We start from the raw sequence: 69,417 nt of genomic DNA, 5'->3' as shown, positions 1-69,417 counted from the left end.
TTGTTGTATTCATCTCTGTATTACTTTCCTCAATATGTGTGTGTAAGTATTCTGAAAGCCTCACTCCATCAGCCAGGTGTGTCCTGCAACATAACAATTCAGCGATTGCAGCTATATGCTATTTCAATGGCAGTGACAGCTAACCTTTAAAAAAATGGATTTTGGCACCAGTAAGAAGAACCAGCTGATTATCATGGCAAAGGCTGGACTTTATGTACCAGAATTACTGAGTGAGAATGATCTGGGGACCTGCCAGCTTTCAAATGCATGTTAAAACCATAAGCTTAGGTTGTGATACTAATGTATAATTACTAATGATCCTATAGATCTAGGACATTCAGGGCAAGCTAATCCATTTGCTAAAAGAGCATGTAGTTGCCTGGATGACACACATTTGCCTGGATACAGCCGAGGATTCTTTTGAAAATATCCTCATAGCAGACAGAAGCTTTTTTTTCATTTGAACAGTCTGAATTGGCCTAGTTGGCAGTTCATGGTGTATACTGCAATGGCTCCATCTGCTGAAACAACTCACAAATCACTTGAAACTTCACAAAGTTGCAGCAAACGGGATTCTTTCTCCTATCGTCTGTGCTATTAATGCCCTCTGTGTTTCTATGTCTAGGGTGGGCTACTTAAGAAAGACTAAGAAGATATTGGAGTTTCTTTGTGTGTATGTGTGCCCACACAACAGAGGGGTGAGCTGACATTCAGTCAAGTGGAATAATTTATATATATTTTTATATGGGCTATTGTGTAGGGCTTGCTGTGTGCAAGCAAAGATTTAATGGCATCATCTAAACCGTACAGTGATACCTGGGAAGAGAGAAAGGTATTAGAGTGAGAGGGTTTTTTATGCTGTTTTCTATGGTTTTAACTGTCTGTACTGGCTGCTATTAAAAAATACAAACAAACCCTAGCACAGTTACTTCCTATTCTAAATACAGTGGCAGATGATAGCTGTTCTGGCACCTATGGGCTCACATATTGCCAAATGATTGCTTTTCAGTTGTGTTACTGATGTCCTAGCTGACAGCATGTCCCAGTTGTCCTTTCTGGTGCAGAGTGTGTTTCTCACTGAAGTCCCTGTATCTCACTGCTGAACGAATTCAGACTGGGATGAGGCTGACTGCTCCCATCCTTTCAGTTCTGGGAGGACTCTTCATGGCAGACACTCTATCTATGTTGACATGCAGCTGGGCTGAGTTTAGTTCCAAGTATGTATAAAATAAAATTATACCTGCACAGCTGAGTGTCACTGCATCTCATTTTAGACAAGAGAATAATTTATAACTGTCTGGTTTGGATGCATCTGGCAGGCCGTATAAACAGAGATATCTGCTGTCTGATTAGCAAACACAGACGAGTTTCTTGAACTGTCTGCACTTGGGACACTACAATAACTTGGTGTGTTAGCTCCTGCTTCACTTTAATAATTAATTTAATAATCCCTTAGCTGGACAGCTGCTGACCTTGTTTGTGTATCTCATCATTACCCTGAAACTGTTCTCCTATTACCAAGTGAATCGATGGCGTAGGGAGGGGAGCACCAAGCCTGTCAAAGGAACTGCCAGGACATGAAGTCAGCAGGTCCCAGAACCCTTCTGTCAGTGTGATTGACAGCAGACATTAAAAATTATGATCTGTTTATGTGTGGGCTGAGCTCAGAACTGGGATTTCTGCACCCTACAGTTTTCTGAACCTCTCCCAGTTCTGCCAAGGATGTACTTTGTGACTCAGACTAAGTCAGTTCTCTTCAGCAGAGAGAGTCTTTGGGCCATGTAGACAGCTCTTGCCTCACCAAGACTGTAAGGATTAATTACCTTGTACATTGCAAGGCATAAATTGCTATGCAGGGTCAGACCCTGCATCCGTGTATCAAAGGAAGGTTTTACAATTGACTTTGAGGGGAGAAGGACTGTGGTCCGAGCACCTACAGATAGACAAACCCCACAATGATGGGGCAAGCCAATGCATAAATTCCTTCCCCTCTCTCCCCCAAACCTCTCTGTTTGCTTTTCTTATTAACTTAACAATATTTCTGCTCAGTCTTCAAGCTCAATTTTTCTCCTGAACGTTGTTTGTTCCCACCATTCTTTCTGGCAGAGCTATTCTGCTTGAAAAAGGCACTTTGATTCCTTCTGTGCTCTTGACTTGGAACTAATAGGACTCATCCAGTCTGGTGAGTCACAGTAAGTTGCTCTGCATCTCTGCCTTGTGGACTGAGTGAAGCAGAGCCACCTCAGAAGACAGACATGGGATCATGTAAGTAAAGATTGGGTGAAATGTATGCACAATGTGCCTGATTCAAGCTGGATAACCAATTCAGTGTAAAAACATGCCTATTTTGCCATGAATGTGTGTCCTTAATGGGGAATAATGGCTAAAATTATTTCAGTTCCTCTCTGCCTTTGACAGATTTGAAAGCAGTGTTAAGCTGATGCTGAGCTTTTTTTGAATACCACACTGCATGCTTCTTTTTAGTCAAAGTATTATTTATTTATTCTGCTTTTTAACCTCTCTCACCTTATTAGAACATGTAAACCTTTTTAAATCTAGTACTCGATCTTGCAAGAAAATCCTGCTTTCTGGTTATACTACTAGTATTTTGTGAGATACATAATCCCAAAGGGGAGATTTTTCATGACAGGATCTCCTTTTAAATTAGCCCAAGAATGACAGTGTCGGATCCAGGCTTCCCATGTTGTCTGTGTGTGGCACTGAAGTCATTTATGCCAGAAGCCAAAGAGGTACCTAAGTGCCTAACTCACAGCTGAAACCTTAGAGACAAGAGGAAATGATGCTGAGGAGAAGCTCATAGTCAAATGCCAAAACACAATTAAACACAATTAAGAATCTGTGCAACAGTCTGCCTGTTCCTCTGTGCCCCATTTGTAAGAAGGGAACGGCAGGGTGTCCTAACTCCCAGGTGGGTTCAGAAGGTACACCAGTTAGAGACTGGGGGTGCTCAGAGTCTGGGGTGGTGGAGGGGCCCATTGAATCCCAGAAGACAGAGGGAAGGGTCACCTGACCCAGTTTGCTGGAGACTGCCCAGGGATCAAAGCAAAAGCAGGATATAAAATATTCCTGCTGATACCATCACCTTGACTGGTGCAGTATCAGCCATTCCTGGTTACGTGACATCGTTTGTGGCCTCTGGTTCACCTGATCCCTATGATCCCTTTTATGCTTTTTGTTCACAGCAGAACATTCCAGCCATCGCTCCAGGAAGAACGAAAGAGGACAGTCAGAGCAGATCACGTACCCAGTGAATCTGAAAGTTAAAGGTAACTAACTATTCATACTTTTACACAGGGTACCTATTCTCTGTCAGCAGAGTAGGATTTTTATAACAAATCCTACATCAAATTGCTGAGATAGGCTAGCAAGTGGATAGTTTCTGCTTCCGCCAAAGGAACAGCTATTGCTTTCATAATCTCTTAGATGTGACATTATTCCTTCAAAATCAAACCTTTGTTGGAAGTTACTGGCTTTAGAAGTGATCTTCAAGCTTGATACTGTATATTTGACAGCACTCCAGCTGTAAGAAGTACTGCCATTTCCTCCTGTCTGGTGTTTTTTGTGTGTATGTGTCTTTCTCTAGGCAATGGAGGCATAGAAAAAAAATTTTCAAATGGAAAGTATTTTTATAAAATCCCAAGTGTTGGTGGCTAGTGAGTATTCCAGGGCACATGAAGTTCCTGGAAACATTTTCAGACACATTTTTGTATCATCCCTTTTTCATGGCTGATAAAATTAATTTGTATCTTTGAAAAATCCCTTCACTTGGACTCCTTGGGTGTTGTGGAGCTTTTTGTGTTCTGAAAGTCAGGGTATTAGTTTAGGTTCCTAAACAATAGTCTAACATTAGATATGCATTTATTAAAAAACCCCAAACTCTTCATTATGAGTTTCATGCCTGTCTCACAGTCCTGCAAGTCAACAAGCAAGCCAGTATGTTTTGTAGAAGGCTAGTAATAGTGCTTCCACACTGCACAGCTGTGCAGGAGTGCTCTTTGATCTACCAGTGCAGAGATAAGGCCCTGCTAAGAGGATGTATTTACCTTAGAAGCTCTCTTTGATGGGTTCTCTCATTTACGAGAGTTGAGATCTGTGTCTGCTAAATCCCACTGAACAAACACCGTATCAGCTTTTCAGCATGAGACTTTGGGGTGCTATACCCTAACACATTGCAAAATGTTTTGTGCTAAATGTGACAAGGCAGCAGTCAGGCCGTCCAATCTGCAAATGCAGTGGCCTTTATCTGCCATGCAGTGCAGTTTGGGCTTATGAGGCTCTTTCAGCTTTGTCCTTAGATCAAGGTTATAAATTTGATAAGCATAGGCACCTAGAATATGCAAAAACAGAGAACAAATTCTTCACTGCCCCACCCTTTAATATCAAGAACATTCTCTTTGCCTTCAGCAAGCCACCAATCACCCTATGTCAATACAGCATAGATAATATTTTCTGTATCCAGGTCATTCAGTGACACCCCATCAATGTTGTCATCCCACACTTGGCATCATCTGCATCTCATTCTGTTTGGTACCACATTATTAGTTCTGAAGGGAAGCTTAAAGTCCTTGTTCTTCTTTTTACAGGAGGTTAACTCACGGTAGGGATTCAGTCATGGTTCTGTGCAGTCACAAGAGGATGTGCATGCCCCATGGGCTGGGAGGGGTCTTCATAAAGCCCAAGCTGTGCTTAAAATTGGTATATCTATGTGGATTTCAACAACATGGTGACTCCCATCTACTTCCCAGCTACAGCTAGTGAAACCGTGACAAGGTATGCACTGCTACAGCTCCCAGAACTCCACAGAACAAGCTGGGGTCTGAATGTTAGAGCAAATTGGTTTTTCAGTACACTTCACACAAGAAAATGATGTGGTATTTCCTTTCTTTCCTCCCAGACTTTTACTACTTTCTGCTAGCCCCCACACTTTGCTACCACCTGAATTTCCCAAGAAATTCACGCTGCAGACACAGTTATGTCATTAAGAGTCTTCTGGAAGTGGTAAGAAAATGACACTGCACTTAAACCTGTCAACTTCTGAGACTCTCCTTGGATAGTAACACTTCTTGCATTGAGCCATGAGATTCATACCAAGGTTGACATTGCTGATGTTACAATTGTGAGTCAGACATCGCCTTACCACACAGGCATATTTCTCCTGATGTTTGACAAAAAGCAGGAAGCCATTTCTGATATTACAAAACTATTTTCTTAACTCTGTGCAGCCCTGGAGGAGTAAACAAATGTCCTACAGACTGTATGTGCACTTTGCTAAAAGGCAGCAATCACCAGAGCCATCTGCAATTGCTTTCCTTGTGTCTAAGTCCAACAGTGATGCTATTACATGCTATTACATGTGAAATAATGAAAATTTCAGACATCACACAGGTGGTATTTTGCTAATCGTGGGGATTTCACACATTCCTTTCTGATCCCTCTCCCCTATTTTAGGATATTTGAATGGAAGTTACTATTTGATCATCAAGGATTAGCTTTTAAAGGGGCTCTTGATGGTTTTGGCAATTTCATAGTGGTGATATGAAGTGTGTGGGACTCTTTCACCTCTTGCCAATGAACCAGACCAAATTATGCCCCCTGGTCCAGCAACTCATCACAGATCATAGAATCATTTAGGTTGGAAAAGGCCACCCCCCTCCATTGGCCCAGCCAGGCAAGGCCGAGCATGGTCTGTTGTCAGTGCAGGCAACGTGCGTGGTGAATGCTTTGAAACACTGGCAGTGAGAAGAGTCCTTGCACTAAGATGTTGACACCTTGTGTTAGGGTGGGGAATGTGCTGGGATGCATGCTAGTGTCCAAGACCTTCATGGGACGGCTGCAGCATAAGCAATTTCAGTGTCAGTTAAGTACACTTGAAGACACTGTGGCCATTGTGGTGTCTAAACACAAAATAGATGGAGATATGGAGTGATGCCTAGGACATGGTGACTTTAGCATGAGGGAATCGGTGAAGGGCTTTGAAGTCTCTTCTTGTTTTCTTTGCAGATATATCTCTTTCATCCCATGCTGGTGCTATTTCAACAGGTATTGGTTTTTTGTTTAATGGTAAAACCCAGGGATTCAGTTGTCACATATAACAGGAACTGCTGGGATGCAGTTCTTAGCATCTAACATGATAGGAAAGTTATGGCTGACCTGCACTGCTTTATTCTCCTAACCACCTCTGCAACTACCTTAATGCTAATGTACCACAGAAATGGCTCACTTTATTATGTCTGTTCTTATCCTCATCTCCTTAAACACAGCAGCTACCCAACAGATGACAATTCCAGCACCTACTCAGTGTAAAGAAAGGAAAGGGAAGACACTGGGATCAGGGGTGCTGCCTGTCTCATTTTGTGGACTGCTAGATGACCCTTTGCATCTCTGGGTCTAAGTTTTATTTTCTCTGTGAAAGGCTGTAACTTTTTAAGGTACTTTGGGATCTGCAGAAGAAAAGCTTTGTAGCTGTGTTAATACAAATAATTCTTTCCCGTGCTTCCTGTGGCAGTCCCCCAGCAGCTGTCACCTGGCTTGTCCAGGATGCCTTGCAGGATTTCTCCAGAACCCTTTCTGCCAGCAGTGTTGGCAGCTGAGAATAGTAAAGGAATATTTGTTCAAAGATTTTGGGGAGCATAAAGTATATTTTTCATGCCAGTATAAGTATGATATGGTTCTTGTAAAACCCTCGCTGCAATAAAACACAAAATATCTATCCCTGCAAGCTCTTCACCTCAGCTGGCAGCCTTTTTCAGACAAGATGATGTGCTGTGGATGCTTTTCTCTGTTAATACATCCCAACAGGACTTTTCTGTGCCTTTCTGTCCTGGGTAGAGAAGGATGGAGAACTTTGTCCTGCTGCCATTGACCTGTCCCGCTTACACAAGGGGGTTTCAATGGTGAAGGCTTTCCAGCCCTCCTCGGTGCTGAGGGAAGGAGCCACCCATGGGTCACCTGCTGGCTGCCAGCATCTCATCAGCCCCTGTGGGCTCATACGCAGCAGAGGCTGCAGCTGTGTTTTCTCACCGTAGCAGACACAAAATAATGAGTCACTTTACAGGGCCTTCCAATCAAAACTGTGTGTACCTTAATTGCTCTCTACTTTTTATTTCAGTGGATTTTACCAAATATATATGAATCAGTGAAACTTATAAATGTGAGCAGATAATGCCAGTTTATTTTCTTTAACAATATTCTACTTCACATCCTTGCTAGAGGTAATGTTCTAACCTATTTTATTTATTTCTGCAGGAAATAAAGTCTGCCCTGCTTACAGAATATATCTTGAAATTAGCAGTAAGGTCAATCTACATGCTATTTGTTGGACAGCTAGTCTGATGTACGTTTGTTACGGAGTCCACCTTGCAACCTAAAACAAAGGAGGTCAGGGAACGCAAGCATGTTAGTTCTGTTCCCTTCTAAATACTGTCAAATACCATTCACTGTCCTTCATGTTAGCATTACTGAAATGCCTTCATACAAAATACCAATATCAAAAGCAGTGGATTTCATGGAGTCTCTGCTTAGTGTCTCTTGTAAGAATCATTACTTTGGGTAGAGTGTTTCATCAGTTTTGACAGGGAGGGGTGAATAAAAAGAGCTTGAAGAGCTAGAAGGGCTTTTTTTGAGAAGAGTATTTTGCAGTATTTCTTAAAATCTGCCCTGGAACTTAATTGCCTAGCTGGAGAGTATTTCTTTTCCAGCTCTGCCCTGGCTTCTTTTTGGGCTGTTGTCTTCTGGAAGTGTAACTCTTTGGTGGTTTGGGCATCAAAATGCAATATCTGATAGAGCAGTACTGTATGCATCGTGATGATCCTAAGGAACGAGATCAAACTGCTGTGTGTCAGGGGGGCAGTGGCAGGCTGTACTGGCTGGAGCACATATCCCACATTTACAGCCAGCTTCATGCAGTGACTTGTGGTGACACAAGCCAGGAAGAGCACATAGAGTCTGGGCTGAGAAGAAGAAACAGCATTTCTTAGAGCTGTAGAGAAAATTCCAGCACTATTCAGCAGCCATGTCCCTTCTCCAAACTTGATGGAAGAACCATCCCATCCTTGAGGGAACTGTGTGTTATCTTCTATTCCCCAGTTTTTAGTCTACCCAGTTCAATCACGTCATTTTCCCCATGCAAAGCCTCTCAGCAGTACTCCAGCTGCTGGCACCATTCTCTGTGGATCTGCAACCATTACACGGTAATTTATGAACAAAGCTGCTGCTCAGGAGGAGTGAGGGATGCTTACTCCTGCTGCTGCACCTCTAAGCCCTAGTGACCTTTATGGTGGTTGATTGCCCTCCCAGTCATTTGTATTATCTTAAGTGGACTTGGGCCCAGACTCAACAATTTAATCTCCAAACTTGCTACTGAAATTAATGAGCTGCAACACTCATATTAACTTTAGTGGGATTTATCTCTTGTGATTGATTCATTCATTGCTCTTTTCTGGATCTGAACCTTTTCCTTTCTATCCAGTGTGTATAGGGAATGAACACAGCTCTGCCATCTCTGCTTGTTGCACAGTGCTCTTTGCATACCCTTCAGATTGTTAAATTCCATTTTATTTGTGAAAGAGTGTTAATAGCTAGGATTCTGCTCAGGGCCTAGCTTTGAAGGCGTATAGGTCAGTATTCAGACTGCAAGCTCTGTGAGGCTGCCACACACTGACTTCTTATGTGGCAGCTTCCCTGGATAAGCCTCCATCACCTGGTATCCCCATCACAACATGAAACACTAGTCACTGGGAGGACTCATTCATAGGTGGCCTGGATAGAGCCCTTACATGTTTGTCCTGACTCTTACGGTATTTCCAGCTTTTACACCCAGATGTGAAGATAGAAATAACTGGCACTGAAGGTTTGCAGTTTGCCTTGGAGGGCCGTGGACCTTCAATAAGTCTTGTTAATCGTGGGGAAGCAGCTGCCACCATTGGCTTGTACGTTTTTGCCCCACTACTTTGTACACCGCTGTCAAGACACAAGAGTTGATTTGCGTTTGTGTGCCCTAATGTGGAGGTGGGATTCAGAGGAGCTGAGATTCTCATTATACGTATGTTTTCACAGCTAGGTTTCATCGGATTTCCTTTGCTGCTGCCTGCCTTTGAAGCTGTGCATGTACAGGGAATCATAATGCCAACAAAATCCAGACCTTTCATTGTGTGAAGGTTGAGCCAGGTGCTGCTGGCTGCTGTACTCATTGACAGGTTTCCTGAGAGCATAGTCAATGACAATGTCAGGCAGAAGAAGTGAGAGGACCTGGTTTGACATCAGAGTTTCTCCTACAGCATCCACCCAAGCGCAATGTCAGAGTGCACCTTGACATGGCCCCCTGTCGTGTTTAGTTATTTTCCTTGCCCCAACACAATGTTTCAGTGTGCTCCAGAATAGATTGTGACAGGAAAGATATCTAATGCTCCCTTTTCTGAGGTCTGTGAGGAGCAGCTTTTACCATTAGTTGCTTTGTTGAACTATTAGTCTTATAGTGATGGTATGGCAGATATCTTCTGTCTGCAATTTACCTCGCTTTTTCCTTAGCTCTAGCTCAGTTTCTTCCTTTACTCTGCCTGAGACATGCAGCAGAGGACCCTGCCCAGCCCCGCAAAGGGCAACACCCTTCCCAGTGTCACAGTTTGATTTTATTGGCATTTTCCCCCTGTCTGAAGGATTTTCCTGCTCCCATGTTTCTGCTGAAAGACTAGGTGGTGTTTATCAGTCTTCTAATCATGGCAAGTTTTCAGTATCTCTCCTCGTCTGCTTCCTTGCAGTTTCACAGCATTTAACCTTTTAATTACATCTTTAACTTTTTTTGTTTGTGCCAGGATATCACAGGATCTAATGATGGCTCTTGAAGTTGTTTTCCAAATTGGTAGTTTGTCATGGCATCAGTCTCTCGTGCCTTAGAACATGGGCCTTGTATTAAAAGCACCCTTTCTGTCCCTCCACTTCTTTTTTTTTTTTTTTTTTTTGCCAATGCCAAGATCTTTTCTTGTTTAGCCTAGGAGCAGAAAATTGCAAAACCCTTCCATGTATTCTGAGGAGATAGCAGGCATATCAACACAGTGAGGTGCAGACAACAATATGCCTGCCCCAGCCATGCCCGAAGCCTGCCAGACACACACCAGTTCCAGTTAATCCTGCATTACACAGCTTTGAGCTCAAGCCACTATCACCTCTTGGTTCAGACTGGCTTTAACTTCAAAGTTTGCCCTACTTTGGGTAGGACACCAAGCCTGGTGACCTCCAGATTATTACATGGCTGCATGACTCCCAAAGAGAAGGTGGCTTGTGTCTGGGAGTGTCTCAAAAGAAGGTTCGAAAAAAATCACTCAGGCAATTCCTGTCCGATCCAGAGGTGTGTCAGGGGGATGTCTATGAATTCCCTAGAAGTTTAAAGCCCAAAGCCCCAATACCTCCATTTGCTTTTCCTGTGAAACCATTTACAAAATGGGGTTTATACTATTTCTTATGTACCCTGCTTGTATCACCAATACTGGTATACAAGTAGTATCTTTAGTTTTGTGTAACGATGTTCATGCTAGGAGAGTAATATTGGTCTAGTTAATGATAATTAAAGTGTTACAAGTTTTGTGTGCAGGCAAGGTGCGGGTCGATAATACTCACGGAAGGTAGTGCTGTGTTTAATGCACTAGCATTTATGTACTAGAGGTCCTGGGTAGATGTGTTTGCTGTTATTCAGTTCACTTAATGAGGGCTTTTCTACTTAAAATAACAAATTGCATATTTGCCGTAACCACAGGGCATCCCCCCTTGTTCATGCCTGGAGAAGGGGCTGAGGAACGTGAGCAGAGACCAAAGCTATCTTAGTTAGCCTTGCTCCCTTAAGGGCTCGCTGTTTCTCATGCTCTCAATTCCAAAATTACCTCATTACACAGCATAGACCCATATAGCTTTGCAATTTACTCTTAGTACCTTGCCCTCTACTGGTCTGTGAACTTACGTATATCTGAACCATTTTTATTTGTCGTATTTTATATTAATGTCATATTTAAAAGCATCTCGTGGTGCTTGGCCTGAAAATGGATACTTTAAATCAAGCCAAGGTAAATTTCTATAAGAACAGTTGCTCTGGAAAGGGCACATTTATATTAGATTATTTTCAAACTGTGCTGAAGGAGCGGAATTGAACTGAGAGGGAAAGATTATTTGTATTGCCTGTTTCCTCTATAACTGGCAGATCATTTCATCTGGCTCATTTTTTTTTTTATTGGTACTTTCACTCCTGCCTCAATTGTGTTGCAGAATTGCTGCAATTTGGAGACTGGCAATTTTACCTAGACTGGTAAGGTGTCTTTCACCTCTTGCAAAGAGAGCGTGCTGCTGCTCCGTTTGGAATACGACTGCTCGGTGACACGCTTTAGCTTTGTTAAGAACCGTAAATCAGTTTTCAAACAGGAACACTGATTAGCTGGTACAGACCTAATTTGACAGATCTCTGGCATGACTGAATGCTGTCTTAGGAGTTAACCAGTCAGGTTCAGTGGGTAATACATGTTCAGCCAAAGCAAGATAAGGCTTTCAGAAAACAAAGTGCCTGTGTATATCACATTTAGGATTGTCATTTACATTGTTGTGGAGAAGACAGTAAACATTACTGACAGGGTGACAGTGACTTCAGACCTGTTGTGGTGTAACTAACTGCAGCTAATATACATTGTTCACATTAGGAGTGAGCTTTAACTTTTGCTTTCACTACTGTTTCTTCAGAAACAGACACTTGATTTACACAAGTAAGGTATGGATCAGATCCAAAAATAACAAACACTTATTTAGCTGAGTGCATAATCGTGCATCAAATACTATTTTAGGCTCTGTTTCTTGTTTCTGTTAGCATGCTCACACAAGGAGATGGATCTGTGAAAAAAAAAAAAGTATCAGAAGACTAATTGATGTTTACATTTTTAGCTTTTGCTGGATTTTCTGTAATGTGAGCTCCTTTTTCAGTGCAATTGGCTAAGAAAAGCTAGACATCTTGGTATCACTAACAGATTACAAGGAGTCAGCAGCTAAACAAAAATGAGTATATGTTCAACTATTGATTCCTTGACTAGTGCTGAAGTCATTCAGAAGCCTGCTGTACTTCACATTGGGAAAAAACACTTCTGATAGAAAGTTTAAAGAAAATGTGAGACAACACTTTGTCAAAAATTCATTTTGGTTACCCTTGTCTGTTTGATTTGGAAATGTTTATTTAATTTTCAAATTAACTGTTGTCTCTTCTTTAGGGGTAGCTGAATTCATTATTATTTTGTACTTTCACCAGTAAAACCCCATTAATATATGTTAATACTATTTGCACAATATGTATAGACATGTATTATCATAGAACGGTTTGGGTTGGAAGGGACCTTAAAGATGATCCAGTTCCCAGCCCCCTGCCACAGGCAGGGACACCTTCCACTAGCCCAGGTTGCCCAAAGCCCCGTCCAACCTGTCCTTGAGCCCTTCCAGGGAGGGGGCAGCCACAGCTTCTCTGGGCAACCTGTGCCAGGGCCTCACCACCCTCACAGGGAAGAACTTAGTCCTTACACCTAATCTAAATCTGCCCTCTTTCAGTTTAAAGCCATTACACCTTGTCCTATCACTACATGTCCTTGTAAAAAGTCCCTCTCCATTATGTATTTATATATTCTTTAGATATGTATTTACCATATATATCACTAATTATTCTATTGAAAAAATATCTGTTAAATGTTGATGGCACAAAAGTTATAACGTGGGTTTCCACAGAGAACAGGAACATGTATTGATCTAAAAGGGAAACAGAATCTGCAATGCATTAAAGGAATAGGGTTTGACCTGAGAGAGAGATGAATATTTATGTAAGATGTGCTGTTAATAAAGTTGATTTTGATCTCTCAAGTAGTGTCACATTAGTCAAGAATATAGCCTTTTGCTTTCAAACATCATTAAAAAATTGTAAAACACATTCAAACTTGTTAATACTTGACGTCGATATTGTAGCATTAATTTATATGAAAAATAAAAATCAGCTACACATGCAGGTGATACAGCAGGGCAAGGTGCAGGTCAGACCTGTCCTGCTCCCCGATCGTGGTGGCGCGGGTACAGGGCAGACACAGGATGGGGGAAACCCTGTGCCAAGGCAGCACTGGTCAGTGGGATGCTGCACAGCACATCTTAGGCTGTGTCATTGTTGTTCTCTCATTTTCCAAGGTGCAGTGAGGAGCTTTGTGTCCTTGCCATATCCTCTAAGCCGAAAAGATATCAAGTGCTAGAGTGTCTGCTCTCCAGGGATGTTCACTAATAAAGCTCTCTCCAGCTGGCTGCCAATGGCTGATTTTTAAAAATAACTGAAATATAGCAGGTTACAGAATCCATTAACCCCAGGATGTGCTATTATCCCTAGAACAACAAACGTTTTTATGAGCTAAATTACAGCTTTGACAACAATATATTTAAGAAAATAATGAATTGGGCCTTAAAAGTCATGAAACTGGTCTAGAAGTCATAGATATTTTTTTCAGCAGGTCTTAGATTTTTTTTTAATATTCTTCTGACGCCTAATTCGTAACCATTTTTAAGTTTTCAAAAAGTACTAAATTTTTTTTCCCCCTACTGAAACATGGCTCCAGAGCTGGGGCTTTAAGGAAGCCAGTAAATATTGCAGGATGAAAACATGCCACAGTCTTCTAAATCCTGACTGTTAATTATTAAGACAGTATAAATTAAATATAAGTTTCTGATACAGACACAGCATCTAAGAGAACTGCAAGATTACAGTCCCCAGGGGTATAATCAGGAGATGCTTTGTTTGGATGCTTCATCCTCTTTCACCGCTGAAAGCGTTGTCAGGAAGATGAAACTTTTATATTCTGGCAGAGTCGATGACAAGGCAACGTGTGCTGGTACCTCTCACCTAGTAGGTGTTTGTCACCTTGACTGACCAACCGTTCTGGTTCTCTCAGACTGCCACAGCTTTAAAAGGGAAACTGGGACTGGTGCCATTTAAATTACAGACTGAAACCTTCAGCCCGATGTGCCTCACAGGTCAGGCACGCTGGCAGCCAGGTGCGGAGGCGTGTTTCCTTTTGTCCTGCTACAGCTAGCAGCTAATCCCCATAACACTTTCCAGCACCTCATTTTGCTGAAATCTAAAGCTGTCAGTGTTTAGGGGCTTTTGCTTGGTACCCAGGACTTCAGTCATGCTTTCGTACCTAAGCCTGCTACACCTTCACGGCTGACAAGGGCCCAAAATTATTTATCAGGTTTAAGTAAGGTCACTGCCCATATCAACACTGTAGCTGTTACCTTGTGTTTGAGGCCATGGCCTCTAAACTCTACATCTGGAAAAAAAAATACGGGACGCTGCTATAGGAACACTGACACAAATGGGCATGGTTTGCAACAAACAGTAAGTGTTGCCTTCATTTCTGGCCTCAAGGGTGACTGGGGATCCAGAAATAACTTCAGCTGTGTTGTGATAACCAGCCCACATGCAATTTGATTTTTAATGCACCTTTACCTCACCCATGGGGAAGGATGTTCACCCAGTAGAACGGGTGTGTGTTTTCTCTGGAGCTATGTTATGAAGCCTGGTTTTATTCCTCCTCTTCTTGCAGGAACACAGACTCACTCTTGCAGTTGTGGTCCAGGTGGTCCCCAGCCCACAGATGACTCGACAGGTATGACACTGGGTTCTGCACACTCCAGTTAACGTGCTCTGTGTTTGCAAGATGAAATACTGCTGCTGGGAAATCAGTAACATTAATCATCATTATCATCTTTTTTGAAGTATTAACTTGCTATGGGTATGTCTATCTGTCTCCTGTATGGCTCTGAAAGTTTGGCTGGCTTGAAATTTAACTCAGACGCATTGTAATTAAACCTTGATATTTGAAGTAATTAATGAGCAAGCTTTACGTTTTAGCATAGTCTCAAAGGAACAGCAGCATGCTGCCAGAAATGAAATAACTTTGTTAGTTTAAAAATGACAAAGTTTCTGTAAGCATGTGGTGTGTACTGCTGGGAACAAGGTCTTCAGAAATAGCACTGTAGCCCCGGTAATCTCAGTCTTGACCCTTCTCTAAGGAGGGATTGACAAGGGGAGTCCCACTGCAGGAAACTGAGGGCAGGAGTTAGCATTCCCCATCAGGGAATACATCGTACATCACCAGCTCTGCTCCTTCACCCCAAAATCTTGGGAGGGTCCAGGAAGCCCAGGCTGTGAGCATCTCCAGGAGCTGTCTAGGAAGGAGGCAGATTACAAACCACTGCTTAATATTTCAGCTGGAAACTGGATCTTATTTACATCTATAAATAGCCAGAATATGTTCCTTTCCATCACTGCCTCTGGGAGGCTTCATCATCACATGCAGATTCAGAAAGGTAAAGAATGATCATGTGTTTTAGCCCAAAAGCCTCCAGGAGAGAGACACGGTCACCTGTCACGCAGTGACAGCCGGTGAGTGGGTACACAAGTCAGGATTGCTGCCGGTTTATGCTTGAGCAGTGTTGAAAAGGCAGCAGTATAAATACCGAGCCTTTTAAGTGAAGAGGTCAGGACTGGCAGCATCTGTGACACTCCAGCAATGACTCACCCCCTACAGTCACAAGCATTTTGTGGAGGACCCTTGGTGATAAGAGCTTTTGCTGAGCTTAAAAAAGTACTTCATAAAATCAGGTTTCTGAGGCCAATAAATCAGAAGCCAAATAAATGGCCTCACATATTTTCATGGCATCTAATAAGTACTCAGCACTCATGAAAACCAGAAGCAAGTTGCTTGTTTTCAGTGCCCTCAGTATGGACAGCGAGCCTAACTTAAGAAGTCCATTTTTTCAGTTTTTCTCCTCCTGCATTAATAGATTTCTGATATGTGCAGAGTAAAAGATGCAAAGGAGGTGTTAAAACAGCCCCTGTATCAAAGCACATGGGTTTGAGCAGGGTGTGAAGGTTTAGACTTCGTTTCAGGCAGCAGTTCGGAGCAGCCTCCTCCCTAGTTCCATCACTCAATGCCAAGGTCTTAGAAATGAACCGTGTTGCCACAAGTTGTTGTGCAAGATGCTCCCCTCACTCATTTGCGTGTGCATTTGTAGGAACTCCTTCGGCTTTGGTGGGCTGATTGATATAAACCCCATTATCTTGCTCTGTGCGATTAATCCTGACGTTAATGACTAGCAGTGCGCTGGGAACAATTTATCAAGCTTCTTCCCATTTTTCTGGGCTCTATAAACAGACATGTCTACAAGCCCTTACTGCATCATGATTATGACAAGTGGCAGGCCTGGCTGACTGCATTCCTTCTCTCTGCATGTTTCTGCGAAGTAGGTCACAGTAGCAGCAGTCCTGGGCATAGTCATGACCCTGTTCACGTAAACTCATAGCTTCACGTGAAGCAGGTAGGATTTTGAGATTTGATCTGGTTGCCTACAGATCCCAGCGACCTAGGCTGGGTGCCTTGTGCTGGGACTGGCATCTAGACCAAAGGAGTAAGGTTTGGGGTTGTGAGTTAGCTGGCAAATGATTTTCAATACTGATGTGAGTTCTAGTGAGAGGAGTCACATTGCAAAATAACACTCAGGCTTCATGAACTGATTAGATTAGCACTCCAGCATGCTCGTATTAGCAGTGCCAAGTGGCCAGGTCCCCACTGCATTAGCAGCTTGAGTGCTTGCAGTTGTTGACCTTCTACCCATGCTGACAATCTGCTAGCTTGGGTTCAAAGTAAACTTTGGATTAAGCTAGAAATTTCAATGGCTAGAGGAGAGACCTTTAGCTGACCTTTGAAGAAAATTTTTAGTTTCCCAGGACCTAGGAAACAGTGTCTGGGAAACAGTGTGGGGTCAGTTAAAAGGTGAGCATGCCTGGAGGAAAGTGGCACTGCAGCAATTCAGCAAATGTGGATCGACTGTGCCAGACTCTGCCTACCACTGCAGAGGGTCCGGTACCCAATGAGCAGAGTTGTTTGTAAAAGTATCTGTGCAGCACATCTTGGCCCTGGCCAGTCCTCTGTCACAGGCCATTAGGTATGACCCTGTTCTGCAGTGCATTAGTCACTGGATGCTCTATCAGTCATTCATGTCTTTGGGCATCCTGCAGCTTTACAGGTGGTAGAACAGGGATATGTCACACAAAAAAATTCAGGAAGCTCTCATATCCTCACATGGATGAGGCGGGATAGCTGGATGTAGGCAGGGGTGAAGGCAGAAACTGGAAGAGCCATCAGTCTGCATGGCATCTCCTCCTCCTAGGACAGAAGAATTTGTAGCAGAGATTACACCATCACTTAAACCAAGAACATTTCTTTGTGGTTCCAGCTATTGCTCTGGGGAAGCCAGTGGTGCCCCAATCCAAGGCAGGGCTGGAGTGTTAAAGAGATTTCTCTTTGTGTACTCCCAATCTTTGCTGTGTAGACCAAAGTGATCAGAAAAACAGATGAACAAAGCTGGAAAAACCATACTTAGGACAGAGGTCCTGGCTGGCCAGCTCTGTTCTACTCTGCTCAGTAGGAACGATGCCATAGACTGGTAGTCTGGCAGAAGCTGTGAATCTCAAGGCTTTGTTTTCCCCTTTTGAACTCCGTTTAACTAAAGTTTCACTCCAATATGAAGAAAAGCTGTCAATGAAGTCCCACTAGTACTGGGTCCTTGCTCACTCAACTACACCTCACCCACTATTGTACAGAGCCAATACAAGACATGATCACCCAGGACAGTGCGTGTCAGACTCTTGATCTTGTCTTTTCCAGTATCCAACTGCCATCTCACTCCAGACGTTCCGCTTTGGGGTGTTCACTGCTGTGCTATCTGACGTATGGGAAGACTGACATTAAAATGAGGAATCTATCAGGGAACTGATCACAGAGCTGTTGCTACTGTTATTTTAATATTTAACAATTAAAGCGCAAAGACTGTAGTTTTAGGCTGGTAGTTAAAATAGTTTATTTTGATTTTCTGACATGAATAAAGCAAGCAAGACTGCGAAGGATTGGTTTCAGGATGGAGTGCTCCATGGCAGTGTAATTCCTGCTGTGTCGTGAAAAGCATCCTTCATTTCTGTCACAAAAACCAGCCAAGCATCCAGCATCCCTTGTTTCTAAGTCCATCAGGCGGGCATCTCCTCATTCTCTGGAGGCTTTGCTTAACATCTAGAGTCACTGGAGTGGTGAGAAAATCTAAATCAGATCTTTGAGCCATTTGTAGCTGAACTTCCAGTCTCAGCGAGTGAGAGCAGAGCTGGAAGGGTTTTGTAACCAGCCCAGTGAGGGTGGACTGGGTCACCCAATCCACAATGACCCTGCCACTAATTTGAAAGCTTTTGGGCATTGTCTGGGGGCAGATTTCCTCAGAGTAATGATCTGTCAAACAGCGATGATTCCTGAGTGCAAAACCTGTGCCATCTGCAATCCTTCCCAGCCAACCTCTTCAGGCTTTAAAAATAATTTCAAACTCTTTCCGTTCCCATGATGCATGTAAATTTGGCAGCTCTTGGCTCTGTGAGAAGGGAAGGACCCTTTCTTTCTCCTTTCTGTGCTCGCCTGGTAAGATTTTAGCATTAATGGGGTTTTTAATTGTTTTACTATGAAGCACACAGTCACAGAGCCCTTTGGCAAGGGCACCCTTTAGAAATAAATTGAGTCATCACCCTTCAAATAGAAAAGCTAATTCAGTATGGATCTGTCCTCCAGTTAAAGGCATGCACATCCCTTAGGGAATGGTATTACCGACTGACCTGCTAGTAACTGCTGTTTGCTTTTCCTGACAGATCCAACTGTCCTGTATGTGGAAATGGCTTTCTGATGGCTGCTACAATATCATGCGTGTGTGGGATCAGCTGGTCCTGGGCCCTCCTCTAATGGTGCTGCTGTACTTCCAGGACTACTACACCCTCCACTGCTAGAAGGACTCAGCTTGGAGACTGATTGTCCTCTGACCTGCCCAGAACCTACTTGTTCTCTACTTTCTGCCTTGCTTTCTACACTAAACATACCTGACAATATAATCCCAGGTTTGAAGTACCTTAGTATGGAAGAAACTATCGAGGCTGTAAAACTCTCATCTGGCTACAGAGAGAAAAAGAAAGACTTGCAGTGTCTGTCCAGACTGAAGGTGAGAGAGTCAAGCAGAGTTGTGAGAGCTGCAAGGATCTGTGTCTTGGTCACTTCTCATGTGTAAGTAGCTGAAGGGTGGCAGAGACCTGGAAGCCTCCCAGTGAAACATTAGCCCACTGACACGTGTAAGCAAATCTGAGCCAGCAAGGTGGGTTCATCCTGGATCAGCTCTTTGCACCGTTGTTATAACGTTGAACAAAGGCTCCTCAGACACTTCCTCTTCTGCCTTGGCTTTCTTAATACCTTCCCTCTCTTTTTATTTGCTGTCCTCTGTTGTTCTTACTGGGAGGGAGGGATTTCATCTGGGACAGGACAGGAAGGGATATTAAGGGTCCACTGATTGCAGTGTCCTTCAAAAGGTGTTGACCCAATTCACGAAATGGAGTCACATGGTGACTCCATCACCAGGCTGCTCCATGCAAACTCCAGCCAAGTGGCTTCACTGAGCTGCCACAGCCCGTGCCCCAGGGTAGCACAGGTCACCCCAGGGAACAGCGCCCTGCCACAGCCACTGCAGGCAGCACCCTCGGCAGTCTGCACGTGTGCTTCGATAAAAAAGCAGTGTTCCCATCCAGAGGTGTGCTCAGGCCACGGAGCTGGCTAAGCCAGCTGTGCAGCGGATCTCCTGTGCAATAGCTCTGCTCGCCTGGAGTCGTCCCATTCTGGCTGCGCAGTCCCAGGCCACCTTCTCTGAGGATGGCAGACACCATCATCTCTGGGTGTTAGAGCTCTTGTGTGCTCACTGTCTGCTGAAGTGAATTCAGCCAAGAGGAACGTGCTGGTGGCCTCATTCTGCCGTGTGTGCTGGTACCTGCCCCATCCAGGCAGTGCATGCCTTCACCATGGAACCTCCATCACAGCTGCTGCCTCCAGCACAGAACCAAAACCAGCCATTGCGGCACTGGAAGAAATCTTCAAGGCAAGATTTAAACCGCCTGTGAGTAATCCTGTAAGACGACTTGAAGGTATCAGTGGCCAAAGGTTGTTTTCTCACCGAGTTCTTCAGCAAAGACAAGGTGCATCGTTCCTGCTGGGCACCCGGCCAGAAGGGCTGTCACCCGGAGTCAGGACCTTAGTGCTAAGGCTGGCAGCAAGGGGAGAGGCGTGATCTGGAAACACAAAAGCAGAAGCACGAAATGCCAAGGAGACGACTTAAGAAACATGTCATTGCACAGCAGGGAACTGGGCTTGGGGAAGGAAGCAGCACTCGGCTCCCAAACATCTCCCTGCGCTTGGTAACACGAGCTTTAACCAAAGCCTCTGCACTGGCGGTGCTGCAAGTACCACAGAGCATTTGTTTTTCTAGGTGGTAAACTGAACGAACGTGTCTCGGAGGCTGCAAAGGTCGTACTGTACAGACTGGTTTGGCTGGGTTGGTGTTTTACTACGGTCAATAGATTTTTATCAGATGCTTTTACTTGATAAATTTTCCTTGGTAGTCAGAACAATCCAGAAAATAATATAAATGATGGAACACCAGGAGACACGCAGCCAAGGAGATCACTTGTTTGGCCGGATCCCCTCCTGCACAAGGAAGGCTTTGTGCGAGCTCACAGAAGTGCCGTGTTCAGCTTGCTGTGGGTAGAGCTGGAGGCAGGCTTCGGGCTTTGTCTCCGTGCAGTCAGGCCAGCTTCATTAACCACGGGGCTTAAAACTCATTAGTTCCAAGGTTGTGGCCAGGCTGCTGGGAGGCTGCGGTTCCTCGCGAGAGGCGCCCATCTCCCAGCAGCAGTGGCAAGGAGGCAGCTGGTCCTTTGGGCAAGGGAAGAGGCTCAGGCTGGCCTCAGGAGGGTCCTGTGCTGCCTGTGATTGCTGCCACGGGGGTCCTGCTTCTTTGGCAGCACTGACCTCCTCTGAGACCTGCAAAGCAGGAAAGGACTGGTGTCACCAAGCTGGCTGACCCACAGCCCATGGGTCAAGGACATGGGCTGGCCATGGTTCCACCAGCACCTGGTCTCATGCAGGTTGGCTTTGACCCCTGAGGATCCAGAAAACATGAAATAAGTGAAGCCATGCTCACAGTGAGACAGGTGCCAGGCACATCTGGCTCAGGCAGTGTCACTGCCAGCTGCTGGCATCACCTCTGGACACATTCTGTGTGCGGTGACACCAGCATCGTGTTGGAACAGCCCAGCCAGCAATCGGGGACCAGCCTTGGAGTGGCAGCCCCATGGGGAGGGCAGGGTGAAACCCACCTCTCAGAGATGTTTTCCTGGCTCTTGCGGGGTTAAGTGGCCCCTTTTGGCACAAATTAACTACAAAGGGGCCTTGTTTCAAACACAACATCACAAGAGCCAGGGATAATACCCAGGAAAGGCCCTTCTTGGTGGGACAGATGAGCACTAGCAGAGTTATTCCAGGACCACAGAGAGCACTGAATTACCTACTTGCAGGACTGACTATATCTAGGGGGAAGAAGACAAGCATAAAAAAAATCCAAGGTTTCCCTGGGATGCCGCTGTCCTAAACATGCCATGGCGTGGACCCTGCCTTTGCTAATTCTGCATATAATAAACATATATTCAAATGCTGGGAAGAAATCCACTCGGCTGATGCTGCCCCAGTCTGTACGCAGGTTTAAACAAGTGCTCAAACCTGGATTTCCCTCCAGCCTTCTCCCAGCACCATCTCCCTTCCCCTTGGCTGTCCTTCTCCCCAGTTTTGCAGAGGGCACCCGAGGGGTTGGTCTGGGCATGTGCATCTGCAGCCACCACACACCTCTCCAGGGAGAAGTGATCCAGGGGTAACCTGCTGGGAGCGTGTCAGCCCCCCACGAGCCCCCGTGCCTTTGCTTTCTGCCTCTCGCCAGCTCCTTTCACCTGTGGCTCTTCGTTAGTGCATACAAGGGGTACTCTAATTTCTCTTTCTCGACAGTTTTTCTCATCCTTGATGGAAATAAGGACTTTTCACATCCCTCATACCATCCCACCTTCTCTGTCCTGCCCTCCAGGGGCACCCTCGGCCTTTCATGAGCTGGGAAGGGAATTCTTGTCGCCACCGGGACCTCCCCGTGGGAAAGCCCAGCCGCAGGCAGCTGTAGCCTGGTGGTGCCCCTGTAACAGCAACTACTACCCTCCAGGTTCCCTAACCACCACCCTCATGCACTTTGGGGTCCTTCAGTTTGTTATAAATCTCCTTAAGCAGCACCAGAGCTCCTCCTGCCTCCTGCTGCCCTTGCTTCTGCCTGCGAGTGGGCAGGCAGTGGAGCAGGACAGGCTGTCTCAGGGAGAAACCATCCAGCAGCACCCAGGGCAGGAGGAGCTGTGCCTCGGAGACCCTCTGTGCAGGCAGATGCGCTGCAAGAGCCTCCAACAGCCCCCTCCACTGTGCGGGAACGCCAGCAGGTTCCTGCAAGCTGCCACAGCAACGGTGAGCTCAGGGAGCGGCTTGTGCCCGCATCCTGCTGCCAGGGCACCACGGGAGCAGGAGGGCAGCGTGGGGTCAGCAGGGTATTGGCAGGGGCATGATGGAGCAGGCAGAGTGCAGCAGGATGAGGCCTATGGAGAGAGCAGGGGAGCTGGGAATGGGCCCACTGGGTCTCCCTGTGTCCCTGCCTGCTGCCAGGGTGCTTGGGACATGCAGCACCCATGTCCCAGGGCGAGGAAACAGCCCGGCATGCTCAGCACGGGCATGCCAAGCCCCTGCGGGTCCGCTGCCAGCTGGCACCCAGCACCCCATCTCCCCCTCTGCCCACAGGCAGGCAGAGAAGGGGGGCCCTGGCTCCCTGGCACAGCTCTCGGCCCAGCTGGGGCAGCGCAAAGCCTCGTGCCGCTGTCTCTCTGTGCCACCCCAGCGTCAGGTGAGAGCGGTGGCATGGTCTAACCCTCATGTGCTGCACACCGTGCCACCGGCACAGCCCCGCGGGTGAGCGAGCCTGGGCGATGCTGGTGGCAGTCCCAGGCAACGTCGAAGCTCAGCACGGCCACGGCAAGGGGCATCCAAGGGGTGAGGGGGGCGGCAGGAGAGTCTAGGGCCCAGCGCACCCAGTGACATGCCCCCTGTTTCCCTGCAGCCTGCGGGGCCCAGGTCAGCCTGTCCCCCCCGAGATCAGGGAAGGAGTTTGCAGCCCCGGACCAGTCCCTGTGGGTGGTGGCACTGCAGGACGCGCAGAGCAACCTCCTGGCCTTCATCTCCATCCTGAAAGAGCATTGGATCCTCAGCGCCACATCCAGCCTGCAGAGCAGGTCTGTACCCTGTGAAAGGCCCTGAGTCACCCCAGGCAAGGTCTGGGAATCAGCAGGGAATTACACCACCCCCAGTGCTCCGGAGGATCTTGTTGCTGCCCAGCAGCTGGGCAAGCATCCTTCAGTCAGAGCAGGGGCAGGCAGAGTTTGCCTCAGACTTCTCCTTGCACCCAGACCCCTCTGTGAACTCCCTGCAGGCAGCAGGTTGGGCTGAGCGCCATGGAGAAGCGCTGGAAGGACCAGCCCCAGTATTTGATCAGCTCTGTCATCTCCAATGAGGACTCTGACAAGGAGATGCTCTACAACAACGTCCCTCTGCTCAGGACAGCCGCCCCGCGGGCGTTCAGCGGCGTCCTTCAGCCCATCTGCTTCCCCCGTGGGAGCCTCTCTGCCTCAGACCTCACAAATTGCTGGGTCTCAGGCTGCATCCATCCCACCCCAGGTAACCCCTGGCTCCTGCAGCAAAGAGGTCCCTCTGGCAGGGTAGAGAGCCGCCTTCCTGCTCCCTCCTGCCAACATCCCCAACGGGAGGAAGGGGAACAGGGCTTGTCCCGGGAGAAACCAGAACCCACTGGTCACCCATCCCCGCTTTTTGAAGGCCAGAGGGTGCCCAGAGCCACAGGCTCACAGTGGTCCCTCGGCCAGGCAGCGGAAAGTGCTGCAGTGACTTCCTGAAGATGCTCTCCATGGTGGGTCCCTGCCCGCTGAAAAAGATTGCTGCAACCGCCTGCTGCAGCCACGGGGACACCAACGAAGTGGCAGGCTGTTTGGTAAGGGACAGCGCGCCAACCCAGAGTGGGCAGACGTTTAGGCAAACTGCCTCCTCCCCATTCTGCTCATCTCCGACTCCAGGCTGGGAAAGCAGCCAAAACACTTGTTGGGCTTCTCCCGCTCAGTCCTTACAGGAAAAGATCCCTTCTGCACAGCTTGCAAATAGCAGGCGTGGGAGACTGTCTGAACATGTGACAGCCATCTCTGCACACGCTGCGGGGGGACTGTCTCCCTGCAGCCCTGCGGGCGCTGCTCCTGCTCCCTGGACCTCTCCTGCTGCCGGGGCCTCCAAAGGCCTTTAACGTGGCCGGGGTCAGAGATGCTCGGGAGGCAAAACCCAGAGGGGCTCCCTGTGGAACGTACCGAAGGACCAGGCATGGGCAGCCACAGGGAGCGATGCTGGTCACTCCATCGGGGGCACACAGGGACATCACCCAGCCCCCTGGACCAGTGGCACCTGGTGGCCAGTGATACGGGACCGAACTGTGGTGACCTGCCCTCCTCTCACCCTGGTGAAGTCCACAGCCACCAGGAGTGATGGCGGGAGGGCACTGCTGAGGCACAACCCTGCCTTTTTCGTCTCTCAAAAGGGTGATGCTGGCAACCCCATCACGTGCCTGATCAGAGGAACTGAGAAATGAGTCCTGACAGGCATTCTCAGTGAGGGCAGCATGAGATGCTACGGACCGCTCCTGTACACCCCAGTGTCCTACTGCAGCGACTGGGTCTTGGCCAGCACCGAGAGGACAGGGCCTCCTGCATTCCCCACCCTAGTCAGGGTGCGAGCGGGCCTGTAGGCTGCTCCCAAAGACTGGGAGGAGGCTTCCAGACCAGCAGTTGGGATATTTCAGGAAGTTGGTTTCAACCCCAAGAAGGGAAAGATAGACCTGAACTCACCTGAGGCTGGGCCATCTGAGATGATTTATAACTCCTTCAGCGGGAAAACGCTTCCCATCTCCAAGTGACACTTACACTTGCCCTAGGTGCTTGGGAAAGGGGCAGCTGCTCCCTTCTTGCTGTTCCGTTTCTTTAGGTAAATGAAGTGCCCTTCTGTGATCAGAAAGCCTGCTTGGTTCGTGTATGCCATGTTGAAATGATTTGCCCTATATGCTCACACTGCTCCGTTCTTTTCTACTGTCAGGGCACACTCGGAGATGTTGAACTCCCACGTCTCCCAGGGAATCCCCTCTGGTTCCTCCTGCATTAAGTGATCACCAGGGCTTGCCCAGAGAGAAAGGACAGTTCCTGTGAACATGTCGGGTTTGATCACCCGAGAATAACTGCTCATGGTGATGGAGGGAGGCGCTGACCTAGCAGGGCCTGCGGAGGGGCCAGGCAGCAGAGCCTGGTGGAAGCCAGCACATGCTGGGACAGACCAAGGAGACAGCCTCACAGCAGAGACAAGGGTTTCTTTATCACTTCACACAGAAGTGGTTTCATTTCACTGCAGCTTGCAGGGTGCTACATTTACCCACTTGACAGCAAACTTCCCCACAGGGTTGGCTCCTTCTGCAGCTTCCACTGCCTGCCTTGCAGCATCACACAAGCCTAGTGCCGGTTACCAGACATCTTGACCTGGTTCCATGCTCTGCGATAGCTTTGCAAGGTCATCTGCAAGAGGAGAAAGGAGAAGGCCTTAATATGGTCAGACAGCAGCGATATGTTGTGGAGAAGCTGCAAGGCTGGAATCTAGCCTGGCCTGAGCTGCTGTATTGCTTGCCCCTTCATCCTGCCCTGCTCCCAGCTGAGCTCAGTGCTCGCTGTGGCACACTGAGAGCTCCTGCAGGTCTACACCAGCTCTGGTTTCTCCCCTGAATGCCACAGGAAACCTGCAGACCCCACACAACAGCACTGTATAGAAACCTACAGTACCTTGCATGGTAGCAGGAGTGTTGGACATGCCCTGCCACAGAGGGGCCAGCAAAGAAAACAGGTTTATAGCCTCAGTCTTATCCCAAGGACAGCTATAGGTTCCTTCTTTAGCCCCTTGAGCCCTCACTGCTCTCCAGCTCCCAGAGGCTGGCAGGACTCTGGGCAACGCTGCACAGACAGCATGCAAGCCAGAGCCTGGGTCTGCTGGTCAGGGGAGCAGCTGGGTGAGAAGGGATCTGCTTGTGCAAAGACAGGCCTGCAGGAGGCTGCCACCAGCTCCGCGGTAGCTGATCTCAAAGCACTGGTGCTGATGGGTCAAGCCCAAATCCACACAGTTCTGGCCTGGGAGAAAGACTGGACCACATAAGCCCCATCCACTGCAGACTGGGGTGCTGGGGGGTTAAGTGCTGGACAAGCACAAGCTCAGAGCCTTCCCCATCCCAGCCACAGCTAAGCCCATCGCCACTCGAGGACGAGCAGGGTGTCAAGGTACAGCACCACGCTCTCTGTCCCACCCAACGCACCCACTTCCCTCCCCACACTGCTGTGCACACAGCACAGGGATACAGACATCTCCTGCTACCTCCAGGCTTTGACTATGCTCCTCTGTTTTATCTCTCCATCTCCTCCCAGGCTGCAGGAGTTGGGGTAGGAGAAGAGTCAAAGATATTAGAATCACAGAATCATTCAGGTTGGAAAAGACCCTTGGGATCATCAAGTCCAACCCTCTCCCCTACACCACATCCCCCAACATCTCATCCAAACAGCCCTTAAACACACCCAGGGATGGTGACTCCACCCCCTCCCTGGGCAGCCTGTTCCACTCTCTGACCACTCTTTCTGGGAAACATTTTTTCCTCATGTCCAGTCTGAACCTCCCCTGTTGCAGTTTAAAGCTGTTCCCTCTTGTTCTGTCACTAATCACCTGTGAGAAATTCTTGCAATTTTGCCACACACTCCCGTTTGGATCTTGGCCTGCCTCTCCTTATCAGGGAGGAGTCAAGATACAAGCAAGTAACAAATGTTTGAGATCATCAAAGAGGGCTACAAACACTGGGGAGCCATCAGGGGCGCTGGAAAAGGCTGAGGCAGGTCACATATGTAGTCGGAAATGTATGGGGCTGCCACACATCCCCTTCCCCTTACACACGTGACAGGTTTCAGCACAGCCACAGTCGGATGGTGCTTCCTGTCCAATTACAAGCTGTGTCCTTGCCTGGGCTTCCCCTCTGACCTGTGTCATTAAAAGTCAGCCTCTGTCCTCGGGGTAGGGAGCGATCGCTGCTCGGTGAGCAGGAAGAGCCTCAGGGCTCGGGTGAAAGGGCTGTGTGAGGGCTTGCTCACCTCAGCAACTGCCACCTTCCTCTGCCAAACCTTGATGCTGTTCTCGAGGTCAGTAACTGCCATCTTCTTCCGAACGTAACTCAGCACGGGGGGGACACTGTACTCCGAGAGCTTCTTCCGCAGCTGCCGATTCACACTTTCAGCTTCGGCTCGTTGCTGTCGGAGGAATAAGGACAGAGGGCAGGGGGATCCCAAGGAAATGTCTGTCAGCTGGTGGCCAGTCCTCCAGGGAAGGAGGCAGGCAGGTTAAATTAAACCCCCAGCACTGGGGGGGAGCAGTGGGATGCATCCACCGGTGCCTCCATCCCTGCCAGGCAGCACTGCTAGGAAGCCTGTCAAAGCCGATTCCCAAAGCTGTGGTGTCCCCACAAGGCTATGTGTCGCCAGACTGGTGTGACAGCAGTGCCACTTCTCCCTGAGGAGGATACTGCTGATGAAAAGTTCAAGGAAACAGAATTTCAAGAAGCCAGTGGTAGGTCCCTGTGGAGCCAGGGCCAAAACATGACCTATTCTGGCAGCAGAAGCCCCAGGACCTGCTCAGACCCAGAAAGGCACACAGGTGTCCAGCTCACTGCTGGGCCTCAGATGGTATCCAACATACCACAAATAGTACCTCAAAAGAGTCCTCCCAAGTGAAGTCTCAGGGCCTCCCAAATCGCTCTCTTACCTCCTCCACCAGAGCAGCTTCTCTTTGAATTTTCTTCAGCAGCTCTTTCCTCTGGGAGATGTCTTTCAGCAGAGACGTGGACGTTTCCATGGCGTCCTGCAGCTTCCTCTGGAACATGAAAGCAGGACAGCATCAGCAGGAGCAGCGGCAGCTCCCAGCCACCTGCAAAGCCACCCCTCTACTCCTCCAGCCTGGTCCCAGCTGGCGGTGCAGGAGCTCTGCTCCCGAGGGAGCTCTGCGGCACCGCTCGTCCCCTGCAGAAGGCAGCGTCATGCCCCGGTCACGCAGTGACTGCTTCCTTCTGTCCTTGTGTCACACCAGAGCACAGCCCCCCGCACAGCAGCTGGGGCTCAGGGCTGACCCAGACAGAACGGCTGATCGGAGAGAAGCAAACACACCCAGCTCAGAAGCACTTTTCACTGGTAAGAGCAGGGACTCAGAGCAGCAGCTGCAGCTCATGACATCTTTTCAAATGTCACAGGTTATGTAAAAAATGTGTTTTCCTGTGCAAGGCAGCACCAAAGCTATTTCCTACTGGAATTTTTCCCCTGGGGTGTAAAATAAGCGAAGCATGAACCCCATCATCAAGCTGCAGTCAAACATGAATGAGGGCATCGCTGCTTTTGGTGTGTGAGGCAAATCTCCCAGCTGAATTGCTAAGTCAGTGGGAAGGCAGAGAGGTGTTCAGCATCCTCTGACTGAGAAAGGGAAGGATGCAAGAGCTGTTAATCAGCTCGTGTGTGACCATCAGAAACAGAAGAAAGGCAAAACGGAGGCACTGGGAGGTTCACTCACTTTATAGAAGTTGAGGAGTTGGATGGTCTTCTGGGAGGTCAGTTTGAGCTGCACCAGCTCCTCGTTCTTCTCCTTGATCTTCTCCTGGTACTGGGCATTTCTAACCTGCAGCTGCTGCACTCGGACCTCACAGAGTGTCTCTCCCATCTGGTCCTTCTGCAGACCCCGAGGAAGCAGAGCTGTAGGTTGCTGACCACAGCTGCAGAGCTTTGCTCTGTGGGGAAAGCAGACCTAAAGAACAGGGTCTTCAACCTGGCTGAAAACCTGGGGCTCAGGGAGAAATGCAAGACACAGCGTGCCACTGAGCCTGTGCTCTGTGTCCTAGCTTCAAGTGTCCAAGCAGTGCAGAGAGGTCCCCTCTGGCGAGCCTCCTGCCATGCCAGCAGCAGCCAGTCCCCAGGGAGCAGGAGCCACCATACATCTTCTCCAGGGCATGAATGGCACAAAGGCATCTGCCAGCTTCCATGCTGTGAGACTTCTGGTCTCATCCCATGCACGCAGACACGTGCCAGATCTGAACCTGGACACACAACAGTGCCCTTTGACAAAGGCAGCAAGGCCAGGAGCAACGGAGGAAGGGGAGGAGGAGGAGGGCCACGCATCTCTGCACAGAGCAGGCCCTGCATCTGCACTGCCTGTACTCCTTTCATTCTTCAAGGGGCCATCGAGTCCCTGCCTCTCCTCAACCGCCACACGCACCTGCCTGAGCTGCTGCTCCAGCTTCTTCTTGTAATCCTTGAGCAAATAGTTTTTTGAGAGCAACTTCTCTCTCAGCAGATCCTAAAGAAAGACAGCAGATTATAGTGGGACAGCAGAGCCTGCGAGGAGAAAGAGCACCCAGACCCCAGTCCTTACGGTGTGGTTCCCATTCATCTCACCCACACTGCAGTCTTCACTGCTGGCTTAGAAAGGAGCCCAGCGAGAAATGCTGCTCAGCACCACCCTGCCCCGAACGTGGGGGCATGGCCACGGGCTTTCCCAGGCCTCGTAAGGGCCCTGCATCCCCTGTGCTCACAGCCGTGCTGCAGCTCAGCAGCCTGGTGTGCGCCTGGGCTAGTCCCCAACTGCCAAGTGTGACAAGGGTTGTGCAAACAGACCTGCTAAGACAGTCTGGAAACATGATGTAGGCCACACAGGAGTGCAGGGACTAGGATTTTCCCTAACCAACATCCTTGTCAGATGACAGACCAGCCTCCAAATTTGCCATGCTGCACTGACCCTCTGGCGGTTCTTCTCCTCCAGGTATCTCAGCACCTTCTCAGAAGCTGTGAGACTCCCTTTCTTGCTGGACATGGTGCTCATGATGTCTTTCTCAAAGTCACTGATGGCTTTCTTAATATCCGCCCACCAAACATCTGCTTCTTCAATGACTGCCTGTAGAAATAAAGTCACAGAACAGCGCTAACTTCCCCCATTCCAACAGCTTTGGGAACAGAGAACACCATAAAGGACCAGGCATGCTCTCTGGTGGCACAAGCATTTCTCCTGTGGGATCACTGAGTTTCACCCTGTGCAGCTCGGGGTACATGGTGCTGGCTCACACAGCACTGCTACTTCACTGACTCAAAAAGAACAGGAAAAAAATCTCTCGCATGCCTAAGCTTCAACATCTGTCACTCCATCCTGACCTACAAACATTGCTAGCCTGACTAAGCCAACACAAGACAAATTACCACCCTTTGTTCACTGCAGATGCCCTGTGGCCACACAAGAGGGAAGGGCTGCCTGCTCCACCTCTCCTGGACGCTGCAGGCAGCATGGGTGGTCTGAACCAAATGCAGAGGTCTCTCCTTCCCCAAAAGCTCCTGAGCATCTTGGCTAGGAGGAGGTCTTGGCAGCCAGCACAGGGCAGGCAGAGATGGTCTTACAGCAGCAGGAACTCAGTTTCAGAGACTTGGAGCTCTGAAGAAATCCCAGAGACAGTGGAAAGTCCCAGAGAGGACTGCATGGAGCCCAGCCAAATCAGGGAGCTTCTGGGAGCTGCTAGAATTAAAAATAGGTCTGGCACAAAGGGCACACCTTCAGGAAGCTGACAAAAAGGAGATTTTTCTTTTGAGTGTTGACCTCTTCATCTCACACAGCAGATCTGAGCTTCTCTAAAAATCTTTACCTTGCCTGTATCATTATTAGTTCCTGCCATAATAAGATTCATCTTTAGACACTGGGCACCTCTGATCTCTTTTGGTGTACTTGCCTTCAGGAAAGGGGTGAGGTGAGAGGACAGTTCTGGCTCCCACTCTCAACTCGGGACCACTCACAGCAATGCTCTGCTATGAACAGCCCTCACCAAGCAAGTCTGTCTCACTGCCTGAGGGATGGCACATTGAAAGAGGTGTGAAAAGAACCAAGACTGTTTGACACCTTGGTGATGATAAGGGTCCCAGAGAGCCATACCTCAAGGTTCTGCAAGGTCTGCTCCGAGTCCTCCTTCATCCGCTGAATCTCATCCTTCACCTCAGTCAGCTCCCGCTCAACCAGTTCACATTTCTGCTCCACTGTCAGGCCTACAATACAGTCTGTCACACTATGCAACTTGGATTTGTACCTGCCACGTATCTGCAACAACCAAGGAACAACACAGATGCCATTAGAAAGCCGGCACTGTCCAACTGTTGCTGCACTTCCCTGTATTGAAAAAGAAAATAACCTCAACAGTCACATTAGAGGGATTCCAGTTCACAGCAAGGACGAGGGAGCCTCTCCAGAGCAGAGGTAACTCAGGGCCACACCTGGGCTGACCCCATCTGTCCTCTCATCCACCCACAAAACCTCCTACACCAGCACTTTCAGTTCAATTCAACAGGCAAATCAAGGGCTAGAGGTTAAAGCCAGAGTGACAGCTTCACGTGGGGCAGGTAAAACACCTCTTCGTAAGGAAGATGCTGATTGTTGTGTGGGACAGATGAGGTCTCCTACCACTGCCTGGGTCAGATGCCCTGAGGAGCTGAGCTTACTGCCCCACGGGCAGGCTGGAGTAATGCTCTCGGAAGAACTGACACCACTTGGGAGCAATTCCCGGTGCCGTGGGGACACAGCAAGGCAGGCACTGCTTTGCAGAGGGCAAGTGCTCACCTGGCCAAAGGCAAAGTTTCTAAGGGCTCAGTCTGGGACAAAGCAGCTACTTTGGACTCAGGCAGGTGCTAAAACCCAGTGCAGGATGCTGGCTGAAAGGAGCAAAGAAAGGGTCTAGAGCTTCTGTTCAGTGTGTCTCTGGTGAAAAGGCAATGTTCAGGCCAGGAGGTAAAAATCTGCTCCAAAAGCCTGTTCATGGCTCCTGCAAGAAGGAAGAGAGCAGCACATCCTCAGCGGAGGTATCCAGTTGTGGATGCAGGTCTGAGCCCACATGAACTTCCCCAGGAGTGAGAAAAGCATCAGACCTGGCATGGCCCTGGGCAAGTCTCCTGCTTTCTTGACACCAGGTGCCCTATTTGTTTAACTTCTACCTCAAATTATGCTGTGTGGGGGTTAACTCATTCCAGATCTCCCTGGCACTTGCTGCTCAGGAGGACATGGTGCTGTCACACAGCTGAAGGAGGAGAAATGAGAAGACAACCTGGCTTTTACACTGAGTGCAGGAAGGGCTAGGCAGCCCAAACTGTCTTACACCTACAGAGAGCAGCACCTTTCTGCAAGCAGGTGTCTAGGTTAAGGGCTCGTCACTGTGAAGCCCAAGTGCAGAGGGCTGTTGTGGGACTTCCTTCTTCACATTTCAAACTGGGGAGCTTGCCTGCTGGCCTCCAGCTGAGCAGTGAGCTCAGGAGGTCAGAGGAGCTGCGAAGGGAGGAAGGCTCATGGCTCTGTGCAGTAAGGTGCCAGCCACGCCTGCAAAGCTGGGCCCTGCGGCCAGGCAGGCAGCGTGCCGGCCCTGAAGCCGTACCTGCATCACCTCTGGCGGGGCATCGTGCGGCTGGGGCAGCAGCTGGAGCGAGGGGCCGCACGGCTCCATCTTACGGCACCATTTCTCAAACATTTCCACCTCAGTTCGGAGCAGGGTGTTGGCGTCGCTGCGAGGAGAGTGGGTCGGGCTGAGCCCCGGGCTAGGCTCAGCACCGCGCCAGGGAGCGGCGAGGCCCAACAGGCGGGTCCCAGGGCACCGCGGCCAGGCCAGGCGGGTCCCAGGCCGGCAGACCCCCAACAGGGCCCGGGGCCCCGGCCAGGCCCGCTCCTGCCCGCACCCGAAGCGGCCGCCAGAACCCGGGCACCGGCTGCCACCGGGGCCCCGGGGAAGGGGAGCGGGGTGCCCGGCCCCACACCCCCCCGCGGCGAGGCCGCACCCCCGGCCCAGCCGGACCCCGGCGCCTCTGGGGATGGTGCCGCCCCCAGCGCGGGGGCAGCCGGGGACACGCGGCCCGGCCCGGCCCTGCGGGGGTAAGGCCCAGCGGCGCCCCCAGCCCCGGCCCTGCAGCCCCAGCAGGGCCCCGCGGCCCCCGCTCCCCGCCCGGCAGCCGGTACCGCTCCTCCTGCAGCTTGGCCCGGAGCTGCGGCAGCGGCAGCGCCGCCAGGCCCCGATCCGCCATCGCCGTCTCCTGGCAACGGCGGGGGGGGGCACAGGAGGCGGAGGGATACAGGACGCGGGGACGGAGCTCAGTGCAGGGATACGGCGGCCGGGCGGGCCACAATACGCGGAGGGATATGGAACAGGGGCAGACATGGACATGGGGACAGGAGGCGGGGGACATGGGGGGACATGGGGGACACGGGCACAGGGACACATGGGACATGGGGGGACATGGGGAATGGGGGACACGGGCACAGGGACACATGGGACATGGGGGGACATGGGAAATGGGGGACACAGGGGGACACGGGCACAGGGACACATGGGACATGGCGGGACATGGGAAATGGGGGACATGGGACATGGGGGATATGGGGGGACACAGGCACAGGGACACATGGGACACGGGGGGACATTGGTGACACGGGAACAGGGACACATGGGATATGGGGGGACATGAGAAATGGGGGACATGCGGGGACATGGGGGACACGGGCCCAGGGGGACATGGAACATGGGGGGACATGGGGGACACAGGCCCAGGGGGACATGAGACATGGGGGGACATGGGGGACACAGGCCCAGGGGGACATGGGCCCAGGAGGACATGGGGGGACAGGGAGTGTAGGGGACACAGGGACATGGGCATGGGAACACGGTAGGACATGGGACATGGGGGGGACACAGGACACAGGGACATGGGCAGCCATGCGACATGGGACACAGGATATGGGGGACACAGGCCCAGGGGGACATGGGACATGGGAGGACAGGGAGGGACATGGACCCAGGGACACATGGGACAGGAGGGGATATGGGGGACATGGGCACAGGGGGACATGGGCCCAGGGACACATGGGACATGGGGGACACAGGCCCAGGGGACATGGGACACAGGGGAGACATGGGGGGACAGGGAGCGTAAGGGACACAGGGACAGGGGGCATGGGGACACGGTGGGACATGGGACATGGGGGGGACACAGGACACAGGGACATGGGCAGACACACGACATGGGACACAGGATATGGGGATGCGCAGGGCCAGGGGGCATGGGGGATACAGGGGCACAGGGACAGAGGTCATGGGGACACGGGTGGATGTGGGACACAGGGCATGGGACATGGAATACAAGACATGGGGAAACAGGGGGAATGGAGGGACACACGGACAGGGGCCACAGGACATGGGGACATGGGCACAGTGACACAAACACATGTACGGACAGACACGGTGTCATGAACACACACACGCACAGGTATGCACAGACACCTGGACACGTGTGCGCACACGCTGATGCGAGGTCACACACATGCGCACACACGTGCAGCTCGGACCCCGCTTCCCCCCCATGCGGGGGTCCCGGGGGTCCTGCAGGCCTCCAGCATGGGGGCATGGGGGGAGCCAGCCCCCCAGTGACCCCAGTGCCCCCCAGCCGGCCCCTGCCTGAGGTGCTGTGTCCCAGGGGATCCCTGAGCCCCCAGGGAGGCGTCTGCAGTGCAAACCCATCCATGGGGGGTTGGCTGGGGGCCCACCGCCAAAGGGGGAACCCTCCCGGGGGTGTCCTGGGGTACACGTCTCTCCCGCTCCCAGGTGGTCCTGGTTCGGTGCTGCCTCCTGGCCCCTCCTCGCCAGACATCCCAGGCAGGATCCAGCCTGTCAGCCTCCGCGGGGGTGCAGGCAAACAGACCCCCAGCTCACATCTGGGGTGCATCCGCACCACGGCAGGGGTTTCTCTGCCTGTGACGCTACGATCTTCCTCTCAGACACTCCGCTTTATCAGGGCCTGGCTGTAGAACTGGGCGGGACAGTAGCGCGGGTTCTGAAGGCAGCTGCCCTCCAGGCATGCCTAATTCAGGAGCTGTGTGAGGGTGTGCAGCACCGTTTCTCAGTGTCCGTGTTGCTGGATGCGGCCCATGGCACAGCAATGTGCTCTCGCTTCCCCGTGCTGGGTGCTCAGGACCAACGGGGGCGGGTGGCAGGTCTGTTTAAATGTGCATCTCTCCCCTGAAAGTTGATGATGTGGCTGGTGATGCACCTCCATGGCTTTTCTGAGATGAGGGATGCAAGTCAACCTAATTATATAAATGGAAGAAAAATCAATGCCCTGGCAATGATGGTCCTATTTCTGGCCAGAACATGTCAAAACTCTTCTTCAAAACACATCTTGAGTCATATCGGCAGCCAATCCATGGGAGGAACCACGCTTCCTGGCCTTGTCGGGGACAGGGATCAGCACCCCTCACTGCTGGATCTTCACCACATACAGAACTCGAAGCCAGAAATCAAGCATTTTGAGATGAGGAGGAGGGGACAGCATGGATGTGACACGGCCTGGAGGTCGTCTTTGGATGCAGGGTGGGACAGGTATCCTATGAAAAAGCTGAACATGGGGACACGAATTAAAAGGTGTGTTAAAAGCAGGGCTTGTGTAAGCTGGCTGATTAAGACCGCAGAGATAATTATAACACCAGACTGTTGGTCTCTGCACCGGCCCACATTTTGTGATGCTCCATCCTGAAACAGCCAGTATTTCATTGTTTGGTAGGATGGGGAGAGGCAGCTGAGTGACCCAGGGGAGCTTTGCTGGGACGGTGGGCAGGGATGGCATCTCTGGAGGGTCCAGCAATGTTGCGCTGGAGGTTTTGCAGCTTCAGGAAAACAGGGTGCGGATTTAAAAAAGTTTATAGCTCTGACCAGCTGCACAAAGCTTTTCAGAGGTCAGCAGGAGACTCAGCACATCTCCCAGAATATTTGTCCCAAATGCCAAGCTCCAGAGCTCTGCTGTACCTTCAGGACAAGATCTCCAGATGCTTTTAATGGTTGAAAACATATTTTCCCTGACTTTGCTCTGGGAAACAGCTGGACCTTCCCGGCCAGATTTGAAAATGGTAATAACATTAATATAAACAGCTCACTAGCATTTCAGAGACAGTAGGTAAAGCTTGGCAAACTTTCCCATAACTGCAAACAGAGCTTTTTGCTGTGGGAAGCGCCGGGCAGCACCAGAAACCAGCGGGCAGCCCCAGTTCCCGCGGCTGGGCAGCCGAGACGTCAGCTGGAGGAGCTGGCAGCACACCGGCTGCCTTTCCTGCCAGAAATCAGCCTGGCAAGCCGGTTTGGTAGCCTGCCTGCATCCCGCTGGAAAGTGCCGAGGAACATGTCACTGGTGATGAAACTGCTGACCCAGTGTGTTCTACCGGGATAATGATCCTTCAGAAAAATTTTAGCCAGCTTGAAGTTTGAGCGCCTATGGCCAAACAGCAGCATGCTGTGAAATGCAAATCTCCCTTTTTATGAAGGATTTTACTGTGGTCCCATGCAAAATTTACTGGGAGGGATGAACTGTGTTTAGTTTTGGGCCCTACTGTGTTCAGTTTTGGGCCCCTCACTCCAAAAAGGCCATTGAATGACTCGAGCGTGTCCAGAGAAGGGCAACGGAGCTGGTGCAGGGTCTGGAGCACAGGTCTGATGGGGAGCGGCTGAGGGAACTGGGGGGGTTTAGTCTGGAGAAGAGGAGGCTGAGGGGAGACCTCATGGCCCTCTACAACTCCCTGAAAGGAGGGTGCAGAGAGGGGGGATGAGTCTCTGGACCCAAGGAACCAGCGGCAGGACAAGAGGGAATGGCCTCAAGCTGCACCAGGGCAGGGTCAGACTGGCTCTTAGGAAGGATTTCTTTGCAGAAGGGGTTGTTGGGCGTTGGAATGGGCTGCCCAGGGCAGGGGGGGAGTCCCCATCCCTGGAGGGGTTGAAGAGTCGGGTTGACCCAGCGCTGAGGGATCTGGTGGAGTTGGGAACGGTCAGGGGGAGGTTCATGGTTGGACTGGAGGAGCTTCAAGGGCTTTTCCAACCTCGATGATTCTGTGATTCTGTGAACGTCTCAGCGGTGCAGCGGTGCAGCTCTAGGTCTGCGGAAAAGCCATACGCACATGCTGGTGTCACGGCGCCGCTTTAACCTGTGACTCAAGTGCCTTTGCATATGCTTTCATAAATTCCAGGTTATGCAAGGACTGACTGCTTTGCTTATGCATTTCTGCACCTCCTCCAGGCCCTAGCAGATGATCATCTCCGTTCTGCAGTCCTGCTAGGAAGAGGTCAACAAGCTGGGCTCTGGACGTGGCAGACTTCCCCAAGGACAGCTGATTTTCCTCTCACTTTGGTAAGACAGGTTTAGCAGGAATGGGTGCTGAGCTTGCCTTTTCTCTCTAGTGCTGAGTGCCCTGGGAGAGCGAGCATTCTGTACACATCCTCCTTGTTTTCCAAAGATCCTGCAAAAGTCTTGCCTGGACTACGTTCGGTCAGGACCCAAAGTATCAAATGATAAAGTCATGTTGGGTTTTCTAATCATTCAGTCTCAGGTACCTGGAAAGTTCACTGGGTTTTGCAGCGCACAGCTGACTCCACATCTTTCCAGGGAGACTTTCCTTAGGTTTCCTCAAAACCTCTAAGCCCAGCACTCAGCTTTAGCCCTTGTGAATTGAGGACCCTGTGGTTCATTTTCCTTTCTTAGCACCCAAAGGAAAATAAAATCATCTCTCTATGTTCTTCCATCGGGGAGAGCAGCCTAATGCTTATCCCTGCTTACCAAGTGCTGCTTTTCCCATTAATAGCAATACCAAGAAGTCCAAAACCTGCACACAGTTTGAAGGCTTCAACCTCACCTTGGTTTTGACTTGAAAATGCATGCCTACAGAAAAGAAGGACAGTGGTGGCCCTGTGACCTGATGGCTGGAAAGGCTCCTCGGCAGCCAGCGTGAGACAGCCTGGAGCCACGTCTCATTTCCAGCCAAGCCTGAGCTGATGTTTGGAGGCCAACCAGGAGCAGCGCCGGGATGAGACCAAGCAACCTGTGTCCCACTCTCTGCTCTGTCACCTCATGGGCTGCTGGCTGGTGCTGAGACGTGGCTGCACCCAGTTGGCCCGGGCTCGGGGAGGGGCTGGAGTTGGCAGCTGCCCTGGGACTCACCACGGTGATATGAGTCTCTTGAACCAAGTAATAAGTGATAGGACAAGAGGTAATGGCCTCAAGCTGCACCAGGGAAGGTTTAGACTGGATATCAGGAAGCATTTCTTTACAGAACGGGTAGTCAGGCGTTGGAATGGGCTGCCCAGGGAGGTGGTGGAGTCCCCATCCCTGGAGGGGTCTGAGTCGGGTTGACCCAGCGCTGAGGGATCTGGTGGAGTTGGGATCTGTCAGTGCTAGGTTAACGGTTGGACTAGATGATCTTCAAGGTCCTTTCCAACCGAGATGATTCTGTGATTCTGTGATTCACCAGGTACTGGGAGGTGAGGGCATGAGGTGGATTGAAAACTGGCCCAGAAGGTGGTGATTAGTGGCACAAAGTCTAGTTGGAGGCCAGTCACTAGCAGTGTACCCCAGGGGTAAATACTGGGTCCAGTCCTGTTGGGAAGTAGCTTTTCTTGAAAAGGACCTGGGGGTCCTGGTGGACACCAAGCTGAACATGAGCCAGCAACACGCCCTTGCTGCAAAAAAGGCAAATGGTCTCCTGGGCTCTGCATCAGTTAGAGCATTGCCAGTCCAGTCATCTTCATTGATGGGTGATGGGGCCGGGCACACCCTCAGCAGTTTTGCAGGTTGACACCAATCTGGAAGGAGTGGCTGATACTCTAGAAGGTCGTGCTGATAACCAGGGGCACCTGGACAGGCTGGAGAAATGGGCCAGTGGGAACCTCCTGGAGTTCTTCTGAACAAGGAGACGTGCAAAGTCCTGCCTCTGGGGAGGAACAACCCCAGGCACCAGTACACACTGGGGGTCACCCAGCTGGCAAGCAGCTTTGCTGAAAAGGACCTGAGGGTCTTGGCGAACACCAAGCTGAACGTAAGCCGCAAAGAAAACTAATGGTGTCTGGGGCTGTGTTAGGCAAAATCTTGCCGGGAGGTGGAGGGAGGGGATGCTTCCCCTCTGCTCAGCAATGGTGGGGCCATCCCTGGAGTGCTGTGTCCAGTGCTGGGCTCCTCGGTACAAGAAAGACAGGCACATACTGGAGAGCCCAGCGAAGGGCCACCAAGATGGATGGCTGGAGGGAAGGTGCAAAGAAGAGGGAGCCAGGCTCTTCTCAGGGGTGCCTAGTGGCAGCACCAGAGGCAGTGGACACAAACGGAAACACCGCAGGTTCCCTCTGAACATCAGGAAGCACTTTTTCACTGTGAGGGTGACTGAGCACTGGCACAGGTTGCCCAGGGAAGCCGTGGAGTCTCCACCCGTGGAGGTATTCAGAAGTCACCTGGACACAGTCCTGGGCAGCCGGCTCTGTGTGGCCCTGCTGGAGCAGAGGACATCCAGCAGTGCCTCACCTCAGCCAGCCTGGGGTTCTGTGAAGTCCCCCCAGAGGAACATGGAGCCTTTCCTCTACCCCAGGTCCTACCATGGGGGTGACAAAAGGTGACGGGGTGACAGGGGATAGTGAGGGAGCGTGAGGGGGCTGTGAGACATCATGATGCGGGTGATGGTGTAACACGGGGCTGCCCAGGGCTGTGAGGGGGCTGGGGTGGGGTGATGGGAGTGGCAGATGTGGCAGGGGCTCTGATAGGGTGTGAGGGGGTGACAAGGGTGACAGGGGTGTGACAGGGCCCGTGCGATGAAGCCATGCTGGGGCCGGGAGGGGGATGGGGAGGGGTTGGGGGACAGGGCCGTGGCGGGTGACACGAGGCGGCGCGAGGAGCGGCGAGGGGTCCTGAGGGGCGAGTGGCGGTGGCGATGGCGGGGGAGGCGGGACGCGACGTGACGAGCGTGACAAGGCGGGCCGGGCCGGCGGGCGCCCATGGGCCCGACCTCCGCGCCGCCAGGGGGCGCTGCTGGCGGGCGGCGGGGCGGCGGCGGCGAGCGGGCGCCTCTCGCGGCGGCGCCTTTTCCGGGTTGGCTGCGCGGCGCTCGGGGCCGGCCCAGGCTGCAGCCGCCGCCGCCGGCACCGGGCCCGGGCCTCGGCACGCTCCGCGCGGGCCCCGCGCCCGCCGCCCCCGGGCCGGCCCCGCCCCGCCCCGGCCCCGCTCCGGCCTGGCCCTGCCGCCCGCCGCCGCCGCCGCCGCCGCCCTCCTGCGCGCCGCGCCCCGCCTCGCCGGCCTGCCGCGCCGGCCCCGCGCCCTCCTCCTCCTCCTGCAGCCGCCGCCCGGCGCCGCCATGCCCGGCCCGGCCGCCGGCAGCCGGGCGCGGGTGTACGCCGAGGTGAACAGCCTGAGGAGCCGCGAGTACTGGGACTACGAGGCGCACGTCCCGACCTGGGGGTAAAGCGCCCCGCGGGCACCACCCCCACCCTTTCCCGGGCCCCCGGCGACCCCGCACCCTCCTGCGGGCCGCAGCCCCACGGGGAGGGTTCCCTGCCCCCCTCTCCCCCCACCCCCAGCCCCGTTTTGGGGTGTCCCCGGGGGGCTGCGGGCGGCTGGGGCGGGGTGGGGGGGACTGGGAGAGGGCCCCCCCCTCCCCCGGCCTGCTGCCCTGTCAGTTATCCTCTCCCCTCCTCCTCCTCCTCCTCTCTCCTCTCGGTGCCCGCAGCAATCAGGACGACTACCAGCTGGTCCGTAAGCTCGGGCGAGGGAAGTACAGCGAGGTCTTCGAGGCCATCAACATCACCAACAACGAGAGGGTCGTCGTGAAGATCCTCAAGGTGAGTGTCCCGTTGATGGCTGTAGGAGCTTGCAGCGGCTGGAAGTGAGGGGGAGAGGAGCTGGCTTGGCAGGGTTAAAGGATCTCCTGCTGGATCTCCTGCTTCACCCCAAAACTCTTGTTTTCTCATTAAGGACATTGGGGCGGTGGGTTTGGAAATGGATTTGGTGTCCCGCGTGCTGTAGTGATGTTTTGATGTCTCCACCCCTCCTGTCCAGCATAGCTCTGGGCTGAGAGCTCCTCTGGAGGAGGAGAGCTGTGAGTCCTGACATTTGAACAGCGTTGCATGTGCTGCCTGCGTTTGGTAAATCCTATCTGGCAATGCCTGTCTAAAACAGCCCAGGGACTGCCATGTCAACAGGAATGCGAAGCCTGGAGGGGGGAATCCTTCTGTTAACCTCTAGACAGCTGGCACGTGGCCTTTGCAGAGCCAGGCTGCGGGATGCTCAGCAGGCAAAATTCCTCCCTGTAGAGGATCTGACATAGAAGAGAACTTCACCACAGGCAGGTCAAAACCACCATGGAAACTTGAGGAGGCTGAAAGAGGCTGTCTGAAGTTTGGCAGTGTCAGTCACCTGTCATCTGCTGTGTTGGCCCTAGTGGGGTCAGGCTGAGGGGACCTTCGTGCAGCAGTAAGAGGTTGTAGTTCGGGATGGCTGAAGGCACGGGTTAGCCGCTGCAGGGCGTGCCTTACCATGTGTGACGCTGAAGCAGCAGGCTCAGGGAGCTGTGGTAACTGTCCTAGCAGCAACCTGTGGTGGTGATCTGGGGGTAGACAGGAGCGTTAAAAAAAAAAAACCACCAATGAAAGGTTAATGTTGAGGTGCTTTGGTTTTGGCTTGGCTGACACTTGTGGCTGTCACTTGTTGGACCAGCAACACTTGTCACTCGTTCCCCAGGAGCACGTGGGAGCTGGTGTCTGATCATGGCTGTTCTAAGAATTTGGGCACGCGTTAGTCCGCAGTGTGCAGGGTGGTCTGAGCTTAACCTGCTCTTGCAGCCGCTAAGATGAGCAGCTACCTAGGACAGGCCTTTGTTTGCAGGGCTGTAGCCTTAAGGCATTTGCTAGATCCACTCCTGTAGTGTGGCTAGCTGTCTCCTCTTGTCTTTGCTGATATCCCACACGCTCGCTGTGCCTGCTTCCTTGGGATCTTCCTTGGCTTCCCAGAGAACTTGTCACGGTTTGTCCGTCCACTGCTCCGAGGCAAGGTGTGGTCTCCCGTCTGCCTCTGGGAGGAGGTGTGCACACCCCTGCTTCAGCTGTGGTCGAGGTGGTGGCCAGGTGAGCCGTTCAGGAGAGCCCCTGTGGCTGAACCTGACATCAGGACAGAGCGTTGAGGCTCACATGCCCTCGCTGACTTCCTCTGGCATGCTGTTTGGACCTCCCCCCTCCTTTGGATGCTTTGTGTAGGTTTGGGTTTGGGGTTTTTTTAAGCAGGGCCGGGTGGGAATTTCTGCTGTGAGAGAGTAGTCAAAGGTAGCCAGTGCAGAGCTGGGTTTTATGGCAGGATGGCTTGTGGCTAGGCTGAGGAAGCCATGCACTTCTGCATGTTGCTCTGGAGCCCGTGATGGTCTCTTCAAGACTGCTGTGGTTTGTTGAGATCCTAGGTCTTGTCTCACATAAAAAGGCACCAGGAGGCTGAGAAGAGACTGCAGGGAAAGTCATCAGAAATCTTCCTCCTTGCCTCTTCCCAACCTAAAGAGCCTCCCCTGGAGCAATGCTCCTCTCCCTGCCGCAGCTGAACTCTGTCATGTCTGGGGAGCCTGTCAGCGTTGGACTGTGAGTCAGCTGGCAACAAGAGTCATCTGAGGGCAGCTGGGTGCTCCTTCTCCTTGGGGCCTGAATGTGTTGCCTTAATGCCCTGCGAGCAGGGGACTGGATTGTCCCAGATTTGAAGCGGATGGTGTTGCCACCAGTTTCCCTGGCTCCCCTCACTTGCATTAACATGCAGACGGCATTCCTGCAAGTGGGCAAGGAAAAGCAGAAAGTCCAGATAAATAAAGATGAACTTTCTTCCCAGTGGAAAGTGGGTCAGTGAAAAGTGAGTTTCAGAGCCCCGTGTTGTGTACGTTATGAAAACTTGTGAAGTGTGGCAATAACATCGCTCTTGATCTGTGGAAAGTGCCTCTGGTTTCCTGTAGCTAGACTCAGACTTAATTGCAAATGTAATTGCACGTATCTACAGTGGAGTCTTAGCAAAGAGGCTGGGTGTCTCTGTTCCTCCTAATTCAGGCTGGATCCTGTGAGGTGGGAAATGCAACCAAAAGTCTTCAGGTTTTTGTGTGGCTCTAGGGGTGGGACAAAGGGGAAGACTGTTGCTGGGCAATGGATGTGTCTGTTTAGCACAGTTGCTCCTTTGTAAGGGTTTCTGAGAGGACAATTTATGTTACGTGTTAGAGTGATTTTTAGCAAGAGTCACTGTTTTAATATCTGCTCCTCACAGGAGGTCACTGGTGTCTCTTCCCAGCCTTGCCCTTTAAAGCAGCTTATCCTTACTGAGCTCAAGTTAGCATGTAGCAAGTACTTTCCCTGCCTTTTTTCTCCCCTTCTTTGGTGTTGGTCTACCTGAACATCTTGTACCCTCCTCCAGAGAGGTCAGGAAATTTTATCACCCTTTCTGAGATGCAGAACTGAGCCACAGAGATTTCCTGTGTGACTTTGGGCAAGTCCCTTAGCCTCAACAAAGCTGAGACTAGAGCATAGGTCCTAATCTAGTGCTGCATGAAGGAGATAACTGCTCTTTCTCTTCTGGCAGCCACTTGCCTTGTTTGAGTGCCCTGTGAAGACTTTAGCATTGAACAAGGCCAGGGAGCTAATGGCTCTGATTGGTATCACAGTGCCCCAGGCCTTTTGGGCTTGCATAAAGCAAGATGCCCCATTTCCTTGGCCAGTACCCAGCATTGCCTTTCTCTTCTGCTACCCCAAGTGCAGGACCAGGCATAATCCTGTAGGAAAATGGGATGTGCTCATGCCTCTAGTTGTGGTCATAACATGGTCAGCAAAGGAGCAGAATTAAGATCATGAGGATGACTATAACATCACCGTTTCCTGGGTCAGGTGCCTTTCTTTGAAAATATGATGCTGTTAATGTCACTTTTTCCAGGAAAATTCTACAGCTTTCTTTAAAAAAGGCAAATGAAGCAAACACGATGCTTCTCACTCCACTGCAGCCAGACATCAGGACGCACCGTGTAGGACACTGTGTGCAAAGCAGTGAGGAAGGGGCCCTGGTTTGCCACACAGGTTCCCCCTGCCAGGTGTCCTCCAAAAGCTTTTTTCTTGAGAAGTGAGGCAGAGGGGATCTGCCCACCTTTTCGACCTGTTCAGGGAACAAAGATTCAGCAAAAAAACCTGTGGGGCTGAAGTCTTCTTGGTAGGTAGTGGAGGACTCTGCACTGTACTGACCTACCTGTAGGTAGTAGGTCATGGAGTTAGCCAGCAGCTGTGCTCCCGCCGTCCCTAGCTGTTGTAGGAGGCTCTGGTGGGCTTTTTGATCTGGCTGGCCTCAGTACAGCTGTGGGCATGCTTCCTGCATGCTTAGGGGAGGGCCAAGCCAGGAAGAGGGAATGTGTGAACATGTCCTGTACGTGCTTTTGTGTCTTGCTTAAATTTGATGCTAAGGTTTGACTCCCAGGAAGAGGTCTGACATTGCCCAGCATGTACAAAGGAAATTTAAGACATCTTTCTTTGCAGTGAGTCATGTGTCGTCTACATCCAGTGCAGGTATCTAAAGTACAGCTCTGCTCTTTCATATCTAACTGCATAGATTTAGATTTTTGGTTGACCACTGAGGTCAGTCTGCAACCTTTGTGCTGTCTCTGATGAACTCATTACGCTTTTCTGCTATTGCAGCTCCAAAGTGTCTGCTAGTCTCCTTGTGTGCCTTAAAAGTGAATCCTCGGTTCTGGGGTAACAGTGTTCCTGGGGGATGTGAACAGCATTGCAAGTTGCCACTTTAAAAGTCAAAGATAAACTTTCCACCTTGCTTGTAACTTTTATGGGTGATTTTTTCGTGGTGAGAATGCTACTGTTAAAGTTACCTAGAGTTATGGCTGTTGGTGAGCTTCAGCTGTACCACAGGGTCCTTCACAGCCTATCCTCATACTGATTCCCACCATTTGAGTGTCCACTCGAAGCAGAGATCCCAGCATCCATAGTCAGCTCTGTGCAGGAGTCCTTCTGCTTTCCTGATGCACATATGTGTCTACGTACACCCTACTTGCCTGCAAAGCATTAAACCCATCACATAAAGAGACTGTTTTGTCTCCTTGTATGGTTATTATCTGCATAGGCACAACCCGCAGGCAGAGGTTAGGGGAAGAATGTAGTTAGAAGGAGAGGGACCAGTGAAATAGAGGTTCTGCATCAGTGATGAAATAGCCCCTTTCTCCTTTGGTGGCTTTTGTCCCTCTGTGCTGAGTCCGTGAACTGGAACTTTCAACCATGTACGTGGTTTCACAAGTGCATTCTTGTTTGTTTGGCTTTGTTTTTCCCCTGTTCCCCCTTTTGGGCTGTGTGAACCCTCCGGAGCTGCTGTTCATACCAGGCACTGCTGCAAAGTCCTTCCAGTGTTGAACTCAAATTATCACTCTAGTAGCTAGAGAACCATTTGGGTGAGGTAGCCCTGTGGTTCTGGTAAATTTTCTTCTGTCTCTAAAAGCTTTAGAGCCCACATACATCAGCATGTTCTAGATGGGGGCTGAAATGCCTCCCGTGCTGGTGTGCAGAAGGGATTACACAGGGCAATAGGATTGGATGATGTGGTCCCTCAGGCTGGAGCTTTTGACTGCATCAGTGACCTTCTACCAAAGCCGTTCAATGCCTGTTCCTGGTAGCTGTCTGTGTCTCTTGCTCCTCCTGTGTTTGCACGCCCTGAATCAGCTCTCTCTGGCCCACTTCCTCCTCTGGCAGTCTTGAAATGAGCCCTTTTGCAAGAGCGCTGGGTACACAGCTCTTCTCTTTTAAACACCAGTTGCCCACACTGAGCTTGGCACAGTTGGTTCCTGGAGTCCAGCCTTGTTTGGAGCTGAGACCAACGGAGACTGTACCAGGTGTCTCGCAGAGGCCTGGAGATAACTCTTGCAGTGGTGTTCTAGCACCGATGGACTGGTGAGCTGCGGAGCTGCGGCTCCTGCAAGGAGGAGGGTGAGTTAGGGCACTGTGTCTGTTCCCAGTGGCCTAGGGCAGAGCCCGAAGGAACCCTTATAACGCTGGGGGTGGGAATGAATCAGCGCTTGGTCCTTGTGCGTTTCCCTTTTAGTGGGCTGCAGAAGTCTTGATGCATGGTGAGCAGTCCTGAAGCCCCAGGAAGGCTGTTTTGGGACGGGCTATGGAGGGAGGAAAGGCATTCTGAAGGAAAGAATGACTCTGTCCTCAATACACATGCTGGTATATTCTCCTGAACTTAAATAAAAAAGCAGAAGTGCTTTAGTAGTTTCGGGGTAGGTTTTTTTCCCTCTTTTTTTAAAATTCAAGAGGAGTTCGGGAAAGTTTGAATTCCCGTAATGGAACTTGTGTTAATATTCTGTCAGTTGTTTGCATCTTACAAGTGGGGTCCTTGATTTTGTAGTTCTTTTGTATATGATTGTTTCGTTTCCCAACTGATGTCTGGCAAAATAAGCACGGCTGCTCTGAAGCCAATTTTCCTATTGAGCAATTGGCGTCAGGCTTTATAGGCCGATTATTGTGATCCTTTCGATAATACTTGCTAGGGACGAATGAGCTTCTACTGCCCGCTTTTCAGTGTTTAAAGCCTGTCATAAGGATGCTGCTCAAGCCTTTTGCTGGTCCTGGATGTTGTGTGATGAGATTTCCCTGCTCATTCACTGGAAGCATCGTGGTGTTTCCAGGCTATTCAGGTTTAGTGCGCAAAGAATAGATCTTTTTCTTGAGGAGGTGACGGAATAAATGACTTTAGTTTCTTGCAGATTTGTTATCTTTTGACTGCTAAACCTTCTCACTTGCTGATCAAAACCCCCAGGTCTTTTTCAGAGCACCTGCTGGGCAAAACCCAGCACCTTCTGCGACTACGTGTGCTTCTCAGCTGGTAGTGTGTGTACACTGCCTGCTGCCCGCTTTTGGCTAGTGTAAAATTATTTTTATGCTTTGGATTTAAGTCGTATTTCACGTGCCTTCCTGGTCACTACTTTTCTTTCTCAGTGTGGAAATGCACAGGGAACTTTGGATAACAAACTTATTTTCTCTCTTTGCTTGAATTCAAGCAGTGTGTCCCCAGGTTGTTGGGGAAGGCTGGAACTGAAGCATCTGACAGAAGAGTGTACTCCCTTTGCTTTAGAAAGCAAGCAAAAAATATGATTAACCAGACAGCCACTTATTCGTTCAAGACAGGAAGTGATGGTTGCAGCCTTGTATTTAAAGGTTTATTTTAGCAAACAATGTTAATTCTCCCAGCTGGTGTTTGCTGCAGCTGGACTCCTTCCCTGCTTTTAAGTTTACGTGATCTCATGGAAAATGACCCAGGATCTGACCTCTCGGTCACAGAGAGGTGTTTTCTTCTGCATCTACCTGACTGCAAAACTGATCCCATGCCATTTCTCACCTCTGCAGAGGGATGGTGTCGCATGATGCTCCCCAATCTTTGGGCAAAGGCAGCTGGGGTAGTGCTGGCCACTGTCACTGCCTCTTCTGCCTGCCTTTCAAGCGGACTGAATGAAGCACCCTCATGGGATCGTTTTGACTGGTAGGGAGGGACACCTGCACAAAGGGCTGGCTGGGGACACTCGAGTGGGAACTGCCAGGTCCAGCAGAGACTATCCTCCTGTGGCTGGAGGTTACCTTGTCCCTCCTCTCTGAGTGCTCAGCGTAGTGAACAGCCATGAGCTGCATGTTTTGTCTCTACCATCTACAGTCACCTCACTTCCAGTTTGCCTGAGGAAGGAAGCAATTTCCTGGAAAACTGGAAGACTGGCTTGTGCTAGACAGTCATGTTGTTCTAAGGGTACTGCTGCAGTTGAAGTAATTAAACCCCTCCCAGTGTAGACACGTTAAACTGAGACATGTCTTTTAGCCTGGTTTCCTATGGAAACGAGCCTTATGCAATCCTGCTGTCTGTCAGCCTTTCTCCCCCTCCTCCCCCCCAGTAGTTTTTGCACTGGTAGGCCAATTTCAACCAAATGCGACAGAAGTCTCCAAGCTGTCAAGTTTCTACAGATTTAATGGAAATAGGTGTTTGCATAGAGCAGAGGGACTCTGTCGGAGCCTGTCTCGGAGGGAAAGGCTGCAGTGAGGGTTTGACTCATACTGGTCACTGGAGAATCCCAGCATGGAGGAAAGCTTTGAAATGCCTCTGCCATGGGAACAGATGGGAGTTGGAGTCTGCACCTGTATAAAACGCTGCCTTGCAAACACAAGTGGATCAAACTCGGGAGCAGTTAATTTTGTCTAGGTGCCTGCTCCATTCCTCTGCTGGAAATCCCCCCTCGCAGGGCAGGGGGACTGAGCTGTGTAGGAAACACAACCTGAAATGATGCTGTTCATAGCCTGGTTCAATAAAATATCCTTAAATGAGTACTGTTAAAATACTCTGGCTGCAAGGGCTGGTGTTTTAGAAGCTATCCCTGCTGGGAGAGGCAGATGGTTGGAGGCCATAATAGCTTCAGTTAGTTCAAATTTAATCCCATGTGTGTTTGGAGTCAACATCCTTGGAGAGACAGATCGGGTGACTCTGAGAGACAGTTGTAGCAACCCAGACTTAATCCTGGTGCTTGGAGGATCTGCTGCTGATTGCCTGTGGTTTCAGCAGTGCTGGGGTCTGGGGACAGGAGAGTTCCTGTGGTTGTGAGCGGTTAGCTCCAGTGCAGTACTGGCCATGTGCTGGAGTGGTTTGCACCAAGGTGTTTGACTTGCCAGATGCAAGAGCTTGGGCTTGGAATCAGTCACTGGGCAAAAACTGCGCCCCAGTGATGTGCTCTTGGGCAGTAGATGGCGTTTGCAGTTGTGGCTGGAGCAGTGGTGTGGGACGGTATGGGGGTAGGAGGTGGTGTGTGGCTGGGCAGGCTGGTGAGGTGAAAGCTGTGTGTGGTACACTGGAGGCCAGCAGTTGCTACTTTTTTCTCCTGCAAAACTGAAATGGGGAAATCCTCTCTTCCCTTGCATTGCTCTCTGAGGAAACTTCCAGACAATAGCTTTTCCTCTAAGAAGACATTACTTCGGCCCCTGGCATTTCACCCTGCCTCATCCCTCTTTACCTAGTGGTGGAAAACCCTGTCCTGACCACTGGCTTAGGTGGGGAGAGCTCTCTGACAACGCACTGCTTACGTCCCTGCGATGAGCAGGGCTTCCCATACCCCCACCCTGCCTAGAGCCTTGCAGGGTCCTTGCTCTGGCTCACAGCTTACATGGAGGTGTAGCCATGTGTGGGCAACCTGGCCCAAGCCACTGCAGCTTAGCAGGAAAACATGCAAGCAGCGAGAGGCTTTTAACTCTCCCTCTTGCTGGGACAGTGTTTACTGGAGCATCTTGTCTTGATGATGTTGGAGGTGCTGCTGTTGGTGATTATTTGCAGGCATTTCATTAAAAAGAGGTCAACTTTCTTCACTTTTTTCCCAAAAGCTGCTGATTCTCTCTGCTTGTGTCTTTTAATAAGTGTGTTGTGGGTAGGGGTAGGTTTCTGGTGGAGGACACAGAGGGCATCATTTTCCCATCCTGAAAAAGGTGGAAACACGTGGAAGTGACTGGAAGACATCTTCTGCCCCAGTGGGAGTGGTGGTTGCTATGGAAGGAGAAAGGGCAATCTCAGAGGGATATCCTCCCCTATGTCGCTGATGCAAAAGGCCCTTGAAATAACTACAGTACAAAGGAAAAGGTATTTCAAAGTGGACTTTGGGTCCCCTTGGCTGTGCTCAGGCACTGTTTCAGCTCCTGATCAGGTGCAAGTGTCCCAGGAAAGAGGCTGTGATGTGTGTCTGTCAGCAGCCAGGCCATTCAGAGAGCGTCTTCAGGGTGGCCATGGCTCAGCTCCTTCTCTGAAGTTCCTCGGAAAACAGCTTGTGTGTGCATCTGCCTCTCTGGACGAGCAGAGTAACTGAATTACATCCTCTAATTCCATCTTGGTTTTCTGGTAAGATCCGTGCAGGTGGGCAACACAAGAGTGGAGTCTGTCCCCATGCTGACAAATGAAATTAGTCCCTAATGAAGCGTCTTCCTTTCGGGTTCAGAAACGTAGCCCTCACTTCTGCTGGTTTCTGACCCCTTGCTCTGCCTGCCTCTGCCTGTCTGTCCGACCTCCCACCGACTCCAGCTGTGTCTGGGTACTGCTGCGGGGCTGCTGGTCTCCCCTCCCCAGCGCACCCTGCCCCTTATCGCTCCAGCTCTGGCTGACAGCCGCCGTGGCCTCGCTGCCATTTTCCACAGTGGCTTTATGAGGTGCTGACACTCCCTGTGCCGGCACTGGTGTTATTTTTGGCACTTTGCTTCGGGCTGAGTTTCTCATCTTTTGGCTTGAAAGTCTAACTCCTGCCTTTTAACTTGGAAGAGGAGAAGGGCAGGATTTGAATCTGAAGGTTTCAGCCACCTGAAGAGCCTAGGAAGGCAGCATATTTTATCACTTATATAAACGCCATATTTTCCTACTATATAAAAAGCTTCTGTTCCTTCTCCCGTCTGCTCGTTCATTCCTGTGAGGGGTCTGAAACCAGGGATTGCCTTGGATTCGCCTGTAACAGGAGCGCAAGTTGCCCCATTGGCACTCTGCAGCCATCGTCAAAGTGGGAGGCTGCGGCAGAGGCAAGGTGGCAAGCGCGAGCTGTTGAGCTTTTGTGGCTCCTTGTCCTCCCTGTAGACATCTGATAATGTTTGTCACTTTGGTAAGATGCCTCACGCCTCTTTGCCATTCCCCATTACTCCTCTACTCGCACAGCAGGCTCCGTGCTGGATGGTGAATGTTTTAGAAAGCCAAATGTCTGGAGAGGAGGGTTTTCAGCAGCAAACTGCACATATAGGGCAGGGGCTTTACCAGTCTCTGCAAGATGCCTCTGCAGTTCTGTGCAGTGGTCCGAGTGGTGCAGGAGTGGATGCAGCTCTGCATCTTCACAGCTCTGCAGTGAAGGGCTTCTAGACTCGGTGACTCACAGTCGGTGATGCCCACACCGGTCACTAGCCAAGGCTCATTAGTCTCACCTCTAAGCTGCCTTTCCTTTCAAGCAGGCACAGAGCTAGAGTTGTCCTGGGAGTGGATGAGTTACAGAAGCAATTGTTCCTTTGCATTGAAGTGAACCGCTGGATCAGCAGAGTGTAAAAGCTAACCCAACCTCCAAGCCCCTGCCTTGGGAGCAGCTGCTCTTTGTCACTCTCTGCAGGGTGGTGTCCAGAGAAAAGCTTACTTTGCAAAGGGAGTTCCTGGGACTGCGCAGATTCGAGGAGGAGTCAAAAACTGTTTAAAATGTCTTCAGGCTTTAAAAATAATCATGGTATATGGATACAGTGGCATGCTGTGCAGTTGGGTCTGTGCTCTTGGGGTGGTTGCAAAAGACACATGCTCATAGTTAGGTGTAGCGGTGTCTGAGCTTACTAGAAATCTCGGTGTTGGAGACTCATGGGTCGTCATTTCATTGGATTAAAGTACTTGTTGGGAAGTGGGTTCGGATTAAGGGGTAAAAAACTGGTTTGTGCTGGTAAACAAAAGAGTGTGCTGAGATTTCCACATAGCAGGCCAAGGTGCTTTTAACCGCAGTTACTAGAGTCACAATTGTGTTTGGAGTGGTTTGATTTTCCCCGATGAGTGGAAAGCTTTCACTGATGAGAGGGAAATCCCAGTTCATACAAGGTGTCTGTCTCCACTTTGAAGCTAAAAATGTTCCCTTGTGAGGGTGGGAGCAGAGAAAGGAGGGGAGGTGATGTGATCCAGTCAAAATTGGTGGCAGAAATCTGTGTTAATTTCTGAAAGGACTCTCACTTCTAATTTCTTTTGTCTATTTAAGCCAGTGAAGAAAAAGAAGATAAAACGCGAGGTTAAGATTCTGGAGAATCTACGTGGTGGCACCAACATCATTAATCTGATTGACACTGTCAAGGATCCGGTGGTAGGTGCCTGTGTGACACGGTATGTGTGGTGGGCTGGCCTCTGCTCTCAGCTCGGGTTGGGTGCTGCTGTGCCCCTGCCTTCCGGCCAGCCAGGGGTGAGCCGTGTCCAGCTCATTAGAGTCTCCTGAGGTGGGTTGGTTTGGATGAGCTCGTGTTCCTCTCTGTGTTCCCCAGACTCTTTTACACCCTTTCTGTGTCCTCTGTGACTTTCCTGTGGCTGATGGAGAAGTTTTGTAGCCCTACAAATTTTCTGTAAGGAAGCAGAGCCTGTAGCCTTACAGCTTCTGTGTGGCGTCTGGAACATAAGTGTCTTCCAGAGCAGTTGGATATTAAACACTTTTCATCCTTCTGTCCTGCCCAGTGACTAGAGGCCATATCCTTTATCTGCATTGCCACAACTACCCCATTCCTAGGAATTTTTCTCTGACTAGCAGCTGGCTGAGGTCTGTGACTCCCAGCCTGCCAGCAGCCACAGGGAAGAAATGGTGCTGCTGTAGCACTGGCAGTTCTGGCTGACCTTCCTCCTGCAATGGGCTATGGAGGCCTTTGCCCCTGGTGACACCTTTTGCCTTGCCCAGTGCGGTCTCTGCTCAGTGGCACGGGGAGGACAGCACTGGTCAAATTGGTGCTTGCTGTGTGGCTGTAAGTGGAGCTCGCCTCTGCCTGCTGCGGGAGCGGGGCTGCGTTTCTGTCCCGCACCTGCCCTGCTTTCCACAGTGAGGGTTGGGCAGGAAGCAAAAGCTTTCTTGGGTCTCGTGGAGCAAAGAAAGGTCAAGAGGGTGTTTTAAACCATGACGCTCTCTCTCTCTTGCAGTCAAAGACCCCTGCTCTGGTGTTTGAGTACATCAATAACACAGATTTTAAGGTGAGTCTGCCTGAGCATGGAGGGGAGAGGCTTCCCGCGTCTGTTGAGTGCTGTGATCTTGGGTTGTCAGATAATCCTTGAGAGCTGGGGGGGGGAGTTCAGAGTTTTCACCTATGTCAGCTTCACCTTCCTTTCCCCATGTAAATCAGAAACCTGTAAATAGGCTCTTGATGAGAAGGAATAAAAAGCTTGTGTGCTGAATCTCCTCCCAACTTTGAGCAGTAAGTTCAACAGGTTAGATATTCTTACTCCCCTCTCAATTTAGTAATTACTGCTGTGCTATATATTCAGCCCAAGTTAATCCCTGTGCTGCAATGCTCTATTTACAGCAGTGCAGTTGATGGAGGAGGTGACACCTATTTGTGCTGGAATCCTTCAGACCTGGTGACTGTGGGGTGGCAGAGGCTGGAGAGCATGGCTCCCACTGCCTGCGCCTGGTGGCAGAGGACTGAGCAGTCTTGAATACATCATAAGAGCTTTTCTCCTTTCCTGAGCATATTCCAGAGCTCTTCTGATTTCTGGGGAACTCCAAGTGGTATTACCTCTCCCTGAAATGGGAGTCCTTCTGTCTGAGTGCAGCTACGACTGTCTGTGCTACTGAAATGCTTCTGGCTGGCAGCAGCAAGCTGATACACAAAAGGGATATATAATTAGCAACCACACCTATTTAATGGTATCTTTGCTTCCCCCATGTGAATCTTTACCCTAAGCCATTAAGTCGGTGGTGGAGAATTAATTGAGCAGTTGCCATTAGAAAGCCAGCAGTCATCCCCTCCTGCACTGTTCAGAGATCTTTTTCGTTCCGTGCTATGGGACAGTGCTTTTTAGTTCCTGTCTGTGCTGGAGCGTTATGTAGGTACGCTCCTTGTAGGATGCAGCTTCAGCAGATACACCAAACACCCAGAGAAGGACCCTTGGCTGGTGTTGGTGGAAAGGAGGCAGCTCGTCAGCTGGCCCACAGACCGTCTCCCCTGCGCCCTGTGAGGCAGCACACATTGTTTCTGTCCCTCTGGGGTCGATCCGGTGAGCTGAATGCTGCCGGGTGGGACACTGTGCATAGCCAGAGCTGTGCTGGCAGCGGTAGTCTTAGTGCTATTTAATCTTGTAGAGACTTACTGCAGAGGCTGGAATAATAGTAACTTGCAGCAGCGTCTGCCCTGACAGCTCTGGGCAGGGAGATGAGTGTTGCCTCCATCAAGTAAACAGCCATGAGACTAGTGCTATGTGGCGACCTTTCAGGGTAATTAAAGCAGACACGGTTTGTCTGGGCTTCACTGACATCAGCTGAGCTGTTCAGTGCCACGTGAATGTTGGGAACATGCCCCTGTGCTTATCTTGGTGACCCAAAGACTCGTCATAAGGCTGACCCTGGAAGTTTTTAACTTTGTATTTAGAGATTTTATTTGTTTTTAATATATGGCTTGAGATAAAAGAGGCTGCTAGGGCAGCAGCACACCTGGCTGAGGAGCGCTTTGTGCGTCTCCTAGTCAAAATGGGATTACTCCACTCTTTCGCGTCCTTAGAGGAAAAAAACTCATCCAAGATATCGCCCAGTAACTGAAACATGTTCACGAAGCGGAGCATTAAGTAGTAACTTGAGACTGGTAGCCAACAGGGACTCTTAACTGAAGAATGCAGGGCTTGGAGTATGTGGTGGGTCAGCTGTCCCAGGCACGCTGCGAGCCATGGCAGGCACTGTCACCGCCAGTAAGGCAACACTGCTCCGGCCACAGCAGAGGTAGCAGTGCTCAGCTCTGGCTGCTGCGTTAGAAACAACTATATGAGTTTGCAGCAGATCATTTCTAGGCTCCGAGGAGAAAGCCTGGCTCCTCGAGGAAGTCCAGATTCACAGCTGTACAAGTCCAAGACAGAAAGTATTGATGCTTTTGATGCTGATTGGTACAAGGCAGGAATAACTTGTCTTGGGAATGCAAGTGTGTCCCCCAGGGCACGCAGTATGGCTGTTCCTGTTCAGAGCTTATTTGTAACCTGAATTTCACTAGCTATGTATGGGGCGTGTGGGTTGAGTTACACTCCCATGAGCTCTGCTGCCTATTTGGGTAGGTTCTTGGGGCCGCAGCTAACTGGGAGATTATAGAGCTGCTGCTACTTGCAGTTGCCTGTAGATATCTTCTGCTGTGCAGAGGCTCCCAAGCTGTCTCTTCCCAAGTGCCTTTGCCAAGCAGAAAGCGCCCAGAGTAGATGAGACTATTTGTGTTGGAGGTCTTGGCTTGCCCTGTATCTCTATACACGAAGCAGCTGGAGAGCACCCAGCCATTGTCCCCTCTGCTCCGCAGTCCTGATCTCCCCGGGCAGCCACGTTCTGCTGGAGTTAAGTTCACATGAGCTAATCCTGGTGACAGGGACCTCTTCTATTTGTTTTGAGGCAGCGGCTGATGATCTGCCCATCTCTGCAGTGACTTCTGGATGCAGCAGTACTGATGAGTATCCTGCATCTCGCTGGCAAATCACTTTCAGGGTGTGTGAGGGGGTTCCCAGGGCAGCTTGTGTACAGCAGGTGGTTGCTGACCGCTTTACAGGAGCACGTTTTATTCTGTCCTGACAGCAAGAGTTGCTCACGAGCTTGGATGTCTCCTCGGTTGTCTGCTTTCTGGCAGTTTCTTTCCTTCAACATTTTGCTTAATGTTAATACTTTCCCCCCTTTGCCCATTCAAATGGCAGGATGCTGTTCATGTCCATGCACCCATGAAAATGGCTGCTGGGTTTCCTCAGTTCTTCGTGCACGGGCAGAAGCTGCAGTTCTGTGGGGCCTAAGCTATGGCTGGGGACAATCCTGGGTCAGGAAAAAAAAAAAAAGCTTATATTCCATGTGGTTTGGCTATTTTTAAATGATGGTATAAACAGGAGACTTAGGTGATACCTCCCTAGAGCTGATTACATTTTCTTAAATTTACCCAGCTGGGTCCTTTCTGAAAGTGAAAGCTGTGTACTCGGATGATGAGTTGGAACTAGACTAAATGCATATGCTGCTGAGTGAGGACAGCAGCTTGTGTACAGGGCTCGTGATTCTCTTCAGATTGGCTGTATTATTTGTCACCTGTGAGCACCCAAGCTCAGTCCTCTGCCTTAAATGATAGCTGCACTGCAGAGCCACGCAGTCAATTCAGTAACCATCAGTGCAATTAAATGTCTTTTGCTAATTGGTTTCAAACTAGAAATGAGGTGCAGATCCTTCAGCTGTACCTGGTACTGAGCCTTTCCTTGCCCCAGAGAGTCAAGTCCCTTGGGAAAGAAGGGGGCAGAGCCAGGTCTCAAGGAGCAGTTCTAGGTTGTGTTGGCTATTTCATCCTTAAAATGCACTAGCACATTTGCAGCTGAAGAAGAGGAGATAGGCAAGAAAGGTGAGCAGTGAAAGGTTGCTTCAGGGTGTTCAGCCTGTTGGAGTTGGGGGAACAGTGGGCTTTTGAGTCAAATCTTCCACTTCGCCTGCACCTCGGTGAATTTTCAGGCCAAGTTGCTGTGAGAGGAACTGCAACAGGGGAGGTTCAGACTGGACATTGGGAAAAAATGTTTCCCAGAAAGAGTGGTCAGAGAGTGGAACAGGCTGCCCAGAGGGGGTGGAGTCACCACCCCTGGGTGTGTTTAAGGGCCGTTTGGATGAGCTGTGGGGGGATGTGGGGTAGGGGAGAACTTTGTAGAGTCGGGCTGAGGGTTGGACTCGATGGTCCCAAGGGGCTTTTCCAACCTGAGTGATTCCGTGAGAGAAGTGTGTGCATGGGTTTTATCCTTGTACATTCAAGGTTAATTTAAAAAATAGTTGTTTCCCTGTATAGCTGAAACAGAAGTGTGAAAGATTCTCCTCCCTTGCATGGCTGCCAAGGCTGGGATGCTTTGGGAGCTGTTTCCTTTTCTTTTGCTGCTGCCTGTCCTGCATCCCAAAGCAGCATCTCTCTCCTCCGACAGCTCCTCGCAGCCACCCTGTTGCTTTGCAGATGCTGCTTCCTGCACGTAGCCAGCTGTGTTGCCCACTCAAGGGAGAAGAATAAGTGTTTAACTCCTGTCAGACCCATGGAGAGGGGAAGCATGTGTCTGCCACCTCAGGCACTAACAGGATTAGTTTACGATTGGTTACACGATGTGTGCCAAATTATCACGGAAAGCTGGAGAGGGGTAGAGGCTGCCTGTGGGTGAGTTTGGCCTTTTCCCGTGCTCTGTATGGAGAAAGGAGACCAAACCAGGTCTCCAAGGCCTTGTGTGATCCTGAGTGCTGGCAACTAGCTGAGCAGATGTTGAGCTGGGTCTGAGTGATCCCCACAGTGATGTTTCTGATGGTTTTGCTCTGAAGAACCAGCTGTAAGAGCAGAGCATGGGACGTGTCTGCTCTCCCCTGCTAGGCTGGGCAGAGGGGATTTGGAGCCCACTGTCAAAGCCTTCTGGGGGCAGCTGCTCTGCAGGACCCACTTGCAGTGGAAACCTTGGCTCTGTCCTTGAAAGCCTTCTGCGTTCATCAGCTGCATGGAGCGGGGCTGAGCATGCTCCTGCAGAGGCTGTTTCCCACAGCAAGCAGAGCCTGGCCACTGCTAGCCATGCTGTTGGCCTTGGCACAGAGAGAGGGTCAGAGGTGCTGGGTTTTACAGGCAGCGAAAGCTGGGTGCCCGACAGCTGCCTCTGCTGAAGGCTATGAGTCGGAGAACCGACAGCATCATGGGCCTGAGAAGAAAGGCATTGGTGACCCCCTTCCATCCCCTCCCTGCTTCCAGGCAGTGACAGTCAGAGGAGCCAGGGAATGGGGAAAATGGGGTCTAGCCTTGTTCTGCTACTGCCTCTCCTGCCCTCCTCCTTCCCCAGGTGCATTGGTGTTGCCAGGTGAAGTTGAACAGGGTATTGATTCCCAGAAAGACATGTTTTAAGCATCTGTGTCTCCCTATCCTGTTTGTTACCTAAGCAAGCCATTTAAACAAACTCCTGGAAGGGTTCCACTGTCCTCTGCTGGCCCTGGGTCCTGCATCAGAGCCATGCGCAACCGGGTCAGGAAATCTATCCCTGCTGTAGCTTCTGGCTATGTCTTTTTTGCTTCCCTGCTTACTTGTCTGCCTCAGTGGATTGCTCCGAAGTGTTAGGATCATCCCAGCTAAAGCTCTGCCTGCGTAAGTGACATTTGTATGTTGTCAGATGATTTCCCAGAGCAGTACTGAGGGTGGTGGGGCTGTTTGGAGCTGGCATGGCCTGGAGGGGACCTGGGGCCAGAGCTGTTTTCTTGGAATGTGAATTTCAATCCCTCACTCTGGGATTTTTCCTGAAGCTGCCAAGTGGTGCCTGTGGTGGACAGCTGGCTCCACTGCTGCTGCAGTTGGTGATTTGACTGAGCTGTGAGATGATCCTTGTTTGTTCAAAAGGGCAGAGGTGTCTGGTCCTACTGCTGCCCTGTGACTGTCCTTCCTTGCCCTGCCCTGGCGTCTCACCTTGCTTCCCCTGGCTGAGAGTGCAGCTCAACGAGCTCAGGCTGGCACCTCTGCCAGTGACAGATACAGAGCAGAAGGCAGATTTGGGCCAGTTGTGACCTGGCACGGGAGCAGCAGGATGATTTCTCCAGTGACAGTGCTGGTGGCACAGTGCAGGTTAAAGTGCACCCTGGATCTTTGTCATTTCCACACGAGTGGCTGCAGAAGGACACAGAGGAGAGGAGGGTGGCAAACCTGTGCTGGCAACAAGCACTTCCCTGAGAGTCTGAGCTGTGCTGTCCTTGGCCCCACAAGCATTTCTGTGCTGTTGAGTTGCATTAGTCTTTATCCTGGGATAGAGCGGAGCCTCTGCAGCCCTGAGGCCGTCTCTACTCTTCGTGCTTCCCCACCCCATGCTCCCTTAGGTTAATGTTTTCCTCTCCCTGCCCCACTTTGAGCCCTGGAAAGCCTTGCCTATGTGTTCCCAGCCTGCCAGCTCTGAAGGCTGTTATCCATGTTGTCAAGTCACCATGATGACTTTTCATGTGAACAGAGGGTCAAGATCGTCGGTGCCAACTCCAGCATGCTCTGAAGGGCTTGCTGTCTTCTCTTGGACAGCCTGCCTGTCTTCTGCCGGAAGGAGGTCGTGGCAGGTCTGAATGATCCCAGTAGCATTTCGTGGGAGCTTTTTCATCCTTTCTGGATTTCCAAGCCCTGGCAGGTCTGAGACCAGGACAGCCCTTGGCAGTGGCAGCATTCACAGGGGATCTGGAATGGGATCAATGATTGGAGGCAGGTGGGGTGCAGGAAATGAAACTAATCCAAATCTGGAATATTTACTTTTGTTTCTTTCTCTTCCCCCCTCCCCCCCCCCCCCCCCCCCATCTGTTTCAGCAACTGTACCAGATCCTGACAGACTTTGATATTCGGTTTTATATGTATGAGCTGCTGAAGGTGAGTGATACTGCACATGGCAGTCTGGATGGGGAGAGCAGGAGTGAGAGAGGCAGTAGGAGGCCCATGGGACAGTGCTACTAAGCGGTTATTTCTCTCATGTTCAGTGCAGAATCCATGTCTCAACCTGGGAAGGTTTGGGAAGAGATCTGGTAACCTGGCTCGTTGCTGTGAGGTATTACAGCCAAACTGGGGACCATTGGCCACCTCCAAAGAGTCACTGATTCCCTGGGGTCTGTTCTTTGCCCATGAAGCATTGTGGTTGTTAGTCGCCAGGTAGGGCTGTGCTTGGTCTCCCTGCATCTCTGGCACTGTTGGGCTGCTATGAGGAAAATCATCTCCCTCCCTGCCAGACCCAGTACAAGCACCAAGAGGTGTTTGCAGGGCTGGGGAACTGGGGACTCTTTAGCATGGGGGGAGAGCAGAAGAGAGGGGTTGCCAGCTCCAGGCTTTCTTCTGCTGCAGTATTCAAATGTAGCCCCAGAAAGTGACTTCTGCCCACTTGGTCTTAGACCCCCATGTCTCTGGGTGGGGGATCTAGGACATTTCAAGAGCAAGCTGGCCAGCTGGGTGCCCAGTCACAAAACCCCATGGATGTGGTCATGGGGAACAAAGCTTATGGTTATGCTGGCTGTTATAAGTTGATATAACACTGGTATTTTCCTCTGAGACCTCCCAGCTAAAACTTTCCCTGACCCTGTGACAAAGGGCAAGGAGTGCCCTAAATACCCTCTCTTAACTAGCCTAGCTTGCAGCTCCCCATGGAAATGCTCATGGAGCCATGTGGCAGATCTGTGAGATCTGTGAGATCTGCCTCTCCAGGGTCTCTGGCTGCAGGACGCAGCAGGCAACAGGGCATTAGGGAGGGCTTAACAGGTCTTGGCTGTTCTGTGCTGGCCTGCTGGAGGAGCAGCTTGGCTGTGTCAGGTCCTAGCAGGGCCTGGGGGCTTCTGGGCTGGCACTTTGCAGGTTCCCTGCCTCTGGAAATGAGTGGGACCGGCTGAGGCAAGCCCTTTGTGCTCCAGGACTTGGTGACTGCAGGAGACTTCCTGAAATAGATCTAGTGGGCTGGTGAGAGGCTTTCTTCTCTGCATCCCCAAGCTTGCTGCACCTGTCTGCAAGGGAAAAACTTCCTTATTGACGGTTGAAAGGAGTCAGGGGCAGCCTGGAATTAGGGTGGGAGGGGTGATGAGGGTTAGATGATACAGCCTTGGGACAAGCAAGACCCTAGAACAGCTTCATCCCTGGAGGCAGTTTGTCCAACCTGTTACAGATCTCCCGTACTGGAGATCCCAGGACCACCATTTGCTGTGGCTTCTGTTGGTTGCCAGGCCACGTGTCACTGCAGGGATATTTCCTGAGGCCTTGCTGTGATGGAAGCTGTTGCCTCCTGTGCTTCCCGCTGCGGCAGGGGCCCAAGGGCAGTGTTACTTCCTGGCACTGATGTCTTGGCTATTGAATGACTGCAGGCTGTAACCTCCTTCCATGCTGCTGGACATCTCCGAGCATCTGATAGATGTTGATGGATGGATCTCCCTCCCCCTCGGAGATGAGAAAACAACATTCTCACCCTCTCACTCAAGGGAACAGCTGCATGGGGGGGCGAGTGGTGCAAGGTCATGGAGCTGGAGAGCTTATGTGTGCTTCTGCCTTCCAAGCTTAAAGCAGCATCGCCTTCCCTCATGTGCTATCACTTGCCCTTTTGTAAGTGCAGGTTTGGCTTAAATGAGCAGGGCAGAGGTGACTTTCTAGCTTAACTGTGTTTTGGGACACAGGTGGAAAGCTGCACTGGAAGGCTACAAAACTGTATGCATGTAAGAATCATCCCTTTCTGGGGAAGAGAGTGTGACCTAGGAAGCACAGGGCTACCCAGGCTGGAGCACTGGGCTTGCCACCAGGTGGGACTCCTCTCTGCATCATGTTCCTCAAAGTCTGTGCAGGGGACATGGTTCTAGGACCTGTCACTGCAGTAGGACACAAGATCAATACAGTCATGTTGCCAGCTTGTCACTTCATCGCATTCAGCATAAGAACTAAAAACGCCAGTTTCTTGTGCCAGGATTGCAGCACTTCCTCGGCAGCGGGGCACTCTTGCTCCTGACCAAGAACTGTCTGTTGTATTGTTAATGCTGTGCCTGTAGTTACAGACGTGTCTAATGTATGTACGTGTGTCTGCCAGGCCCTGGATTACTGCCACAGCATGGGGATCATGCACAGGGACGTCAAACCCCACAACGTCATGATAGACCACCAACAGAAAAAGGTACTGTGGCACCAGGGCTTAGAAGCAGAGTTTTTCCAGGGAAACTTGAAACTCTGCCGCCTCGGTACCTGTAGCCTGTGCAGCTGTACTTACCCCTTTAACCTTCCTTTACTGGCTCATCTCCACTTGTGCCAGTGTCAGGAGATGGCCAAAGTCCCACTGAGGAGCACTGCACTGGGAGTCCGTAGCTTGGAGGTTGCTCTTTCCCCCCAGGTCATCCATGCTGGGTTTCTTTGCTGAGAGGAGCACGTCTGGACTGTTAAATCTCCACCTGGGGAGGTGTGGCAGGAGGGTGCAGAGGCCCTGGGCAGAAGAAGGGTGGCCTTGTCTGAAATACACATGGATATTTTTACATATGGAACATAAGCTCCTCCTGTAGTACAGCCTGCTTGTCTCGCAGTGGCTTCCTCACTCCTGGGGCGTGTTGATCACGGGAAACGGTTGTACCCAGCTCGCCACCGTGGAAGTGGACAGCACAGGAGCCTCCCCTCCCCACCATGGTACTTGCACCTCATCGGGTGCTGTGTGTACCTCTCTCCCCAGGGACGTGGGATTTGCAGCAGCGAATTAGTTGCTGGTCCACAGGTCCCTCCCTGTTAATCAGCGGTGGCTGTACAGGCCAGGCAAGATTTATAAGAAGGGGGAAATCTCTTACTAACATGCTGTCCTTCAGAAACACAGCAGGTCATCCATCCCTTGCAGGGTGTGGTGGGCCCTCTTCCTACCTCGTTTCCTGCTGTCAGCCCCCCGTTAAAGTCAACACTGCCTTTGACTCAGCCCCTCCTAACAGTGGGATAAGACAGCTGGCTTTTGCCTGTTCCCTAGTAAGCAACAACCTGTCTGCTGTGGCTGGTGGTGCCAGTAAGGAGCCAGTTGCCCAGCAGTAACAGTGTGCTTGGACTCAGGAGGCAGAGGAGCTCTTTAAGCTGAGCTTTGCCCCCAGATGGTGATAAGGGAAAGGGAAGAGCCTGACCAGAGCACTGCTGAGAGCATCTCCTGCATCCCGGGCTCCACGCTTGCATCACGGGATTGAGAGGTTTGGCCCGGGTGGCTTCACGTAACTGGCTCATACTGAGGCTCCTGACTCTGTGTCTCTTTATCGCATGTTCAGCTGCGGCTCATAGACTGGGGTCTGGCTGAATTCTACCATCCAGCTCAGGAATACAATGTCCGTGTGGCCTCTAGGTACTTCAAAGGACCGGAGCTCCTTGTGGACTACCAAGTAAGAGTCGGCCTTCTCCTTGCTAGCCAGTGATTCCACTTGTGGTTACACTTCGGCCACCTTTGGGTTTTCTGGTTTTGCCTGCCAGGGCACTGCCTGGGTGGGAAGGAGGCTGGTTGTGAAGTGAAAAGGCTGAGGTTGCCTGTGTGGTTGGGGAACCGGGCTGTGGTGAGTGTGCCTTTTCTGATGGCTTCTCCTTTTTCCCCTCAGATGTATGACTACAGCTTAGACATGTGGAGTTTAGGCTGTATGCTGGCAAGCATGATCTTCCGAAAGGAGCCCTTCTTCCATGGCCAGGACAATTATGACCAAGTAAAGACTTTGCTACCTGGCTTATTTCATGAGATGTTCATCACCACCTCATCTCTCTGTATAGTGGGGAGGTTCTGGGGCTCGGACCACCAGGCTGGGAGGTTGTTGCTACGTGATTAGTTAAGCCATCTGGGATTGTGCTTCACTGCCTTGTGCAGGAGACTTGTTTTCTGCAAATGTTGCAAAAACAAGTTTCAAGGGAGATACTCCTTCCATCCGGGATGTTTCCAGAAGTAGAGCTCTTAGATTTGGGCAGCTCTGCCTCTGCAAAAGAGTGGTGGCCTGCCCTTTTGCTCTGTCTCAACATGCCTTTTTTTTTTTCCAGCTGGTTCGCATCGCAAAGGTTCTGGGCACAGATGAGCTGTATGGGTATCTCAAGAAGTACCACATAGAACTGGACCCACACTTCAACGATATCCTGGGCCAGTAAGTGAAGGAGTGAAATGCTGCCTTTTTATCTTGTAACAGAGAGAGGAAGATAACCTGATGTCCATCCCCTTGAAGGACTCTTGGCAAAGGCCTGTTTTGATCTTCTGGGTCATAATGCTGCTTGCAGGCCTCCCATCTGGCTGCTCATGTCACCTCAGGAGGTCACTGAAATACAGGCTCTTTCCTTTTGCATCTGCCATGATCCACGAGCCATGTTTCTTCCTTCACCTGCTCACTGGCATCCTAGAAGTGGAAATGTAGACACTGGAGTTGGGTGTGGGCTGAGGGGCTCAAAATCTCCCGGCTGAGATTTCTGAAAAGGACAAGAGGTGGATGGGATAGTGAGGATGGCTTCTGTGAGGCTGGCTGGCAAGCCAGAGCACTTCTGGTCCTGAGGATGTCACCCTGCCTGCTGCATGCTGTTGCCTAGTCCCTGTAGACAGAAGGGAATGTGCAATATTGTGCCTTTCCCAGGTATAGAACATCCACACAACTGTGTACCTAAAGAAGAGGGTTTTCCCACTTTGACAAGTGCTCGCTGAACAGTAGCTTGTGCAAGGAAGAGCTGTAGGCAGCGTCCGTCACCGCCATCTCTTCTCAGAAGGGGATAGTGGCAGGTGACTCCCCTGGGACCTCTGGGTGCTGCTGTGCTGGTGAGAGGGGGGCAGTGACAGCTGGTCCCTTCGCAGGCATTCCCGGAAGCGCTGGGAGAACTTCATCCACAGTGAGAACAGACACCTGGTCAGCCCTGAAGTCCTCGACCTTCTGGACAAGCTCCTGCGATATGACCATCAACAGAGGCTGACGGCCAAGGAGGCGATGGAGCACCCCTATTTCTGTGAGTCTGTGGAGAAGCTGGGGCCAGCTGGCATGGAGAGGGGTCTTGAGTTCTGAGGCAAATGTCACTCTGTGAAAGCCTTAGCAGCTCTGTGGGCTTTGAGGGAAGTTTCTCTGGAAGGGTTTGCCGGGGTAGAGCTTCCGCTTTATTAAATGCTGTTTCCCCTTCCTGCCTGGTCTGTGTCTCCTGCAGATCCAGTGGTGAAGGAGCAGTCCCAGCCCAGCTCAGAAAACGCTGTGCTCTCCAGTGGCCTGACAACAGCGCGATGAAGACTGGAAAACGACGGGTAATTCAAGATGTTTACAAATAAAAGCAAAACCTTCGGTCACACAGTGAAGGGAAAAGAACCAAGGACCCCCCCCTCCTTCCCCTCCCCTTTATACTCGGCAGAAATCTAACCTGGGGGGGGGTCATAAACCTCAGTTCCTCTCTGGTGGTTGTGGTTAATGTAACTCTAACCCTGTGGTACCAAAGCCCTGGGCAAATGGTCTTGCAAGAGCTAAACATGTAGTGATATCCCCAGGGCTCAACACAACTGATTCTGGTTCACATCTCTATGGATCCTTCTCTTCCTTCTCAGTCCAGCCTTCCCCACCACGCTGGTGGGGACAAATTGGTCGTTCCACCATCAGCCCTTAGCATGCCTCTTTCTAAACATGCCTTTCTGACTTACAGACTCTGGATGAACCAAATTCAGGCTGGGGGTCAGCAGGTGCAACTCTGTTTTGAGGTCCAAGTCCTACTGCTCACTCTAGGCTTGAATTTGGCCCTTGAATTCCAGTTTCAATTGCAAATGCCAGGGCGGTTGGTGGGAGGGGGGAGGTTCAACAACAAACAGCCCGCAAACCCAGCAGCATCTCAGGATTGGTTTGGAGCATTAAAACGAAGTCACTGATCTGAGTTGCTGGGGAGAGGTGAGATCCCCCCTCCAGGTGTGTTTGACAAAGGCTGAGAAGAAACTCAATAGACCTGCTTTGGAAACTTGTGAATGTGAGGGCTGCGCTTGCGGCAGGAGAGGGGAGGGACTGTCCAGACTTTCCCACTGAGCTCAGGAAAGTCAGTGTTGCAAGATTTCTTGTGATAGGTGTGCAACCACGTACCTCATGACGTGGCTCCCATGAGAATTCGTGCCAGACGTGGACTTGTGCCAGAGCATCGCTCTGGAGCGGTTCAACCCAGCACCGCAGGATGGAGGAGCGGAGAGGAGGCCAGGGAGGAGAGCACAGGGAGGGGGAGGGATCAGCAACCAGCGGCGTGGTCTGATGGGGAGGGGGCTGTGCAGCTACTGATCCAGGACTTGGGATCCCACGTAGTGTTTTAACAAAGTCAGCCATTTGTTGAATTCTGGGGTGCCGATCCTGTTGCGGGGGGTGGGGGGTTCATCTTGCGGGTTCTTTCATCAGATCCCTCGATGGCTTTATAGCCCCACAATTCACGGTTGCCTCCTCTTCTTGTTCTGTGTGTAACTTCATCAAGTGGTTCTGGTGACACTCAAACCTAGAAGCTGGAGATAGTGTTTTCCCACCAGCACCTAAACACAGAATTTCCTTCTGCGGCATTGTTGAAATAGTTAATTTTTTATAAGGTTGCAATGTTTCTATTTGAAACATCTGTTTACATTCCATATTCCAATAAAATTCTATTGGCATCGATAGCAGGTCAATCCATTTGTATAATTCACTGAAACCAATAAATATCTATACGTCTGAACGTCTGCTGTCTCCAATCTATGGGATAGCCAGCAAGAGCGAGAGCTGAAGGCGCTGCCTCCTCGAGGAGGTCAGGTTGACTCTTCCAGCTCCTCTTGTCCGAGTATTTTGGGATCTCTTAGTCTTTGGTTGCAGTTCTTCATGCTGTGTCAGCCCCGAGTTTCACTGTGGCAGATTGTCTGTGCTTCCCCGGGGCCGCAGAGGTGGTGCAAGGCTTTGGGTACCACGTGGGGGTCGGCTGTTGTGGTACGTTGGATCCAAACAGCCAGTGCCCACGGTACCCGTCCCAGGCTGTGTTACACGGCTGGTCAGATGAGAAGTCACTGGTGCATGGCTGGAAGTTGGGGGTTCTCCATGTGCGCACCCCCACGCTTGTCTCCTCTCAGCCTGGCTGCATGGCTTTGCCTAAAGCTGTGCTGAGCAGGGAGTAGCTCTTCTTTCCTCCCATCCTGGGATGCGACCGGTGCACGAGCTCAGTTATCGGTGTCCAGGCTGAGGCGCTGTGCCGTGCCGTGGTGCCCTCGCTGGCATCAACTCTCCTGCAGATGCTGCTGAAGGTGTTGGCCAGTGTTTCCAGCCCTTTGTCCTTCCATCTGCCCCACCTGCAGGCTGCCTGGCCTGAGGCGTGGGGGTCTCTTGTGCTCTTAAGCTGTGCTAATACCAGCAGGGTTGGTTTGGGGTTTTAACATCAATTTCTGAACTGATTTTAAACATGTGCTGAATTACTCCATTGAGAAGAGGCAGGAGTGGATGTTTCTCATGGCCTGTCCAAGTTGCTGTGGGACAAAACTTGCCTGTTTTCCAGCTCTTGTGTGTTGGCATTCCCAGCTTCCAGAGAGCCAAGGCAGAAGAGGTGTGTGGGGGGAGAACAGGCTCAGTGTGAGAACTTTGATAGGTAAAAAATGTTGATCATTGTATGTGAGTGCTTGACAGCATCCCGACCTGATGGTGGAGTTTCAGGGTGGTGCTTTGGGAAGTATCAGTTCTGTAAACCTGAGTCAGAAATTCCTTCCTGGTACCCTCAAGCAGAGGAAGAGAGATGCTTTTCCCAGCGCGTGAAATGGGTAAACGGCTTTCCCTGGTTGCAGTAACCAGAGAGGCTGGAACAACCTGCCCCATATCTCCCCACATCCCTCCCCCAGCTCTAGGGTAGGATGAGCTGTGACAGATTCATCCTGGAGGGAAACGGCAGCTGAGCACATGTAGCCTGGGAGCAAGGAGGGTGTGGAGTCTCCTGATCCCAGGGTGGTGTGGATGCTTGGCTGCCGCTCAGGCCAGTTCCTCGCCACACCCACTAGCCCTTCCAGCACTCAGAGCAGGAAACCCTGCTTCCCTCTGGACCCTAGCAAAGCGTTGTCCTGCCTGTAGGGACAATCGGGAGCTGGAGAAGACAGTGTCTGGTCCTTAGGAAGGAAGGAGACTGGGGAACATGCATCTTCATATGCTTTCTCCTGGAGAAAGTTGGGAGAGTTCTGGAGCACGTCCTGGCCGTTCAGCTGGCCTGGCCCCAGCCTACTAGCAGAGGTAAAGTGGAGGTTTGGCTGGGTGCCTTGTAAGAGGAAAGGCTCAAAACCAGAACCACGGCAGCCACGGAGGGTTGTGGCAGGAGAGGGATGCAGTAAGCAACTTCCCAGGCTTGTCCGTGCCTGTTGCAAGTGTGCTGTGGCATGACAGCAGCCTTTAGCGGGACTAGAGGAGATGTTTGTGGCAGTGGAGGGAGACTTGACACAGGAGGTTGGGGAGAAAACGTCCAAACTTCTTGTCTGGCTGCCTGTGAAAGTGGTGCTCTGCTGGACTGCGTCTCTCCCTTGCCTCGCTTGGCCCTGCCTTCCCCTCCCACCCTGCCACCCCTCCCAAAGCAGGCTGAGGAGCCCCTTCTGTCCCCGCACCCAGAAGGCACGGAGGGTGCAGCCCGGCCTGGCTGGGAGCAGGGTGGCAGGACACGGGACAGCCTGCCCAGCCATCTCCTCGTCACCTGGGGTCAGAGGAGCTCTGTGTCGAGCTGGCAGTGTCCCGTGACGCTCACTTCCCTCCTCCCGTCTCTCCTCAGGTCTGATGCTGTTGCTCCCAATTTTCCATAAGCAGCATGGGAACCAAATCAAACGTCCTATCGGCACGTGTAGAGTGACGGCGGGCAGACTGCGTGCACGGGCAGGGCTGAGAGCGGGGCAGCATTCCTGGCTGGACGGCACTCGTGTCTTTATGACTGCAGCCCTTCCCTCCAAGTGTTAAAGGTTCTTCTGCCTTTGGTTGCTTGTTGAGCTCTTCCCGACCCAGAAAGCGTGGAAATGTGAAGGGTGTGCAAAGCAGTTCTTGGTCAGTTGTTCCTTCCTGCGGTCGGGCTGTTCCCCCCAACCTCTGGCAGACCCCGGTCAGCCAGCTTGCACCTGTGTTTGCCAGGGCGCGGGGGTGGCAGGGGGTGTAGTATCACAATGGGCAGTTCTCTGTTATAATTAAAAGAATTCTATATTGTTGAATAAAAGTTTTAAAAGAAGAATACGAGGAGGAGTATTCAGCGGGGAGGGAGCTGTGGGGCAGGACCAGCCACACTGGAGAATGCTGGCAGCATGAGCCGTTTCTTGTGCCCTGCTAGGACAGGCTGGGCGAGGCGAGCAGGAGGAACTAGTTGTACAAAATCACCGTCTGCAGAGGCAGAGGAGACACTTGCCACCTTTGGGGGTGTCCCTCCACAGGCCCCCACACTCTTCTGGAGGTGCCTGCCTGGGTGGTGGCCTGAGTGCTAATGCTGGTACCTGCTTTTCCCAGCCCATGGGGCTTGGGCATGGCTCTGTCTCTGCACTCCAGGAGCTCCCACCTCTCCCTCTTTCTTGGGCTGAGACTCTGCTCCTCCTCCTCCCCAGCACGGTCACTGCAAAGCCCTGAGCTTAGAGCTTCTGCCTGTGGACCTCTGCCCTGAAGGAGTTCCCCTGCAGACATGGTGCTTCACTGGCAGCTCTCGGGAGAGCCTGGTTGGAATGCTGGTGGTTGTCCAGTCTGTCCTCTGCTCTTACATGTTAACAGACCACTTGAAACTCTGGTCTAAAACCCTCCAGCTGGACTCTGTATGACTGTACACATTCATTTCTCTTCTGTTGTCCCATTCCTTCACTGCCCATGTGTTTTTCCCTACACAGTTTTCCCCTATAGTGAAGCTGCTCAGCCTAAGCGTACCTCTGAGACAAGGCTCTTGACTGGGAAAGGCAGACCCGTTGCCAGTTCCCAGGGCAAGGAGCTCAGATGAAGGGAGCTGTGGGCTCCTGCTGGAACGGTGCTGCTCTTGCCCAGCCCTGGGCAATGGCCAAAGTGGAAATGCAGGAGTGAGTCCTCGTGCAGAGCCTGTGAGTGGTACAGGTGGGAATTTGCCAACACCGTCTTCAACACCTGGAGATGTGCTGATGTGGGGGCCAGATGTGGACACGAACATCAGGTAAGTTCAAGCTCCTGGTGCTGTAAGGCAGGGCTTGGCCCATTGCTGAGGCATGGTGTAATGATAGCCTTGTATCCAGGACTGTGCTCATCTCTGGCGTCA

The 69,417-nt window shown here is 51.1% G+C and overlaps 2 protein-coding genes across 5 annotated transcripts; one reads left to right on the top strand and one right to left on the bottom strand.

Annotated features, from left to right (window-relative positions):
- Positions 1-25,448: 25,448 nt before the first annotated feature.
- CFAP263 (cilia and flagella associated protein 263) lies at positions 25,449-33,688 on the bottom strand. 3 transcript variants are annotated; one of them, XM_074839698.1, is made up of 9 exons: positions 33,186-33,279; positions 32,611-32,737; positions 31,128-31,289; positions 29,952-30,107; positions 29,433-29,513; positions 28,734-28,889; positions 27,939-28,046; positions 27,272-27,427; positions 25,449-25,666 (listed from the first exon to the last, which is right to left on the bottom strand). In XM_074839698.1, exons 1-9 carry the CDS (start codon positions 33,248-33,250, stop codon positions 25,604-25,606), a joined length of 1,074 nt encoding a protein of 357 aa, XP_074695799.1. In that variant the 5' UTR covers positions 33,251-33,279; the 3' UTR covers positions 25,449-25,603. The 3 variants fall into 3 exon arrangements, 2 of the variants coding, with proteins under 2 accessions (XP_074695799.1, XP_074695800.1); XR_012625103.1 differs by lacking the exons at positions 25,449-25,666; positions 27,272-27,427 and having other exon boundaries at positions 28,734-28,947; positions 33,186-33,688; XM_074839699.1 differs by lacking the exons at positions 25,449-25,666; positions 27,272-27,427; positions 27,939-28,046; positions 28,734-28,889 and adding an exon at positions 28,998-29,253 and having other exon boundaries at positions 33,186-33,688.
- A 6,631-nt stretch (positions 33,689-40,319) lies between these two features.
- CSNK2A2 (casein kinase 2 alpha 2) lies at positions 40,320-68,385 on the top strand. Of its 2 annotated transcripts, XM_074840094.1 has the most exons (12): positions 40,320-40,474; positions 40,743-40,854; positions 51,792-51,893; positions 52,709-52,759; positions 59,056-59,115; positions 61,295-61,378; positions 62,490-62,600; positions 62,811-62,912; positions 63,238-63,338; positions 64,031-64,179; positions 64,372-64,465; positions 67,939-68,385. In XM_074840094.1, exons 1-11 carry the CDS (start codon positions 40,371-40,373, stop codon positions 64,446-64,448), a joined length of 1,053 nt encoding a protein of 350 aa, XP_074696195.1. In that variant the 5' UTR covers positions 40,320-40,370; the 3' UTR covers positions 64,449-64,465; positions 67,939-68,385. The 2 variants fall into 2 exon arrangements, with proteins under 2 accessions (XP_074696195.1, XP_074696194.1); XM_074840093.1 differs by lacking the exon at positions 67,939-68,385 and having other exon boundaries at positions 64,372-65,889.
- The last annotated feature ends 1,032 nt before the right edge of the window (positions 68,386-69,417 follow it).

The sequence above is a fragment of the Strix aluco genome, chromosome 14, assembly GCF_031877795.1.
Source record: "Strix aluco isolate bStrAlu1 chromosome 14, bStrAlu1.hap1, whole genome shotgun sequence".
Lineage (NCBI taxonomy): Eukaryota > Metazoa > Chordata > Aves > Strigiformes > Strigidae > Strix > Strix aluco.
The sequence above is the reverse complement of the archived record's forward strand: the minus strand, read 5'-3'. Positions and strand labels throughout refer to the sequence as shown.

Bases quoted from the DNA above. Each gene is read 5' to 3' on its own strand.
- CFAP263 (XM_074839698.1), bottom strand. From the start codon at position 33,250: ATGGCGGATCGGGGCCTGGCGGCGCTGCCGCTGCCGCAGCTCCGGGCC. The intron at 30,108-31,127 runs GTATGGCTCTCT...TTATTTCTACAG, and splicing joins AGACCTTGCAGAACCTTGAG to GCAGTCATTGAAGAAGCAGA. The intron at 25,667-27,271 runs GTGAGCAAGCCC...CTCCTCTTGCAG, and splicing joins GGAAGGTGGCAGTTGCTGAG to ATGACCTTGCAAAGCTATCG.
- CSNK2A2 (XM_074840094.1), top strand. From the start codon at position 40,371: ATGCCCGGCCCGGCCGCCGGCAGCCGGGCGCGGGTGTACGCCGAGGTG. The intron at 51,894-52,708 runs GTAGGTGCCTGT...TCTCTCTTGCAG, and splicing joins ACACTGTCAAGGATCCGGTG to TCAAAGACCCCTGCTCTGGT. The intron at 62,913-63,237 runs GTAAAGACTTTG...TTTTTTTTCCAG, and splicing joins GCCAGGACAATTATGACCAA to CTGGTTCGCATCGCAAAGGT.